A 72,089-nucleotide genomic window follows, 5' to 3' on the forward strand; every position below is an offset into this window, starting at 1 on the left:
CCAGAGCTTCTCCCAGTGAGGAAGCTTTGTGGATTGTGGAGCTACCTTTATAAACTATATGATTATGTCTTAACAGGATTCATTTCTTAAGAGGCCATCCTTATTGCATACCTGTATGTTCTAAGGGACTTTTATGTGCATGAACAAGGTGGTGCCTGAGTTTTTCCAAAAGTTGGCTTATTAATTTTTCCATTTGATAACATTTCAGCAGTACCAGTACAGTTTTCAAAATGCACATCTTCATTTAAAAAGTGATTCTGCTCTCTTAGCCTTCATTTCTCTCATTTTACATTGTTGCATTACAAAAAAGATGATGAGAATTAATCCCGAGTTTAAGATTAATAGTCCCTTCCGCTTATGGAATCATAGCTTTTCCATTTCACTAGTGGATTAGGCTTAGGAGGATGGATTTCAGCTTGGTATGCCTGGGCATTGCCGTGTGTGATAACGTTACCTTAGTGTAACCAAGTCAATTAGTGGTTGTTTGGATTTTATTTTGTAATTAACCCGAGCTTGTTCATGGACCTTTGGGAAAGTAGTCATTTTCACATATTGCCTGTACTGGGGTTTAGCAGCCCCCAAAAAGCCCCTTGATTCTTTCACACATCCTGCTTTCCCCCAGATGTAGTCATGTCACTAAACTTTCAGTCCTCTAGAGCTCTACTCGTTTTTTCACACCTCCTAACCCTCTTGCATTAGCCCAAATGTTAACTCCATCAACACGTTTCTGTTTCATGACGGGGTGTGTGCTGCCAGGAAGGCCCTTTGCAATTGAGCTGGTGAATCCTCATAGAGTACATTTCACTTCACAAGAAATTAAGGAACTTCAGCAGGTAAACCACTTCATGACATGGAAATTGTCATGTTTCCGCAACTCTGTAACTGAACTAGAATTGCTAATTGTTTTTCTTTTTCTGCTACTACAGAAAATTAATAATTCGTCTAACAAAATCCAAGTCCGTGACTTGCAGCTTGTCACAAGGTAAGGGTAGACTCGCTGGAGATGATCTCAAAAGGAAAGTTTTGGTAGATCATTTATCTGTTAAGGGAATTGTCTCCAGAATATATAAAGAAGCCTAACACCTCAATAAGAAAGCAACCCAATTAAAAATGAGGGAGATGATTAAGTGGACATTTCTCCAAAGAGGATATACAGTTAATGAATGAATACATGAAAAAAAATGCTCAATATTTTTTGCCATTGGGGAAGGGCAAATCCAAAACCTCAGTGATAGCTCACTTTGCCCTCACTAGGATGGCTATCATCAAAAAGACAGAAGAAACAAATGTTGGCAAAGATGTGGAGAAATTGAAACCCTCGTATATTGCTGTGGGATTGTAAATGCGGCCACTTTGAAAGACAGTTTGGCAGTTTCTCAAAAGGTTAAACATGGGGTTACTATTATGACCCAGCAATTCCACTTCTAGATATATACCCAAGAGAAATGAAAATGTACATCCACACAAAGACTTCTACATGGATGTTCAAAGTAGCATTATTCATAATAACAAAAAAGTAGAAACAACCCAAATGTCCATGGATAATATATGGTATCTCCATACAATGGAATATTATTCGGTAATAAAAAGGCAAAGGCACTGATAATGCTCCAACATGGATGAACCTTGAAACATTATGAAGTGAAAGAAGCCAGACACCACACACCACATATTGTATGATTCTATTTTGTATGAAATATTCAGAGCAGGGAAACCTATAGAGACATAAAGTTAATTAGTGGTTGCCAAAGGCTGGGGGAAACAGGGAATGGGAAGTGACTGAAATAGGTATGGAGTTCTTTTTTGGGGTGATGAAGTAGTCTAAAATTAGATTGTGGTGATAGCTACACAACTCTGTAAACATGCTTGAAATTACTGAATCGTGCAGTTAAAATGGGAATTGTATATAAATTTTATTTCAAATTATTTTTAAAGAAAGGGAAGTTTGGGGCAAGGCTTGTGTATATTCTGTGTATTTAGACAAACTTCCGTTTATTGTTTTTGTTTAGAGAGGCAATAGGACATATGAAAGAAGGTGAAGAAGAAAAGACCAAGTCCTATAGTGCCTTAATATGGACAAATAAAGTCATACAGAAGAAAGATATTGAATTCCTAAATGACATAAAGGTAGTTAAGTGCTCTCTTTTTATTTTTCAATTGCCTATAAAAGAGTCCTTTCACTTTTGGTTTAATACTAGCAAGTCATAGAGCATGGGCTTTGGGGTATGTGAGACCTGCTTTCAAATCCTGGCTTTGCCATCTACTGGCTGAACGACTGGGCAATTCATCGAGCCTGTTTGAGAGACAGCATTGCTAGTGATGAAGGACCTGCCTCTGGGCACAGATCGCTTGGATGCAAATCCTGATCTGCCTTTCATTGTTGTGTGACCTTGGACAAGTTGCTTCTTCTCTTTATACTTCAGTTTTTTCATCTATAAAATTAGTTAGAAGAATGAAATGAGGTTAGTCTTATGAAGCACTTAGAATACTATCTGGTACATAGAAAACCTCATCAATGCTATCATTTTTTTTTAAGATTTTATTTATTTATTTGACAGAGAGAGACAGCCAGCGACAGAGGGAACGCAAGCAGGGGGAGTGGGAGAGGAAGACGCAGGCTCCCAGCAGAAGAGCCTGATGTGGGGCTTGATCCCAGAGCACCGGGATCACGCCCTGAGCAGAAGGCAGACGCTTAACGACTGCGCCACCCAGGCGCCCCCCCCATCAATGCTATTATATTTGGCCATCTGTAAAAAGGAAATACAAAATAGAATTGTCTAATAGAATTGATGCTAAGATTAAGTGCATAAATAAGACATGTTGTAAATTTTAAGAAGGATAGTATATGTACAGCACAAATATTTTGGCACATGCTAGGTTTTCCTTCACATGAACGTATCAGTGTAGAGGGTCTGCCTATTCATTTGCATATTTCTTCCCACCTGTCCCCACCTCTTCCTGTAAAGATAATTTACTCTCAAATGCAAGGAATGAGCATAAATGGGCACAGAGATTTGTATACAGTTATCACAACATTGTTTAAATGGGGAATATTTTGTAATAATCTAGATGAGCTACTAGAAGAGAATGGCTTAATCTTACAGTTTATCTGTCTGATGAGCTAGTGCTAGCCAGTGTTAGAAATTATGTAGGAGGTGACTATTTATTGACAAAGGAAAATGTTCCTGATAGACGCTAAGGGGGAAGAAAACAAGCTATAAAGAGTATACAGAGGGTGATACATTGTGACGTAAATACACACACAAGTGTGTGTTTGTGTATGCACATGTATATGACTATGGAGACAACAAATTGTATGGCAAAAGATACCATAAATAGGATTTATACTTATGAAAAATACAAATCCCCAATACAGAAAAATAGATAGACAATAAGTGGCATGGAGGAGAAAGCTAGTTGCATACTTTGTCAGTAGAAATGTAAATGTTTAACCTTTTTGAAAACAATGTAACAATGACTGTGAAAGTTAAAAATATATTGATCTTCTACCCAGCACTTTTACTACTGGCAGTCTATCCTGAAGAAATAAAACTCCAGTGCATAAGGATATGTGCACAAAGATGTTTACTTTATTCAAAGTGGCAAATCAGCAACACAACTAGAAACAAAGTGAATTTCCTTCAAAAAGGAAAGGAAAGAACAAGCTAGAATATTATAAAGCTATTAAAAAAAAAACTAAAACAGCATGTAATCCCATTTAATTTATGTTATTGTGTGTATATATACCTAAAATTGTTGGAAAAAAGTTTAAAGGTAGGTTTTCATCTATGACTTATAGAAACACCCATGACATTATGAGAAAGAAAGTGAAGTGCAGAATAATGTTTATAGTATGTGTTTTGGTGAAAGCATACGAGTCATTCACTTAGAACTTGTCTAAGTTAATCTCTAACCCGTAGGGTGGACTAGATCACCCCCAGAGGGCCTCCAGGTCTCAGGTTCTGTGATTCTGTATCAAAAGCTGTTGGCTTTTGGCGCATTATCTGGGGCCTTTAGGATTACAGTTTAACTCTAGACAGATATCTTTAAGACTGCAAAACAAATTTCTAAACCTCTGTTCCATCACGTGTACAAGTCATTTAGAATGCTGGGGGGGGGGGATTAACTCATTTTAAAAATAGATTCGGGGCACCTGGATGGCTCAGTCGGTAGAGCATGTGACTCTTGATCCTGGGGTCATGAGTTCAAGCCCCACATTGGGTGTGGAACCTACTTTTAAAAAAAAAAAATTAGATTCATCATTTGGAGGTAGCCCAATTCAGAGCTAATTCAGAAATAATGCTGAATAAAGCTGCAAGATGATTTTTGGAGGTACAGAGTAAGAGCAGTGAAAGGGTGTTTTTTAGTAGTTCACAGCCCAAATAGACTGATGGGACAAGCTGACGTCTAATGATTTTTTGTGTTGGGGTTAAGACTATTTTCAAATATTCCTGTTGTCATCAAAAATACAAAAATTGAGTTACTGTCCCATTTTGAGAAAGAGCCACTTCAGATTCACTACTTATCTCTTCTTAAGGGCAACTTCTAAGAAAAAAAACTACTTTTTTATATATGTATATGGGTTTCTGAAAATTCAGCAGAATGGGGCCAGCAGGGTGCGGTGTTAGAGTAAATGGTTTCCTTTGTCTACTGAAAACAAGCAGACACAAAACACACACAGGAGTGTGTGGTGATCAAGCGTTATTTTGGAAGCCCAGTGGTGGGTCTACCAGCTCAGTTAGTACTTCTATTGACTAGTTCATGGTTCACAGTCCTAGGATTGAGTAGCAAGGAAGGAAACAGGGAGAAGAGCACTCCTTAGTTACCCATTTAAAGCCAGCTGTTTCTGTATTTTATAGTGGAGGCCATATCTGTACAGATCCCTTAACAGTTCAGCCTTGTCCTTTGTCTTTTTGGCTGGAGAAATGTCAAATCTTATGGAGACAGTGTATCTCAGCAGAACAAAGTGCTTCTAAAATCAAAGCATTAGAGAATCATAAAACTCATGAGTTAGGAGGGGCCATTGACTCACTGCTATGATCAAAACAGTCACACCATTTCAAGTATAGTCTTTGTCAGAACTTGCTCTTTCTTTCTTGGTGGAGAACTTGATAGAGGGGAGACCAGACAGAAATCCTGCTCTTCTTTCCATGGCTTCAGGCACTCCCAAATCATGTAAATTAGAAAGGAGTTGTTCCAACAAGAAATGGCAGAAGATTCAAAGTTCTTATGAACCTGCATTTCTCATTATGCCCAATATCTATTTTTAAAACTTGGAATTAGTTGACCTTTTCTAATATTAATCTCTATTTCTTATTTCATATCTTGTGATAAAAGGAAATCTCTAATTATAAGAAAAACAAGCCCATGCCCCTAAAAAATCTGAATTGTAAGAAAGGCATGCAGTATTATTATTCTTAAGTAATTTGAACTGGGCTTACAAATACTGAGAGGTCCTTGTTTATTGTATACACTTCTTTGTAATTATTATATTGAAATACTACCCTAAACAGTGATGCAACAGTTAATTTTCCAGATATATCTTTTCATGGAGAAAAAAAAAACAAACAAAAAACAAAACCTTGTAAGTAGGTGTATGGTTGTCCATAAAACATGCACACTGCCCATACACACCAGTGATGCTGAGGTCTCACCTTTGACAGACAGCCTTTCTCACCTCAGCCATTCACCCCACTATTAAGTCATCTGTTGGGTTGTGTGGGGGGGAGGTAAGAATAGGTCTTCTAGAAGAGCTCTGTTAAAGTAAAGGACAACTAATGAATCATCGAGCCTTACTTCGGAAACCGGGGATGTACTGTATGGTGACTAACATAATATAATAAAAAATCATTAAAAAAAAAATAAAGTAAAGGACAGACTAGAACTCCAGGGTCCTAATCAATTTAATTAACTGATTAAATACTAGAACAAAAGAGACCTTGGGGATCACTTACTTCAAAGCTTTTTTAAAAATGACATATTGGGGCCCAGTAAATGAGTAACTATGGACGAGGTTATGAGACATTCCACAGAGCCTGAACCTTAGGGAGTACAATTTATTATCGTATTGGTTCTACCCTGACAGTGATAGATGTGGTCCTCCAAAGAAAACATCTGTGGTGGGCTATGAATGACAGAGGAGGTGCTGAGACAGGCTTCCCTGGGCAGCAAAGCTGACTGTATGGTTGTGTAATACATCCTCTTCTAGGACTTAAAGATTGACCAGAAAACACCTCTGCGGGTCCTTCACCGGAGGCCCCTGGCTGTAAGAACTCGCATCGTTCACTCCATGGAGACACGCTATGTGGATGAACATCATTTCCACCTCTATCTGAAGACTCAAGCTGGGACGTATCCTTTCGCCTTCCGCATAGCAGTACTCTAACCAGAACCCTGTTGGAAGAGTTCATGCTGCCCTAGAAAATAGGTGCAATTTGATCTAGGCACGATTAGGGTAAGGATTAGGTTGGGGAAGAGCCCTTTTTTTTGGGGGGGGGAGGGTTCCCATCTAATTTGTATCTTTCAAAATGACATTTTAAACCATGGGGCAGCAGCCAATAGAGCGTGAACTTTAAAATAGTCAGTGTCTCACACAATGCTGACTGCATCGTAAGTACTCAGAAAACAGTTTTGATTGATTCATTTATTGATTTGTGTTTTTATACACTTTGCAAGTCACATTTTCATAACCACATTTGGGTTCTTTCAGCATTTTGAGCATTTGCCCCAAATCAGTAAACACTGATAGTAGAGGGGAGTGGCCCAACTTTATATGCTGATCTTCACTTAATTTGGCCACTGGCCCAAAACAAGAAAATAGTCTGATCACGTGTTCATATGGTACCCTGTTTTGTGTGGTTTTTGTTTTTAAAGATTTTTTTAATTTATTTATTTAATCAGAAGGAGAGAGAGAACATAAGCAGGGAAGTGGCAGGCAGACGGAGAAGCAGGCTCCCTGCTGAGAAAGGAGCCCCATGCAGGATTCGATCCAAGGATGCTGGGATCATGACTTGTGCCAAAGGCTGACGCTCAACCGACTGAGCCACCCAGGCATCCCTTTTGTGTGGTTTTGTATCCGATCTGAGTTGTTAGTTAAAATACATCAGGGAGTTGCCAGAGTCCTAGCTCTAGTTTATTTTTCAAAAGTGCTCCTAATATTTGTTTGTTTGTTGGTTTTATATTATTTAGTGATCCAATAGCATGAAGTGATAAAATACCTAATATAAAACTAATGATACACTTATGGGTATAAGGCAAAAACTGTCGTTTTAATAACCAAGTAGCATTCTCACCATGTTGCTGTAGTCTGTTTCTGCTTCTCCATCGGCCTCCTCTCCCTTCTTCCTCCTCAACCTCGACCTCCTCCCTTCTTCCTCCTTGATCTGTTTAGACCACAGTGGGCAGACCTTTATAGCTTTGTTGTCTGGAGCACATTTGCCTACTGTAGATGGAATGTGGATGAAATTTCAAAGAAATCACAGATTTTTTTTTTCTCTTTTTACCTAATTCCAGCTTTTACTTTAGAGTGTTAAGGTGAAATGCAGTGGTCTTTTGAAGAAACTAATGTCTTTTCAATCTTATTAAAACATTTTTAGGACAGGCGTGTGTATATAACTTACAGGCTTAGCCAAGAAAAACTGTCTGGTAAAGCTTTAGATACCATGTGATTAGACACAGAAGTATGCGAATTTTTCACATATATTGCTCAGTAGGCTGAACTAGTTCATTTGACTTACACCTCATCCTTCTGGCTATGAATAAGAACCATTCTGGCCCTTTTAACTGGTTGTTCTGGGGCTTTTTGGTCAACTCTCATCATTGCTACTCAGAAGTAGCATTCTCAAAAGAAAAAAGAATGATGATTGTTGAGTAAGTATGAGTTCAGCAAAGAAGGCAGTTACTAGATAATTACATGTCTTAAGCTTGAGTCAAAACATTTGGTGAAAGTAGAGTGAATACACTTTCAGAAAGTAAGCAGGACATAATATCAGCATATTCATGGTGTAAGTTTTTTATTTATCATCTGAGAATAAACTTATTTTTCCTATTCAAATTATATTAAATTTTATACTAAGTGCCAGTTTATAGAACACAACATAATGCTGAATGAGTTTTTACTGAATGCTAGCAAAATTACATCTCCCAGATGACTATTTTCAAGGCTGTAGTAGAGTCCTGTGTAAGGAATGTTAATGTGATCTTAATAAGTAATTCTAGGATTAACCAACGACTTCAACATTTGAAGACCTATGAGGGAAACACGAAATCGCCCCTTTCAAAAGACTTAATTCTCTTGCTAACCATGCAAGAGCTGCAAACAGCAAAAACTTAGGTCCTTTGATAATCCTTCTGCAGGGCCTTTATCAGTGACTAAATTAATATTCTCATTGTCCCTCCCATCCTACTGTTATTGTGTCACTAGGTCAAATTAGCAGGAAAGCCATCAAAATCACTCTATGTGTGACCCTGTGGAAACCTATCTTCTGGCAGATGCCAGCTGCTATTATGGAAAAATGGGACCAAAACAATGACAAAATGGAATTTGTGGCAAAGAACAAATAGCTAAAGTTTTTTTGTTTTGTTTTGTTCAGCACTGAAGTACAGTTCATTTTAAAAATCCATATCCAGGGTTGCCTGGTTGGCTCAGACAGTGGAGCGTGGGACTCTTGATCTCAGGGTTGTGGGTTTGAGCTGCATATTGGGTGTAGAGATTACTTGAAAGTAAGTAAGTAAGTAAATAAATAAATAAATAAGCTTTTATTTCAATTTTTAATTTGTTTTATTATTTTATTATTTTTTAATTTAAATTCTAGTTATTTAAAAAAATAAACTTAAAACAAAAATCCATATCCAAACCTTGGCACTTGGAGATGAGCTAAAGAAAAAAGAAAGTCATGACTTTTGGTAAGTTTGGTATAAACACAGGTGCCAAGTCCTGCTATTAGCTGCCAGGCTGGTAGGAACTAGTTTGCCAAGGTTTATTTTCTATGACACACATCACGGGTCACAGCTCACAAATAACCTTTCCCTTGTAACATTTCTGCTTTTGTCTGTCATTTCCTTTTCACCTAGCAAATCTCACCAGTTAGTGCTGCATAGCTATCTCCATTGTTTCCTTAAACAAACCCCAGGTACATTAAAGAGTTTGTACATGGAGACTTTGGGAGAACCAAGCCGAACATTGGCTCTCTAATGAATGTGACTGCAGACATTCTTGAGCTGGATGTTGAGGTAAACCATTTTATTGTGGAAGTGCCCATTTGTACATTGAATTCAGCCAAGGTTGTGCTTTGGTGGGGGGGACATTAAGCCAAATAGGTATCTATCTCTACTCAATAGGTATTTGAAAACGGCCAAAATCTCACAGTAGCATTGTATTGCAGGGAGGGACTATCTTTGGAATTTTTATCTTCTTAAAAAATACAAGATCTCATTTATGATTCTTGCAGATATATAGCTAATTTACATGGGGCATGAGATCTTAAACTCTTACATGGAGCAAGGAAATGAAACTTAAGAGCCCTTTATATGTCCTTCGGACTCTACAGAGTTCATTCCCATACCTATTTTGTTTTATAAAAAATTTAAGGCAGACTACTCAGAAACATACATTCAGGACAGGGATAGAGAATGGGATGAACTAATGGTTATTAATAAAAACAGTTCTATAAAGGACCCCTATGATGTGGTACAAATTCTTAAGTATTTAAAAGAGTGGATTGAATAGGTCCTTCTGGCCATTCTCATTTGAGTATCAATAGGTACTGAGTCACAACTTGTGCTCCTTGACGAATACCTGATGAAGAATGGGGTTCCTCTCCCACGCCCCCCCCCCAGCAAAAAAAAGTATTAGGAGGCTAGCATTTTGCGCTTAGGATTAATACCAGTTATCAAAAGAAGTGGGTATAGTTGCCTTGTGTGCAAACAGCTATGGTAATCACATGATAACTGGAGCATTCACCTTACTGGCATTGTCTTGAATGCTTTCAGTTTAGATTTTATACAGTTCCTGCAGTACAGCCATTGATAGCACCTTCAAGGTTGCAGGGAGCCTTCTAAGAGGGACTGTTATTTTGAGGAAGACAACCTTCTGTTAAAGATGAACTGCATTCATCTTCTTTCATCTTAATTCTTAGAACAGTTTAGGAATGACAGAGTCACGGGCCAGTGTTCCTCATCCCTGTTTGTCCACTGGAATCATCTGTAGAGCTTTTTAACATCCCCCCACCCCCCACTTTCAACACATGCAAGACTGTGACCTGAAATGTTTTGTTTTCAGGCATGAGAAACAACCCATTAGCTTATATATGGGTGTTCAGTATGTGGCTGTGTTCTGAAACAAAACCAAAATATCTTCTTGGGATTTCTGAAAGACATACATACACACAATAGTTATTTGGGCTTTTCTAATAAAATTTTCCTGATTCTGGCAGTGACTCATAGATTAATTTAAAAAATCACTTCTGGTAAAGCATTTTGGGTTTTAAAATTTAAGTCTCAAAAAAACCCATAACAAGACATGGTGGGTACAGTGGACTTTTTAAAACTTCTCAAATTAGGCCCTCTAGGGTAGTTAAACTACTTCTAAAGCCTAGGATGTGACTGTTTTATGGGGAGAAAAAAATAATCTGCCACTGTAATTTCATTATGACTTAAATCAAGGTTTTGTTCTAGAAGAGCCAAAGTGAGTAGAGATAGATAAATTTGATTTTAAAAGAAACAAAAATTCTGAAATGATACACAATGATCACTTATCCTTTTCTAGTTCCAGGCGATCTTTCATATTTATTTCTCATTTGGTTGCTAAGTTACAAATAACACGTAAGTGTATAGACTACTTGAGTGCTTGTTAAATGCAAGATGGGAAAATGAAAATGATCTGAAGAATAAAAGTTGCTGAGACTTCTGAGGGACCGTTGGTGTTGCTCCCTGAATTTGTTTGTTAATTTACCCATAAATAACATTTACAAAATTTAGATGTACTCAAGTTTTTTATTGGCCAAAAGGTACAATTAATATAACCAGCTGAGTAACCAAGTACTCTGTGAATTCAGAAACAGACATTGGGCCCAAGAATCTCAAGGCCTAGTATGGATTTTAGAGTGCTGAATTGTGGTATTCAATGACGTTTCTCAAATGTAGCTTCTGCTGCTGCCTTATATTAAAACTATTAAGTTTATGCAGCATTACCAGCAAATGCTTACTGGAACAGTAATATGTTTTCATGTCTTGTTTTCTTCCTTCTAGTCTGTAGATGTTGACTGGCCCCCTGCTGTGGATGACTAGCTTTCACATTTGGAAAGAGTAGGGTTTTTGCGGCATGATGCGGACCTCCATTCAGCTACACTGTATAATGGCTGTTTACTCACCATTACAGTGTCTTGGAAACCATCTGGATCATGTTGATCTATGTATTTTAAAATTTGTTGTAACATCTCAGGATCTATGTATGTGTATATTTTGTGTTAAATGTTCTAAGGATGTCTTATGATTTTTCTTGTTCCCTCTCCAACACGTACACGCCAGACTATGAATAATGAAAACATTCTCTTAATTCTGTCATTTAGAGAAGTACCCAAACAGGATACATTCTCTGATAATCTGAGAAGCTATCATTTCTTTTAGCAAAATTTCCCTCCACAAGACATACTACCTTCAAAATCATGTTCTAAATTTTTTAAACAATCTTGATAAAAGTTTATCTATATTTATACAGCACAGTATCCTATAATATTCTAAGATAGCAAATGCAAATCTAACATCATTAATATTTTTTGCAGTAAGCTTTAAGCAAGCTGCTACCAACAGAAGTACTTTTTGATATAATCTGTCACAAATCGTAATGACTTCAAGTGACTATTTTGACAACTTAAAAATATCAATACATTTCCTGGGGAGGAAAAGAGAAACCTTAGGAATTGAGGCATACCCTGTTAAGAGACTTCCATAAATCTTTTAAATAAGGAGACACAAGTGCCTTCAGTAACTTCAAACCCAGGGATAAGATTTTGAAAAATTAAGATTGCTAAACAATCTGCTATTATTCCAGAGTGCTTCAATATATTATCTAATTTCAAACATCATAATCAAGTGGATAGGATATTATCATTTCCATTTTATAAATATGAAAACCAAAGAATGAAAGTTAAATGATTTATCTAAAATTGTTAGTTACTTCCATATCAGGGGCTAAAACTGAAGTTTCCTGGTCTCTAGGGTCCTTTCTTAATAAATCTTGTTACTGAGCACCCACTGTGTGAAGGAGGCACCTGAGAATGTCATTTAAATGCACTAACCAAAAAAATAGTAATAATAATAAAATAAAATAATTAAACAAATAAATGCACTAACCATCAGAAATGACTTTTAGAATTTAGATACCACATCAAGGAGCTTGCCAAAAAGCAACCCAAGTATATTTCATATGATTCTATACGATTACCATTTTTTAATAAGTTAATCATCAGTTGGTACTATGAAGAGGAAAAAATGAAATAAGCTAAACCTAAAGAAAATGGATGGGTCATTAAGAGAAACGTTTTGGCAATCTCATTAAAATTTCAGATTTAAATGTAATTTCTATCACCCTGATTCAACTATCTGAGCTTATTTTAGAACACGTGACTTGGATAGTATTGGATGATTGTTTCCCATCCCTTCATTAAACATACTTCATAGATACCAAGATGTATTATTCATTTTAGAAATCAGGAAAATTATTTAATTGACATGAAGAAGTTTCATATGTGCATACTAGCAAATAATTGTTTCACTATTTTCAATGCCAGAAAATGAGAAAGGGATAATAGAAATAAACTTCTGATAAACACAGGTAAGAACTTTTGTGTGAATGTTTCTCCGTTTTTGGGGAAGTTTTGCTACAGAAAAGATTTATGTAATTTGGAAGATAGTCTTTCGCATGTGTCTTTTTGGCTCAGCTTTGAATTTAATCTGCAAAATGGAAAAATTAAGAACCTCCTTAAAAGAAGATTTCTATTTCTTAAATTTCTATTCCTGACATTATGCAAAATTTCAAGCAAAAAAGTAAACATTAGCTGTATATACTTATTCCATATGTTCATATATTATGAGACATAGGTTGTTAAAAATCAATGTAGGTCTTTGTTTTATGCAAGAACTGGGAACATTAAGTAATGAAAGTACTATAGTTTCACTTTGCCTATGTAAAATTATTTTAAAATTAGTTCTGTGATCTCTTCTCAGCTTTTTTTCTTTTCAAATTTTTATTTAAATTCTAGTAACATAGTGTAATATTGGTTTCAGTAGAATTTAGTGATTCATCACTTAAAAAAACACCCAGTGCTCATCATAACAAGTGCCCCCCTTAATACCCATTCATAGCTTTATTTTTTTTTCAATTTTTATTTAAATTCTAGTTAAATCTTTAATAACACTTAGAGAAAGATCCCTTTTTACTTAGTATTTCTTTGTCCCAAATATAGTTTGATTTAGTTTCGGACAAACATCAACTCAACTCTGAATACCTGGAAAAGGAAAGAAAGAAAAGAAAGATAAGAAAGAAAAAGAAAGAAAGAAAGGGAGGGAGGAAGGGAGGAAGGAGGGAAGGAAGAAAAAGAAAGAAAGAAAAGAAGAATTTCCCAAGTAAGCAAGTAAGATAACTGGTTATATTACCAAGTTATATGAAATAAGCTTAGAAGTTAAATTTCCATTTCTAAAGAGAAAAACATCTTACTTAGGCTGAGCTTTTCTTTTGAAGCTTTATTCTTGATTTTTAAGCCCGTATAAAGAGAATGAACTTTGATGCAAGGTTTTCTGATTTTTAAAACTGGTACCCTCTTGGTGCCTGGGTGGCTCAGTCAGGTAAGTGTCTGACTTTTGATCTCAGGGTAGTGAGTTCAAGCCCCATTTTTTTCTTAAAAAAAAAAAAGGTACTTATTTTTATTAGGGAAAAAAATACTGCTTTTATGATATTCATTTAATTGTTTTTCATCTTGAAATAATTTCAAACTTACAGGAAAGTTGCAAGAATAAAGAACTTTTTTCCCCTTGAACCATTGAGCTAGTGATGCTCCATCACCCTGAATACTTTAGCGTATAATTTCTATAAACAAGAACATTCTTCTACTTCGCCACAACAGAACTATCAATTCAGAAGTTAACACAGATATTACAACTCTGTGTAATGTTATGTCTCTTTAGTCCCCACCAATCTGAAACAGTTCGTCTTTCCTTGGCTTTCATTATTTTAACATTTTTGAAGATTTCAGGTCAGTTATTTTTTAGATGGCTCTTCAATTTGGGTTTGTCTGATGTTTCCTTATTATTAGATTCAGGTTGTATCTTTCTAGTAAGAGTACCACATTAAGAGAGATTCTCTTCTTGCATCTCATCAGGTTTCTACAATTTTGATTTGTGCAGTTACTGATGACTGAATTTTAATCAGTTAATGAAGTTTGTGTCTGCCAAGCTCCTCTACTTTTATAGTTACTCTTTTTTCCCTTTAGTTAATAAGTATCTTGTAAGGAGACCATCCAACGTTCAACCACTAGTTTTAGCATTTACTGAAGATTTGTCAAAAACTGATCTAATTCCACCATTCCATTTACATTTATTGGTTAGCATTGCACTGAAAGGTAGAACTTTCCCTTCTTGTGGATTCATGGCTTCCTATTTTGTTCAATAGGTTATAATTTGTTCCTAACAAATGCAAATGCATATGCATGTGTGCGCGTGCGCGCGCGCGCACACACACACACACACACACACACACACAGTTTCTTTATCTACGTATATTGAAAATTGGGAGTTGTATACCAGTTCTTCCAATTCCAACCTCATTCTAGTTTTCTCCCTTTTTTTAATTTGTAATACCTTTCTCTGACAGGAATCTGGCTCCCATTAGCCTTAATATATTTACTTGATAGATCAGTCCCCCTCATAAATAACCAGTCTCCTATTGCTGCATCCTTATTCCAGATCCCTGAGAGTCCCCTCCCTACCACCCTCCAATGTTCTCCTCAGGCTTCACCCTGTAGTCCCACACTGGGCCACCACCTTTGCCCCGCTGTGGCAGTACCTACCTGTACCTTGCTCAGAATAAGCCAATGACATTTGTCCTGAATTATACAGGAAGGGAGAGAGGCAGGAAATAAATCAGGAAGGCAGAAAATGAAAATCTTTTAAAAATGCATTTTAGTACTCTACAAAAATTATCATTTTAAAGGACAGTTACATAGGCAGGTATATTCAGCTATAGCTTTCCATAAAAATGCCTAATGTTTCTAAGCAACCAAGCTACCTTTCCCAAGGAGGATGCTATAAATAACAAAATCTCACTGATATTTTTAAAGTCAAATCACAACAAAATTTTAAGAATTTTAGAGTTTTTCCATTTATTATATTACCACAAAAAAAATCACTGTATACAAAGATATTACAAAGGTAATAAAATATTCTGTTCAACAAAAAGGATTTTGTCACTTTACAAATGATTGCATCTTTTCAACACATTTAACATTAAATAATTTGAGAACTTTAAAAAACTTTTCAGTACTTGTAAATTTGTTCCAGTTACCCAGAAGCATATAAGAATACTTAGCACAATAAAAAAACAGGATAGTGCCATTCTGTAGGGTTCTGAATTCATCAGTTAGCAGTATTTTTCAGTACATTCTTTTAAAATATAAGTCATCTCTAAAGGGTTCATCTGGTCTGAACCGTGACCTCAATGAAGTCTCCTGAGAGACTTCTATACAGAGATCTCCAAATACTCCATCTTACCTATTTCTTACTACATTTTAGGCAAAGCTATGCTATTTTGATTGGAAAATAAAGGAGAAAAATAGGTAAGATGTTTACTTTTATCGAAAACTTTTCGGCTCAGGTCATGATCTCAGGGTCCTGAGATCAAGCCCTACATGGGGCTCCCCACTGGGCGAGGAGCCTGCTTAAGATCCTTTCTCTTAAGTGCACACATGCACGCTCAAGTGCACACATGCACGCTCTCTCGCTCTCTCTCAAAAAAAAAAAAAAAAAAAAAACGGGGGCGTGCCTGGGTGGCTCAGCCATTAAGCGTCTGCCTTCCACTCAGGTAATGATCCTGAGGTCCTGGGATCAAGCCCCACATCAGGCTCCCTGCTCGGCAGGAAGCCCGTTTCTCCCTCTCTCACTCTCCATGCTTGTGTTCCCTCTCTCTCTGTCTCCCCTGTCAAATAAATAAATAAAATCTTTAAAAAAAAAAAAACTTTATTTACTCTGCTGATAGCGATTTATTGAAGCACCAACATTATTTACTAATTTTTGTATATTACTACTCACACATAGGTGTTTAGAAAATTTTAAAATTCTTTAAATTTTTGAAAGCCCAATAGTAAACTGAAGTTGTGGAAACAAGTGATAAGTGATAAATGATAAATTCTACACTCGTTAAATAGGTCATTACTAGCAGGTGGTATTTTTTCCTAAAGCCATAGACGTTTAGAATAGAAAAATATTTAGAAAATCTTTAGAAGAAATAATTGCTTGAACGTTTTGTGTTTTGTTTATTAGTGATGGTAGTAGGGACACAATGGGGGTTTTTTGATCTCTACTTTTGTATGCATGAAAAAAATTATAATTAATTTGAGATTCAGTCTTATCCACCGATTTTAAGTTTGTGCTTTAAACTCTACTACTATGTATTAGTTAAAATATTAATTTGACTGAGTCTTAGACAAAGGCATAAAACTCGATATAGACAAACCATACATTTATCTCTGATTAGTTGTCCACTCCTGAGCTTATACTGTTAAATAGAATGATATTTTTTATTCTATGGGATATAAAAAAATCCTAATTTTGCCCTTTCACACTCAACCCCTGAAAACTAAACAGATCAGAAATCTTTCAGTGGCAACTTCATTAGCTATGATGAGGTTCCCCTTTAGGAAGACAGTCATGTAACTCCTAATTCATATTCAACTTTGGCAAAGAAATTAAGGGTCCTAGAACTTCAGAACTGAAGTCATTAAATGACCTTATCTTTGCTATATAATAGAAACTGGTTCTGAAAAGAGTAAGGCCAAAAGAAGGGCCTCCAGGTCTGGGCAAAACAGACAGCCACTGTAAAGAGAAACCAATCTCAGGGTGCTTACTAAAGAATCCAATCCATAGTGATTTTTCTCACTCTACCATGTATTAGAAGGAGTTTCTGGGCTTAGAGATTAATCAGGGCCACAGGATACACACAGATATTTACTAATATTTGATTAGCACTATACTATTTACAGTTTCTTATGCATTATTTTATTTAATACAACACATCTTGTGAGGTAGGTAAGCAGGGTATTATCTGCATTTTATATCTGAAGAGAGGCCCACAAAAGGCGTGATTTGTTACATATTACATAATGAGTATGTGGTAGAGCTGAAGATTCAAACGCAAATGCTCTGACAAAAAAAAAAAAAAAAAAAAAAATCCTATTCTTGGGCACCTGAGTCGCTCAGTTGGTTGAGCATCTGCCTTTGGCTCAGGTCATGATCTCAGGGTTCTGAGATCGAGCCCCATACAGGGCTCCCTGCTCACCAGGAAGCCTTCTTATCCCTCTCCCTGCCTGCCACTTCCCCAGTTTGTGCTCTCTCTCTCTGCCAAATAAATAAATAAAATCTTTTTAAAAATCCCTATTCTTTCCATTTCTCCATGCTATTTAACATCACGTGGCAATTTCTTTAATCCCCTAATATATCAATGTATGATATAACAAATTATTTGGTACTACTGGGCAGCCTGGATCACCAATTCCAAGTCTCTCTTAACATGGACAGTCTCGTTTTTCTTCTGAAACATTAGTTAAAAACGGACAACCCAGCTGTTAGAGAAACCCAGTTACCAATTTAAAAGACCATTATGATGATAGGTTCTGATGACAGAAATCAGAATAGTGGTTTTGAGGAGTAGGTAGATTGGCAAGGGCATGAAGAACAGAGGCAGAATGGATAACATGGTAAAGGCATGGAGGTCTGGCAGCCTGAGAGATTTTTCAAGGAATGCCAGCTATGTAATAGGGTTTAAGGATAACATGATATTATTTTTAACCACAGCATATAGAAGATTCTTGTTGGGGAAAGGAATGAAGACCTATACTAAGAAAACACTAGGAATGAAGGAGGGATAAATGAAAACATTTTTATGAGGCAGAATTTAAAAGACGTGATAACTAAGTAGGAAGTGAGGAAGAAAAGGAATAAAACATGATTCCAAGGTTCCAATTAAATATCTTGGGTGGCAGAGTAAATGGTAATGCCACTAATGAAAGTACAGAATGCAAAAGGTGGGGGGCAATTTATAAAGGCATTTGGGTAGCGTGAGAGAAAGCTGAAACTGTGGGCACTGATGAAGTCACCCAGGGAAAAAAATAGCACCTAAAGAGGGCTGGGGTTGAGATTCTGGAAAAAAAGTCAACCTCAGAGAGGAATCTTATCTACCACAGAAACCTCGGAGGAGTACCCAAGAAGGGAGTAGCCAATAGGAAAGAAGGTTATAGATAGGTCAGGCAGAGTAAGGACTGATCAAAAGACAGCGGATTTGACAAGAAGAGTGTCTCTGGTCACTTTTCCCAGAATATAATAAGAAAACAGTAAGAGAGGGCACCTGGGTGGCTCAGTCGGTTAAATGTCTGACTTTTGATTTTGGCTCAGGTCATGATCTCGGGGTTGTGACATGAACCCCTGGTTGGGCTCTGCACTGGGTGCGCAGTCTGCTTAACATTCTCTCTCTCCTCTCTCTGCCCTTCCCCCCACCCTTGAGAGTATACCTGCCTAACTGCCCCCCCACCTCTCTTTCTCTCAAAAAGAAGAAGGAAGGAAGGAAGGAAGGAAGAAAAAAAAAAGAAAAGAAAGAAGAAAAACAGTAGGAGGTGAAAGATTAATAAGCCAAAGAATGACTGGGAGCTAAGGAAATCGAAGCTGAAAGCATTTCCTGCGTCCAGATATGAAGGAAAGAGCGTGAAGGTAGTAGGAAAGATTTTTGTTTCCTTTCTTTTAAGGCTAGAGAAGATGTTTACCACAGTTACACAAAGAAAACCACCACTAAATAGTGATGTGAGGATACAGAAACAAGACGGGAGAGACAGCAGGGTCCAGGGTACAAGCAGAAGTGCAGAAAGGCAGAGGGGCACTTTTTTTCTCGGAAACTAAGTGTGAAAACATAAATACATTTAGAGATAGATGAGAAGCAGTTTGCCAAATTCTTTGTATATTATAAAATAAATTCTATGATCAGTAAGTAGCACCTGAAAAATGAAAAAAATCCCTTAGAAATACTCTAAATACCTAAATTCAGCTTACATGGCGGGGAGGAGTGGACAAAACAACAACCCTGCAAGATAAGTCAATTGCTTATTTAATGAACAAAAATCCAGTTAGCTACTCTTAACAGTCTGTGGTTAAGCTGGCCAGTGCTAATAAATACAAAATTATAGGATTCTGTATTTTTTTTAAAAAAGCTCACCACTATCTAGAGATATCCAGGGTTCATTCATACTTAGAAAAGAAATGACGCCTTCCAAGTTTTTCTTTCTCTCTGGTAAGTTCTTCTAAAGTATGTTATATGCTTATGGTTTTTAAAATTATGTAACTAATGTTTCATTTTTAAATCATAATTTCTGAGAAATATTAATGGTACTTTGTGTCTTTAATCTTTTTCTTCTGCTTCCTAGACTATCTTAACCCCAAGTCTTATCTTGATCTCCTTCCCATTTCCCAGTATCATTCAACTCAGAATTTTTATTTACATGACATTCATACATTTCCATTTTGATTGTTCCAGTAAACTTACTGGTTTGGTTGGACACTGTGTAAATGAAATGACACACTGTTTCTAGCTTACAACATGCTCAACATTTATGGTAGGTTCTAGGTGTAAAATAAAGTCTTCAATAAGTCAGTTACTTAGCATCATGACAATTCCATCACAACTAAAATTACTGCCTAAATTATACCATCATTTTGCCTCTGGGATTACTTTGCTTTCAAACAGTTTGGATTACTACCATTATTAATCCTTAACCTGAAGGTGCATGATTCTGACATAAATCCAACGTCACATTAAACAGAATTATAAAAATTATAAACATCTAATAATTAAAGCTGTTCTTTCTTTCAAAAAACTCTATTAGTAGTACTTTAAACATTCAATAAATATTTACTGAGTGCTTAATATGAGGCAGACCCTGTTCTACAAACTGGAGATTCAACAAACAAAACACAAAAATTTTTATCCTTGTGGAGCTTACATTTCAGTATAGGGAAAAAAATTAAAAAAAAAAATGCTTATTAGCAAAGGTCAGATCCTGGTAAGCACTATGGACCAATATAAAGGAGAGGGGACATGGAGCGCTGATGTGTATAGACTCGAGGAAGGCCTTGATCGGTATCAGCTGAATGAATCTGAAGGATGTTAAGAAGTGAGCTATGCATGTATCTGAGAGAACAGTCAAGGCAGAGAGGGCACCAAGTACAAAGAGTTTCTGAGGCACACGTATACTTGGTGTTTTTGAAGAGAGGCTATGAGGGCAGAGTGCCTGGAGCTGAATGAGAAGAAAACAGTAAGACATGAGATAGACGGAGTATAAGCTTGCCACTTTTAAGAACTTTGGTCTTTACTGAGTGGGAATGGGGAGCTACAGGACGGTTTTGAGCAGGTCAATGATACAATTTGACTTGTTTTAAAAATAATCATTCTGGCTACTTTGGGGAGAAGAGACTACAGGGGCACAAGGATGTAAGAGCATCTTTCGAGGCTACAGCTTCAATCTAGGCAAGAGATGATATAACAGTGGCTCAGAAGAGGAAGCTAATAGTAGAGGTCAAAAGAGGTGGTGAGCTTTGGATATATTTTGAAGGCAAGGCCTACCAGATTTGCTGATGGATTGACTTGGGAGAGAAAGAAAAGAATCAAGGATGACTCCATGGTTTTGGACCTGAGCAATAACTGAAGCATAGCACTGCTATTTACTAAGTTGGGGAAGATTGAAGGAGAAGCAAATTGGGAGGGAAGATCAAGAACTCAGTTTTGGATATGTTGAGTCTGAGCTGGATTTTTGTTCGTTAATGAGGTTTCTTAGTAGAGATGTCAAACAAGTAGTTTTACATACACGACTAAGGTCCAAGTATGGAGGTCAGAGGATAGGTCTAAGCTAGGGATAAAATTTACGAAGAGAGGGGCGCCTGGGTGGCACAGCGGTTAAGCGTCTGCCTTCGGCTCAGGGCGTGATCCCGGCGTTCCGGGATCGAGCCCCACATCAGGCTCTTCTGCTATGAGCCTGCTTCTTCCTCTCCCACTCCCCCTGCCTGTGTTCCCTCTCTCACTGGCTGTCTCTCTCTGTCGAATAAATAAATAAAATATCTTTAAAAAAAAAAAAATTTACGAAGAGAGCATGAAATTGGATGAGATCACAGTGACTGAGGAAACACAAGAAAGATAAGAGATCTAAGGAAACTTCTTCACCTTAAAGACATGAGTGTAAACCTAAAATCACAAGCAATTTTAAAGGTAGGGATTTAAATGGTCCAAAATGTAGAGAACTTCCCCTACCTTGAAAGCTCACTTCCACTCTCTTCTGTCCAAGTTAAATTTTTTTTTAAGGACTTTATTTATTTATTTGAGAGAGAGAGAGAGCACTCCTGTACATGAGCGGGGGTGGGGAAGGGAGAGGGAGAGGAGTCTAATGGGGGCTGGATCCTCGGGTCCTTGGGATCATAACCTGAGCCAGAGGCAGACATTTCACCGACTGAGCGACCCAGGCACCCCCTGCCAAGTTAGATTCTTAAAGATTTTAAAGATTTTTGACTTACATATAAATCTAAGAAACTCCAAGCAGCCTCAGAAAACCCCTTAGGGGTCACCTTGGCCTATGGGTCTCAAAAATAATAAGAAATCATTTTTCTAATGACACAGTCATTACAGGTTTTACCTTAAATTTGCTTAAAAGCAAATATCAGTTAATTCATTTAACTAAGAATACATTAATACAATATAAAAGAAGTATAAAAAAGTATATTTGGAAGAATTGGAGCCTTGCTCTCATTTCCTCCTCATTCTTTACTGGGAAAATGGGGTAGGACTCTAAAGACAGAATTCCCACCATACACAGTATCAGGTCACATGTTTCAGAAAGAAGAAACAGTAACATCCTTTTAAATTTCTATTTCAGAATTTTCCTTTTATGATACTTTCCAACTTTGTATTCAATATACCCAAACAAGCATTTAAGTTTTACAAGTTACTCTGAAAAAATTCAAATGCAAATGAGTCGCTTAATTGCTCATTCTGCATAGTGCCAATACTAGAATACTGACTATGAACAAAGCCATGACTGTTTGGATTAGTACCGTTTGATGGTCCTGACTCATTTATCATACTGTTATCTGTACAGTTGAAGTCAGATCTGTCAAATGCCTCTGGCTGGGGAACAAAAGCAGCCGTACTGGAACTGGTGCCTGCTGGCATGCTGGGAGAGGACATCTGATGGAGCTGTCTCAAGTCTCTTGGGTCTAACACTGAATTACAGGAGGGGTTTTCGAGATTCATGCTCACAAGTCTCGGATTATCAGTCTCCCTCATGCTGTCATTACTAGGTGTTATCATATTCATAGGGCAATTCGGCAGCATGTTGCCATCAGAAATACCATATAAATCAGCTGGTGACATGGATGGTGCTTCCATTCTGCCTATGTCATTAGCATTGTTATAAATACAAGCATTAGAGGCATTCAAATCACTCTCAAGAGGCATTTCCAGATATGGCGAGATACCTTGTGGATTAGAGGAAAGTGTCCCTGTTGAAAAACCACTCAGTGGATTTGTACTGACTGCACGCGAGGTGGGGTGGGGCCCTGAAGACCAGCTTGAAGAAGGCTGAGACACCATTGAAGGTATGGGTGAAGTATGATGTGACAGTGCATTTGAGATGGACACAGGCGAGGAATAGTAGGAATCTGCTTGACTTGAAACACCTGAAGTCCTGGGCATTTCTGTCAAAACTGCACCATGAGAAAAGTTTGATTCTGTGGGGAGGAAAATGTACTTTTACAAACCGAAATAAAAGTATAAAAAGCATTATCTCTAAATTAAACTTGCACAAACACACCAATAGAGAAAATTTTCAAGCAAACTGATACAACATTTTAGATAAAAATATAAAACAGCACTAAAATTATTATAAGAGTCCAAAGCTAAATTCTTTAACACTTACTGTTTTACGAATACCTATAAAATAATTTTGGTAAATTATTTTGGCATAGATAGCTTCATTCCAGTTAAATATGAAAATTTAGCTTCTGAGGCCCTATAAAGTGAAAAATAAATCAGAATTTCAGAGAGGCCTGGCTGATTCAGTTGGTAGAGCGTACAAATCTTGATTTCAGTGTCGTGAGTTTGAGCCCCAAGTTGGGCATAGAGATTACTTAAAAAAAATATCAGAATTTCAGTTAGTGGAAATCTAAGTACCCAAATCATTTCATATTCACTACTTTTAGGAGAAAATGGAGGGGTGGAGGAAATGCTCATTAGGGATGACTGAAAAATACACATAACTTGCTAAGATATATTAAGATATAACTCTTGGGGTGCCTGGATGGCTCCAGCTGGTTAAGTGTCTGATTCTTGGTTGCAGTTCAGGTCATGACTTTGGGGTTGTGAGATCAAGCCCCAAGTCGGGTTCCCTGCTGGGCATGGAGCCTGCTTAAAGATTCTCTCTCTCCCTCTGCCCCTCCCCTCTCCCTAGATTTCTCTCCCCACCTCTCGAAAAAAAAAAAGAAAAAAGATATAATTCTAAGGTACTACAGAATTCCCAGTCAGAAAAAAATTAAGGATTCTGTACTTATTTATATAGTATATGACTGCTGTACATACTAAACCAAGAAAAAGCATAGATTTAAAGGCAATAAAGACTTCTGGTTAAATAACCCTGGTTCAATGATTTGAACCAGAGGTTCAAAACTTTTTTTTCTGTAAAGGGCCAAATATTTTACGCTCTGTGGGCCATACAGCCTCTGATGAAACTACACAATTCTGCCACTATAGTGCAAGAAAAGCAGCCATAGACAATATGGAATCAAATGAGCATGGCTGTGTTCCAAGAAAGCTTTATTTTTAAACAGGCGACTGGCCAGATCTAAACCATTTCTTCCATGACACACTGTAATTAAATAAAATCACCACCATATGAACAAATGTAATTTCTCAAACAATAAATCCCAAAAACATAATCATAGTTTCCAACAGGACCTTAAGAAGCAGAGATTAATTCATTTAATATTCAAAGCAAGAAAAAATCTGTGGGAATGGAAAATAGCAAAGAAGCAGTTTTCATTCTTAAGAATGAAATTCCAATATATTGGGCAAAGCACTGGTCTTTTGACCATAAGGAATACTCTATAGGGGATAAAATACCTTTTTTGATGAATCTTCCTTCTCCAGTTGATACTAGGGTACCAGGTCTAGGTCTTTCAGGAAAATTAACTGCTGTGATAAAGTTTTTCCATTATTAAATGCAATTTAAAAAAGAACATCAGTTAAAATTTGAAAAACTGAATACAGCAAAAAAACCAAAATCTATTTAAATACAAATCAATCCAAAATACTCTTACCACAATCTTGCCACAGTTTCTGGAAAAGTAGAGTTGTTTTTTGTTTCTTTGCTTTATTGCCGTAAGTATCTGTTTAAAAAGAAACCAGGAAAGCATGTGAATCATCATAGATTTATGCTGCTTCTCCTTTAACAAATAAATAGGTGTTTTATTCCCATAAGGTGCTTTAAACAAATGTATATAATATGGATTTAGTAAGTGTTGCAGAATGTGTCCCAAGTCAGCAGCAAAGGGTATAATACTCATCTTGTTTTTTTTATAACACCTATAAGTCAACAATGTCAACTAATGCAATAAGGGCAGATAAAGACCAAACCAAAATGGAGACCACTCTGAGTGGCAAGCTTTCCATCTATAAAAAGGGCACAATAAAGACAAAAACAGAACCTCAAATATATAATAAATTTTGATAAACAGTTCAGATACTCCTAAATCATTCTAGATTCCTTTCCAAAGAAAGAGATGCAAAGAGCAGAGAGGTCAATTGATAAAAAAATCAACTGAAAACTTTTAGGAAATAAAATGTAAATTATGAAAACCTAACTGTATCCAAATGTATCTTACAAGGAAATGTTATTAGGAGAACTAACATTAATAAATATATGAAACACAACCACCAAGAAGTCATACCTTTTTCATCTGGCAGATATCTAAAATCCATAGATTCACTAACTTCCTGGTCAGAAGGTCTCCGCAACTGCATTTTTACTGTCACTGGTTCTGTTATCGCTCTGCAATATGGTGGAGTCTTAAAAACAATGGCTACTTGGCGGTGTACATCGGCTTGTGAAAAGATACCTTTTGCTTCCCAATCGTTCAACACAAACCGAACTTCTATGTCATCTAGTGAACACAAAAGGAAAGGAATAGCAATGGAAAACACAATCCATCTATTAATCTAAACTATAGATGGTCCCCAACTGATGATGGTTCAACTTAACAATTTTTTGACTTTATGATGGTGTGAAAGTGATATGCACTCAGTAAAAAATTCAGATTTTGATCTTTTCCCAGCCTAGTGATAGGAAGTATGACACTCCGGAGATGCTGGGCAGTGGCAACAAGCCCCGTCAGCTACATGATCAAGAGGGTAAACAACTGATACACTCACAACTGTTCGGATTTTCACTTTCAGTACAGTTTTCAATAAAGAACATGAGATATTCAATATTTTATTAAATAAATTGTGTTAGATCGTTTTGCCCAACTGCAGGCTAACTTAAGTGTTCCAGGCATGTTTAAGGCATACTAAGCTCAACTATGATGTTTGGTAGGTTAGGTGTATTAACTGCCTTTTCAATTTAAGATTATTTTCAAATTACAGTGCATTTATCATGGTATAACCCCACTGTAAGCCAAGGAAGATCTGTATATTCTAAATTCAATGAAACAAATAAATACCTTTCTGAACTTTATCACACAGTAGAAATATTTCATCGCCGCCTCTGACACTTCCACAGTTCTTGTTTACACGACAAATCCTTAATTCTGCAGTATTAGGAGCACCTAAATATAAAGGATTGTTTTAATGGGTTTCTGCCTCAGTAATATTCCTATTCCTTTTTGATGGTGAGAATTCTAGGAAAACAATTTACAGGACAGATAAAAGCTTTAGTGTATACATAAATTAAGGACACTAAGTACATTAATCATCCACACCGGTCCTTTTCCTTTCTAACTACACTGCCCAACCTGGTTTACAGCCTTGTGACTTCATCTCTCAGCAATAACAGATACTCTAGTTAAATCTCTCTGTTCCTAAATTCTGATTCTTTCAATTCATCCATACACTGTCACCAGATTAATCTCTTAAATCATGACTATGAGCCTACAGCAATGCAATTTCGTGCTTCCTATTATTAGGATTATAATTTTAGTAATTCTCCCTGGCAATTCAAAGTTCTCCATGATGAAGATACTCTGATCCACCTTTATAGGCCTATGTCCTATATGTCCTAAGCTTCTATATGCAAAACAGGCAGTCATATACCATGAATGGATGCATATATTAGAGCAAATACACACACGTGCAAGCAAAAACTTCAAGGGCAATTCATAATCTTTTAAAGCTACAAATATCCATATCCTTTGATCTAGCATTTGCCAACATATCTACTTCGGTAAAATTATGTTAAAAACACATTTGCACAAAATACACACATATAGGAAATTTACTGAAGTACAAATTGTTAGAGAAAAAAATCGAGAGGGAAACAAACCAAATGTCTTGTAATAGGGTAATGATTTAATAAAATTGTGATATAGCCATATAAGGAAATATGCAGCTACTGAAGAGAGAATAAGATACCGGAAAGGGAAAAAGGCTTAAGATATATTGCTAAGAGAAAAAAAAATTTTTTTTAATGATCTGTGATGACTTTTTTGTAAGTTGCCAAAGTATATTGTATGAATGATAGTGATGATGTGTTTTTATGTATGAAGAAACTGGTGAAATATGTACCTGGGGATAGTGATTATCTTTGGAGGAGGAGATCAGAGAAAATTATTGTTCTTGTTATTTCAGTAATGCTTGTTTTTCTTATAATGAACATACTCTCTCTAACTACCAAAACACTTTAAAAAATTAAACTAAAAAAACCCACAAGCTAATGCTACAAATATAAGAAAATAAAGTACTTACGGTTGTCATAAATTGGGTTAGAGACAACAGGAGGTAGAGCCGTTGTCAAATTACCATGTTCATCAGGGAGGAAAACTTGAAAGCATAATCTCACCACATTGAGGTCGCAATCTTCAATATCAAGCAGTTGCTGTTCAGGGACTAAATAGTACATTTTTTTTTTTAAGAATGTAAAATAGTCACATAGAACTAAAATCCTGCTAGGTCCTCCTCCCTGCCCGACATATCCAATAACCCTAAGTAGAACCAGTCTATGCTAACAAAATAGAATAGTATACAATCTCAAAAATGCCTTTTACCATTATCATATGTAGTCACTAACAGTATTCGTGAAGTTATGTGCGTGGTTAGGAAGTAACTATCCTAAATCATCCGAAATTTAGAGCAGAACCCCAAATTGATATTAATAACCAACCAAATTTTTACAAAAATGGTTGCAGGTTATACAAAACAGAGAAGAGGGAAAATATAAATCTGTATAAGAGAGAATATAGATCTGTATAAGAATTACTATCATCCCTATTTTATAGATGAGGAACGAATTTTAAAGAGATGAAATTACTTCTCCAAAGTTCCACAGATAGGAAGTGGCAGAGAAGGAGTTCATACTAAGAAGTCATTGAATCCTGAACCTATGTTCTTGAAAACTGAAGTCTATGAGAAAATTTTACATATGTTTTGCATAAAAGTGACATACACAGAAATACCTATTAAAATTCAGAACAATATCTTAGGGATTAAATACCAAGAAGACAATAGATGATATAAGGTAGCTAGCTAGTTTCCATAAAAAGTTTTATGTGCAAATTAGGTTTGCTTTAAAAGACAAAAAAATACTATAGCAGGAAAAATTTGCAGTTCTGAAAAAATGTAAAAACCTTTATGACAGAATATAATGTAATGACAGTTTTTAAATTAATACCTGAAAAGAAATCAGGTTCCAAAAGAAAATATTAACTGCCTTTTCAAATAATATAAGCTGTAGGAATAAATCATAACATGGTCATATTTTTTTAAAAGCACAATTACGTGAAAATTTTTATTTTTCAGAAAGTATTAAAATTTGAAATACTAAATTTGAAAGTTAAAACTCAAATTCTTAAGTCTTACAGGCGTAACTAATAAAATGACAATACATTTTGATTTTGACTTTTTATTTAAACTATGCTCACAGTCTCAGTAGCTATCACAACATTTAAAATATTCCCGTTAGGGGCGTCTGGGTGGTTCAGTTGGTTAAGCATCTGCCTTCAGCTCAGGTCAGATCCTGGAGTCCTGGGATCTGGTCCCACATTGGGCTCCCTGCTCGGCGGGGAGCCTGCTTCTCCCTCTACCTGCCACTCCCCCTGTTTGTGCTCTCTTTCTCTCTCTCTCTGTCAAATAAGTAAATAAAATCTTCAACAACAACAAAAAAATATTCCCATTAGTATTCTTAAGCCAAGCATTTGAAGGCGTCTACAAGAACTTATCTGTACAACTAGAAGGTCAAAATATACACTTGTGATGCGAGTGTTCATATCATAACATAATATGACATAACAGGTGTGGCTGAAAGGGGCTTATTACAAATAACAGAAGACACTCCTTTCAATTTTTTTGCTGTTATCACTTAGCAAGGGTTTTAGGAGCTCTTTGCCAGGAATGGGGGTGAAGACCAAATATATATTTATTATAAATCACAATATCACAAAAGCCCAGAGAGGTTAAGTTCGGCATAAGAGGCCTCTTTTTTTCCAGATAGAGCCTGCCCATTTTCTAAGAGGTGGCTAAGAAAATGAGAAGTTGAGATAAATTCTCAATAGCCTATAGAGGAAACATAAAGGAGTTCAGGTTCTACCAAGGATGGAAGACCTGATAAATGCCAAATACTCTGGTTGGGGCCCTGAAGGAGCTATACCTTAGGATTTAAGAATGAATTGGAAAGACAGCAGATCTCACAGAGATAAAGTCTGGCTTCAAACAATCTAAATCATTTGCTGATTTGAGGTTGGTACTGACTAGCCACCAATACAAGAAAATCTCCTGAAGACAGATAACAATATCCTAGGCCTAAAATCTTTATAATTTTGCATAAACAATGACTGGTATTCTATTTTAAATAACTGGGCAAATGAGACAAAATAGAGGGGTTTTTTGTTTGTTTGTTTGTTTGTTTGTTTTTTTAAGAAAAGAAAAACAACAGTCTATAGAAAGAGACCAGGGATGCCTGGGTAGATCAGTTGTTAAGTGACTGACTCTTGATTTCAGGTCAGGTCATGATCTCAGGGTTGTGAGACTGAGCCTCGCATCATGCTCTGGTACTGGGCATGAAGCCTGCTTAAGATTCTCTCTCTTCCTCTCCTTTTGCCCACCCCCGAAAAAAGAAAAAGACCACAAAGGATTCAAATAATGAAGTCTGCAGACACTTGACTTACAATATATATTCAAGCAGTTAAAAGACAATATTGAGTTTAGTAGAGAACTTGAAACTATTAGGAAAGGAACCAAACAAATTCTGCAACTGAAAAATACAATAAACTGAAATTAAGAATATCATCAAATTTAGCAACTGTTTTTATAAAACTTTATTTTGTATCTTGTCTATCTATATGCCAAGGACTAAAATCTGTTTACCAATATTTTCTACCAAGAGTCTCTGAAATGTTGATTTACATTTAAATCTTTATTTCATTTTCAGCTGATTTTTGTATATAACAAGAGGTAGAAAAATCCAACTTAAGTCTTGTATTTTCTTAAGTGTCTTTCTGGGCTCACAATTATACTTCACTGGCCAATCTGTCTATTGTTACTCCAATACGACAGCCTTAATTAATACTTCTTCATAATAAACCCTAATATCTGATAAAGTTAGTTTCTCAGCTGTTTCTTTTCTATAAAGTATGCTCCTTCTCCTGTTCAGAATAATTTTATCATATTTAATGAAAAATCTCAAGAGTTTGGACTTGCACTGAGTCTGTATATCAATTTGGGGAAAAATGCCATCTTTATATTACTGATATTAGTGAACATGACATGTATCTCCTTCACTTTAGGTGTTCTCTATCATCTCATAATGAAATTTTATAATTTTCCCTAAAGAAATCTTGATCACCATTTCTTAGATTTGTCGCCCTGTACTTTATATTTTCTGGCAATATTTTCTTTGATTATTTGTTGCTGATATATAGAAATGCAACTGACGTTTGCCTATTAATTTTACATCCATTCACCCTTTTAAAGTTATTATTTTAATTATCTATTTGTATGTCCTTTTGACTTTTCACCATAAATAATAGCTTCCAATAATTACAGTTTTATTTCTGCATTTTCAATTAGGTCTCACTGCACTGGCTACAATCTCCACGACAACGATGAAGAGAAGTAGAAAGAGTACACATCCTTTCCTCATTCCTATTTCAAAGTGAATGCTTCTGATGTTTCCTTCATTTAGGATAATGCTTGCTGTAGGCTTTTTAATATATACATATCATTCTATAACACAAAATGCAGTATTTTATTCTGCAATGTGACAAATTCTACTCAGTTTTAAAAATCTGCAAAATCTGAAGTATGCGAACAATCAACTTCTCTTAAATTCCTCTTAAATTAGTTTAAAATTTCCCTTTATATTTGATCAAATGTAAACAAGGTAACAATTGTTAATCTATCTTTAGAAATAAATATTACTCCTTAGTCCTATGAGCAGTATGTACGAAAATTTCATTTTTATCAAAAATATATCACCATGATCTGTTTCTCTTGCAAGTAGGAATTCAAATTTTTAAAGTCAATTACAACATCTATTAGGTCTAGAGATGTGACATTTCCAAAATTTTAATACAGTTAAATATTACTGAAACACAAGTAAACAACAGGATAAAAATACATTTTATATAGACTAATAATTTTATTTTTTAAAGATTTTATTTATTTGACAGAGCAAGAAAGAGAGAAAGAGAGAGTGCACGCGTGCATGAGGAGTGGGGAGGGGCAAAGGGAGAGGGAGAAGCAGGCTCCCCGTTGAGCAGAGAGCTGGATGGATGCAGGGCTCCATCCCGGGACCCTGGGATCATGACCTGAGCTGAAGGCAGACACTTAACCGACTCAGCCACCCAGGCACCCTGATCACTTGTCTTTTTAATCTGTGTTCTTAAAAAACTTAAAAAAAAAAACAAAATAAAATCAACTGTGTTCTTTTTCAGGCTACCAATATAAAATAATTCCCCCAAACTCAACTGTAAAACAGTTTTTGTAACAACTCAATGTCCTTGTATATGGAAAAATAGTAAAATACCTAATAAAACTGAATTGCAAATTCTTTATTGTCAAAACTATATAGATTTTAATTACTGAATATTAGAATTCCTTTTATGTCATTAAATACGTAGATAGAAAATGATAAATGAAATTTTTTTCAGCTTTTGTGGTATGAGTCCTCTACGAAGTCTAACTGCTATTCTTTAATTGCAGCTAAGTGGACACTATTAAAACTTGATATTGAAGCCCTTCATTAAATTCCTCGCCCAATTTAGATTTTAGCACATCTTAAACAATTTGAACAATATTTTTGCATGAAGCCTCAAATTTAAAACTACTTGATTGCTATCTATCCCTATTTGCAAGAGATAGTTCCTGTTTTAAAGAACTAATAGCAAGAAAGATAAGGAATGGCCTGACAACATACTAGTTGATGGAGTATACAAACTAATTCTACGCAAAGTAAGAATAGTTTTTAATCGTTTTTGTATTTTCACATGATATTTGATCTCTAGCACCAGTCTATGGACCAGAATTTGTAGATCCTATTCTGCTATACATTTCCAATTCCATTGTTTGTTTTGTTTTTTTTAGACCCAGGAGAACTGAGAAGCTCCTTTGTTTCTATACATCATGAATATGTTTCACAAAAACAAAGTCAGCCGGTCTCTGGCAGTACAGCAGAATTTTCCCATGTGAAGTGATGCAACTATGAGAAAGGATCACTTCAGCTCTGACAAATTTCTAGGTAAGTGGTAGAATTTGAACTTCCGATCCCAAAAATAAAATAAACAACTAAAGAAAGGCTAATTCTACCTCTGAGTTCAGGTTGCTTAAATTAGTTTTTAGTGTTTTGTGTTTTTTTCAGAGGGATTAGATTTTGTTTTACTTAGTATTAGAAATGTACATTTTAGGTTTTGTTTCAATATTCTAGGAAAACAGTAACATATAATAATCATTATTTCTATTATGAAAACTACATCAGAATAGAGAATGAGGTCTACTCTAACCATTTATTTATATTTATAACCTGTTCTCCCTAACTTTTCATTGTCTAATAAATTACATAATACACTTATCTAGTAAATTTGTTAATTTCTGAGGTCTTTCTCTACAGAAACATAAGCTCCTTGAAGGCAGGAATTTCCGTCTGTTTTATTCACTACCTTATCTGAAGCACCTAGAACAAGCTAGAACTATAAAGACTGAATGAGGTAAAAAAGTGATGAAGGAATGAATGCACGTAAGTAGTTAAGATGTGTAACCTACTGCATAGAAGTAGGAGACTTTTACCTCAAGGGACTTAGTCATGAAGATATTTAATATAAATATACTGTTTAGGCATGGAAGTGAAATATAACCCATTCCATCATAGATCCAGTCCACGACGAGCATGAAATTCATCTCAGAAGACAACTACTGAAGCATTAAATGATGCAACAGATGCCACAAAGCTTTTCATGACCAATTGTTGAGTGAATGGTATATATTAGGAAGATATCACCTTGGGCTCGAGAGCTGAAAAGGCTTTCAGGGCATTTCAGGTAAGGAAAACAACTTGAATATTTTTGGTAGACAAGTACAAACAAGACATGTTCACTCATTCATTTGTTCATTTACCCTTTCAACAAATTTTAATTAAGCCTCTACCATGTAGCAGATACTAGGCTATGTGTTAGAGATACATAGAAGACAGTCCTTCAGAGCCTCAGGACTCAGTGAAGGAGAAACATGCAAACAAAATTACAGCAAATCATATTAGAAATATGTACAATATTTTGGGAAAACAGGATACTTCTGTCTGGAAAGGTCACAGAAAGCTTCAAAGAGGTGACCTTAAACTTGAAGGCTTCATCAGGTAGATCAGAATATTTCATGTAAGAGAGTTGTAAATATAAAGACTGAGTAGTAAGAAAGAATGTGGCTCTTCTAACATGGCAAAATGGTTCAGATTGCAAAAACAAAGCACATATAGTGTACACTCAGTATTAGGGGAAGGAGGGACGGGAAGTCAAGGCAGAGGATGCAAGCTAGAGGTGAAGATGGAATGGAAAGCAAAGATTGGATTATGAAGGGCTTTGAGTGCCACGACTGAGAAGTTGAATCTAGCAAGTAGATCAGAGTTGCTCGAAGTGTGGCCCATGGATCACTTGCATCAGAATCATCTAGGGCAGAGATTTTCAAATTGTAGTTTGGGACCCACACTGGTCATAAAATTAATTTGGTGGATGGATAAGCATTTTCTTTTCTTTTCTTTTTAAATTTTAATTCCAGTCAGTGAACATACAGTGCTATTATTAGTTTCAAGTGTACCATATAGTGATTCAACAATTCCATACATCACCCAGTGCTCATCACAAGTGCACTCCTTAATCCCCATCACCTATTTCACCCTCCTCCACCCACCTCCCCTCTGGTCACCAACAGTTTGTTCTCTAGAGTTAAGAATTTGTTTCTTAGTTTGTCTCTCTCCTTTTTTCCCCTATGCTCATTTGTTTTGTTTCCTAAATTCCACATTTGAGTAAAATCATATGGTATTATTGGTCTTTCTCTGACTTATTTCACTTAATAATACTCTCTAGCTCTATCCATGTCATTGCAAATGGCAAGATTTCATTCTTTTTTATGGCTGAGTAATATTTCATTGAATATACATACATCTTCCTTATCCATTCATCAGTTGATGGACACTTGGGCTTCCTCCATATCTTGGCTATTACAAATAATGCTGCTATAAACATAGAGGTGCATGTGGATAAGCATTTTCTTAAAAAAAAAGAGAGAGAGAGAGAAAGATATGGAATGGAAAGGAATGGAAGAATGGAATAGCATAGAGGACATATTCCATGTAGTAAGAATCTGGGATCCACTGGGCAGTCATAAAACTAATTTGGTGGGCTGGATAAGCATTTTCTTAAAAAAAAAAAAAAAAGGAAAAGAAATGGAATGCAAAGGGATGGAATAGAGAATACTGCATGTAGTAAGAATACTGTTTTTATCTATGTATGTATGTATGCCTATATATGTATTGCGTGGAGAAATAAGATCGGTTTCTTCTGTGAGTCACATTCAAATAAGAAACATGGAGTTACAGGTTTCTTAAAACACAGTCCCAGGGGTGCCTGGGTGACTCAGTCAGTTAAGCATTTGCCTTTGGCTCAGGTCATGGTCTGGGGATCGAGTCCAGAGTTGGGTTCCCTGCTCAGCGGGGAGTCTGCTTCTCCCTCTCCCTCTGCCCCCCTCACCCCTGCTTGTGTGTGTACTCTTTCTCTCTCTCTCTCAAATAAATAAATCTTAAAACAAAACAAAACAAAAAAACAAAAAACCAACACAGTCCCAGATCCCTTGCCAAACCTAATGAATTAGTCAGAATGTGACCTGGAACCTTTTTAGCAAGTAAGAAGGGATTCTTAATGCACATTCAAATTGAGAACCACTGCTGAAAAGTATTCAGAGCCACTGAAGGATAAGCAGAGTTCTGAAGTGATTCCTACTGGTTTTAGAATGATATTTTGTATGCAGTGTATGAAGTGCTCAGAAGATGATGAAGAACAGAGGCAGGACCACAAGTTTAGGGGCTAACAACAACGGTCCTGCTACAGGCTATAAATGATGTAAGCTTACATTCCGACGGGAAATGGAGAAGATGGACTGAGACAGGGTCAGGGTAGGGTGAACAAGAGAGTTTTGCTGGAATAGTGAGGGGTTATGAAGAGGACCAGTGGAAGAGAAGGCAGGAAAGATATGCTGGAGTTATATGTGGAAGACTTTCAATTTAGGGCCATTTAGTTTTTAAACTTTCAAAGGAGCCATTCCAATTTCTTAAACAGAATAATATGCTAAAAGCACTGTTCTAAGAAGATTACTCTAACAGGGTGGGGGTGGGGTGGATTCCACAACTTGTATTGTGAGATAGAGCCTTCAGCTAGAGAGAGCAAAAGGGCTACGGGGAAGAAATGGATATTACAAAAAACTAAACAACAACCAAAAAACAAATACTGTGAAGGCTCAACTGACAGGATTGCTCCCTTCCCCAAATCTAAATCCACCTAGGCAGCTGAGTAGACAGAAGATCATGAGCCTGGTAGCTAGGCTACCTGTGTTCAAATCCCAGCACCACCACTTACCAGTTCTATGACCTTGAGAAAATTACTTAACTTTTCTACGCCTTCATTTCCTTATTTTCAAAATGGAGATAACAATAGTCCCTAACTCATAGGTTGCTATAAGAATTAAATGAAGTTTAAGAGGCACCTGGCTGGCTCAGTCGGAAGAGCATGCAACTCTTGATCTCGGGATTGTGAGTCTGAGCCCCATATATTGGGAGTAGAGATTAAATTAATAAACTTAAAAAAATTTTAAAAAGATTAAATAAAATAAAATATGTACAGCACTTATTTTTTACTAAGAACTATTCAAAGTGCTATATGAATATTATTAACATCATGCCTGGTTCTGGATTGGTAAAAAACCAAAAACCTAAAACACTTCTAGAGGGCCCATCTGCCTCTTGACTCCTGCATCTTCCTTTCTTAATGCCTTTTCCACTGGAATCAGGAGACCTACACCTGAACTCTTGTTCTGCCACTTGTACTTGCTACAAAACTTGGGAAAATTATACAACCAAACTTTGCGATTCTCTTCTATAAAGCAGTGTTGTTGTAATGACTAAATACATAGCATACATAAAGCACTTAACATTTGCTCCTTGACATATGAAAAATACTTAATAAATGGTAGCTGTTATTTATGATCTTCTTGTTTTATACTACATGATCCCTGTTTATACTGCATCTAGACCTCGACAGACTCTTAGTAAGTTTGGGCTTTCACTTTAGCATTGAAAATGAGCAGACTCTTGACCCAGAAATTTTCCACTTTTGAAAATTTATCCTAGGGGTGCCTGGCTGGCTCAGTCAGAAGAGCAAGTAACTCCTGATCTCGGGGTCATGAGTTCAAGCCCCATGTTGGGCGTAGAGAGGACGTAAATTAAAAACAAAACAAAACTTAAAAAAAGAAAAAGAGAAAATTTATCCTAAGGAAATAATCACACAAGAACTCCATGTATATGTGTTCAATGGAGTGTTTTAAATAAAACTGAAAATAACCTAAGTGTTCACTAACAGATGCCTAGGTAAATAAATTGTGGTCTATCCAAACAATAGAGTACTCTGTTAAAAGTAAAATAGAATTGTAAGTACTAACATGGCAAGATTTAAGATCTATTCCTAAGTGAAAAAAAAAAAAAGCAGTAGCAGTATGGCATGGTTCTATTTATATAAAAATACATGCACACAGTTGTGTATACAGCTGGATATTTACTGTTTAGTGGATTTTGCGGGGGATGGCAACTGTAAGCACTCTGTACTGTTTGAACAGATGAATGACTACACCAGGCTAAATGCTGGCATCCCGCACTACAGCAGTCTCCACTGTAGAAGCTATGAGAGGATAAGTTCCTCAACTAGGGAGCTGTGTATGTATAAAAGAAGTTCTAGAAAAATACACACCAAACTTAACAGTCATCTGCTCTGATGGGGAAGACTGAATGGGAAGAAGGGGACTTTTGTTTAGAGCATTATACTAAATAGTATGAAAAACAAAACCCTAGGGAGAAGAGATGCAGACCTTACGGTTCATAAAAACACAGCACTTGGTTATGAACATATTCCTTAAATTATCTTCATATCCCTTAAATTATCTTTATACACCCAGGAAAAACACAAACCAACGGTATGAGGGTGTCTTAAATACGATGGAGAAATCTGCTCTTGGAGAATATTTAGAGTCATTCAGTTCCTGAATTATGCCTATTGAAGGAGCTGCAGAAGACTTTACAGTGGAGACTACCCTAGCACGCGACACCAGCACTTAGCTTGGCGTAGCCACTCATCTACTGGAACAACACAGAGTGCTTACAACTGCCAGGCGCGACACCTGATCACACTATCCCCGACAAAACCCGCTAACCAGTAAACACCTAGCCTCATACACAAACACACTATGAAAATATTTTGTATAGCTTCTACTATTTCTATACGTCTTCTTCCACACTGGGATTAATCTAAATTCCACTGCTGAGTATGCCCTTGATTTAAATAACCACAGTGCCAGTTCAACATTCAGAAAAGGTAATGTATACTGTCTGCTGGAGTGGCAATTGGAAGGCCACATTCAAAAAGAAATCAGAACATTTGTGAGAAGGTTTTCTTATAGAAAACAATGGCACTCTCCTTGGATACCAGGAAGCCTTGTCTGTCAGAGAATTTTTTCCCCAACGCTATGAAAGATTTTAAATCTTCTTCATTCCTCAGATACAGGTATCCGTCAGCAAGCAGGAAAGTGAACACAAAACTTAAGACAGCTTTTAAAGCACAGGTTCAAGATAGAAGCAGAATTCACTTGCACAAATAGGGCAATATCCAAATAATAGAAATAATTCTATCAAACATACTTACCATTGAAAGGGTTGATTCCTGCCCTTATTCTTGAAATAATAGCTTCTTTTACTTCTTTTTTCTTTACACAACGAATGCCCAAATTTTGAAAGCTAGAAGGAAAACAGAACTTTCAAACTGTATTACAGTTAAACACAAGGACATGTAAATGAGGTTTTACCAAAAAATACTGCAAAAATCAAGGGTACATCCTGTGCCTATGTCAAATACACCAAAACAGATGAAGATTAACAGGAAAGTAATATGAAAAAGCTAAAACTGACCTCCCAAACAAAAAAGTTGTAAAAGGATGCCCACAGGTATTTTTTGCTGAGCCCATAAAATTGTCGCCTGTATTTAAAAAAAAAAATGTGCACACACTACTAACGTTTAACAATCCAGTAATTGCATATAAACATCTGGATTTCTCTCCTCTTGAACATTCTAAAGGTCTGGCCACAGTAGCCTAGCACAGGAATACCTTGTTGGAGTGGAACACCTGCAGCCCCATTTACGCAAGGCTCTCCAATTTACTACAGTGCCTGCTAGTCCTCTTATACCTGATCCATTCCACTGACATTTGATTTTTGAGACCTGATTCACTACTAGTAGCAAAGAATATGTTTTATGCATATTACATGAAGTATAATAATCATTCATAAGAAAGCACTGAAATGTTTTCTTTTAAGTTAGAAAGATGTTTAATATGAGCGATAATATTTAACAAAAGTTTCAAAATGTCATTTATGGAAAACTTCTCAATAGCTACGAATATTACTAATTTGCATATCTGTAGCACAGATGATGGTGGGGGGAACTCCCCTACCACCACCAGTCATACTTGTTCCCACATGGAAAAACCATGACATCATTAAAGTTGGGTGGGTGTGAATAAGGAAGCAAAACTTGGTTATAACAACATTACTATTTGTTCAGACTTCACATGGCACTCGGCAACAGGAGGCCGCCTGCCTCGTCTGCTCCTCCCCATGCTCATGGCGCCTTATGTTTATGCCCCGCACCTTCACCGCACCTGTGATCTTGTCAGCACCTAAAGTATCTCTGGCATTTCTTTCCTCTGCCTCCAATAATTAAAAAATAAATCTTGAATTCATAATCCTTTCTCAAAACCCTGAAACCCATAATCCTCTTCCTCAAAAGTATTCCACTTCTTTGAAAGATTCATAGCTTGGTTCTCACTTTTTCTTTGACAAAAGATTTTAAAGAATTATTTATTTTAATATATTTGTACACTATTTAATTTTGCTTCATCTGAAAAATCGTACTTGACTGCTATTCACAGAATATGAGAAGTAGTAGGGATTTTTGAAATTCTGACATGAAGAAACCAAGGATCATGAAGATTATTTGAATCAATTATTCATTCATTCACTGATTCAGTCATTCAACAAATTTTGGGATTCCTACTCTGTACCGAAAACTCTAAAGTAATGGGCATTACAATCCCTCCCCTCGTGGAGCTTAGTCTAGTGCAGGGGTGTGCAAACTATGGCCCATGGACCATATGGGGCCCACCACCTGTTTTTCTAAATAAAGATTTTTTGGAACACAGACAAGCTGATTTGTTTACATACTGGCTAGGCGCACTTTCACGCTACAACAGAATTGAGCAGATGCAACAGAGACCATACAGCCTGCAAAGCCGAAAATATTTAACTATCTGGCTCTTTACAGAGATACTGGTCAGCTCTTTGCTGACCTCTAGTCTAGTGAAGAAGATAGATCAATATTAAATAATCACATGCAAAAAATGCTAAACTGAAACCATGACAAGTTTTATTAAGGAGATATACACTAAGTCATGGGAGCCTATGATGGGAGAGAGTTGATCAATTCAGGAAGGACAGAGAGGCTTACTGTACAAAGTGGTACTTAACACAAACAGAAATGAACTAGGGGAAGAGGAGAGTAAAGAGACTTCGGGCAGAAGGAACAGAACAAGCAAAGGCCCCTACAGAAGAGTCTTGTGAGCACAGGAAACTAAAGGAAGGCCTCTGGGACAGGAGTATAGAGTTCAAGGGGAGCACAGGGTAGAAGGCTACAAATACAAGCAGACCGTACAGACCTTGTAGGCTAATAAGGAATACTGTCCTTATTCCAACAGCCACATAAAGCCATTAAAATGTTTTAAATGGGAATGTGACAATCAGATTTGTATTTGAAAAGATCACTCCGAATAAATTAATTTTTAAAAAAGAACACGTTGGCTAAAGTAGAGGAAAGGACAGATTTGGGGGGAAGAAGTACAAAAATAGTCAAAGCAAGAAGACCAGTCAGGAGGCTATTCTGGCAGCCTACATTTTGACGACAGGTAGTGTGGTGATGATGGAGATCACTGGGAGAAGTGCATGATTCAAGAACTATTTAGGAGGTACCTGTTAATGAATTCAATGTGTGTGGCTGTGTGAGGGGTGTCAAGGATGATACCCGTATCTGGGGGCTTTTATAGCCACCACTGAGATAAGGCACATTGGAAGACCCATTGGGAAGAAAGAAGTATGACCATGGTAAAGTCAGGGTTTGGGGCATATTCTATTTGAGGTGCTTTTGATATATTTAAGAGAATATGTCAAAAAGACAATGAAACTAAATACAATTCTCCACTGAAAGGAACCAGGGCTCCTTAGAAAAAACTGATTTCAGAGCTGGGGCAAGAAAAGTACAAGTAAGTCCCGAACACTTTGCTGTATCAGAAAGTAAAGAAGTGCTCGAAGAACGATGGAAACATATCAAAAGGACACAGGAAGCAGGCTGAAGGGGCTGCTTGCATTGGTCAAATCTGGGTCAATCTGAACATCAAAATAACAATGCCAGTAATGGACTACAGTACACTGAATATTAGAGAACCCATGGGTCTACAGTGGTTTTTTTTTAATGGGGAAGGGGAAAAAGGTAAAGTTTTTCTTTACAATAGAATGCCAATTAATATCATCAATGGAAAACACTAACATCCCACGTATCCTGAAGGCATATTTTGAGAACAACATAGCACCATCTCTGTAGATTTCTCATCCAAAATGTTTCATGTTAACATGAAAATATTATTCACGTTACTCATAGTAACATGAATATAAATAAGCATCCATTCAGACTAATCCACATTGAACAACAATCTTCAAAACAAGTAGCCTAGACTCATCAAAAATGTTAATGTCATGAAAGACCAAAAAAGGCTGAGAAACTATTCTAAATTAGAGACTTTAATAATCATGACAACCAAATAAACATGACAAGTAAATACAGTGTGTGATCCTTAACAGGATCCTGGACTGAGCGGAGAAGCAGGAGAGCCATAGAGGGCATTATTGGACATAACTAAGAATTTAACCGTCTGTAACTAAGACTGAGAAGGAAGAGCCAGGAAAGTAGGAAATAAAACACAAGAGTCTGTTCTCACAGAAATCAAGAAATAAGAAGGTTCCAAGAAAGGAGTGGTCCACTGTGTAAAATGGTGTTGGGAGGTCAAATAATATAAATAGGAAATATTTCTTGCCATATGTGTATTACTAGGTATTTTTTGTTTTGTGTTGTTATTGTAAGAGGAATATTTTGATAGTATATTTTCTAGATAGTTACTATTAATATATAAGGAGGCTACTAACATTTTCCTTGTTGTAATTAGGTTCAGTTTTTTCCAAAGGCAATACATGTTCATTATAAAAAATGAATCACAGAATAAACACAAGCTAAAAGAAAAACATAAAACCCCAGTCTTACCCACCAAGAGACAACTACTATTAATACCTTAGTGTATATACTACCAAGTACATGTACACATATTTTTTTTAAAGATTTTTTTTATCACACATTCTGTTTTAAAACCTATTTATCTAACATAGTGTGAGTATCTTTTTATACAAAGAGATATGCAATGTTATTTTTAAGGCTACATAGGAGTACACTCATGGATGTACCAGTTTATCTAACTGATCGCTCCTTGTTTATTATTTTGATTGCTTCTAACTTTTTGCCATTACAAACTGGGCTGTAATGAACATCACTATAGCTAAATGTCTGAACAGGCTTAATTGTTTCCTGAGGATAAATTTCTAGAAGTAGAATTGCTGGTTCAAGAGATAGTCATATTTTTCAGGCTTTTCCTATGTAGTTGTTAAAGTGCCTACCAGAAGGATTTTATTAATTTATACTATCACCAACATGATGAATGGACCCATCTTCTGGCAGCCTCACCAACACCAAAGTGTTACATCATTTTTCTTATATCTTAGAACTACCATTGTATGTTACTTTTATAACCTGTCCTTTTCTTTTTTTTTTTAAAGATTTTATTTATTCGACAGAGATAGAGACAGCCAGTGAGAGAGGGAACACAAGCAGGGGGAGTGGGAGAGGAAGAAGCAGGCTCATAGTGGAGGAGCCTGATGTGGGGCTCGATCCCGGAACACCGGGATCACGCCCTGAGCCAAAGGCAGACGCTTAACCGCTGTGCCACCCAGGCGCCCCTAACCTGTCCTTTTCTAAATAATAATTCTAGTTTTCCAGTTGATTTTCTCGTATCTGGTAATTTTTAACTAGTAATGAAAAGACAAAGTAAAAATATATGAAAGAAAACCTTTCAGAGATTGTTCACACTAAGAAAATCACAGCGTAAAATAAGTTTATGTTTACCTTAAGTAGCAATAAATAAGTATTCCTGCTACCATCACGGGCTGTGTCTACTCATAAAGAATAGAAGGGTAGTTCCAATACAAGTGGTATTTACTACAGTAAATAGAGGTAGAATGAGAAATTACTTTATCCTGCTAAGAAATAACAGATGTACGTGTACAGGAAACAGAGCATCCTCTGCTTATCCTATTCCTAAAGATCTCTGTGACTGTGTACTTACAACAAGGGTCTGCGTTCTTGTCCAAATTCTGCTTCATAGTAGCCGTCTCTGCAGTCTTTTCCTACTAAATCATGAGGATGAGGTTTATATGGGTCGTTCTTTGTTACTAATGTAATTCTCACTTTTCCCTTTCCATAATAGTTCATAATCTGAAAAAGGGGGAAATTAAATATATGATCCATAAATTGATCTCATTCAGAACTGACCTACTAAATGAGAGTTCAGTTTATATAACATAGTTAGCACTAGATAAATAAAGTCCAACTGACTGGCAAATACAGTTTGGATGGAACTTTCCAGGAAATACCGGAAGGGAAGAATTTATCTCTCAGTTCCTTGGCATATTATTTTCTGCACTAATTTCAACTGGTCATATCATCTGATTCTGCTTATTTTCCTTTTAAAACAAGCTATACGAAAATATTATCATGGAGCAAGAGAAAATACTTGGATGTTGGGCCACTGAATGCCATGCTCTTATTTTTACTGCCATCCCATAAATATCCCTTGAAAGTATATATTTAAGCCCCATGGAAATGATAGCACACTGTGAAGAAACTGGGCCTTTCATGTAATTGCTATAGGTAAAATAAGGAGCAATTAAGAGATACACACAGGAGAATGGTCTATTACCTGGATAGATGGGTATGTTCGGTTGTTGTCTGTGCTGTGCTCCCCTGGAATGCTGCCTGCTGATCGCCCTTCACATTTGTATCTAAAACGCATGCCCCTCTGCCTGGGCTGTTCAATGATCTCTATACATGGGTTATACCCACCTGAAAATTTAGAGAAGGAGGAGGATGAGATTAGGATAACAGTAATAACAGATCTGATCATTTTGTTTTTTCAAAATAGCAGACTAAAAAAATTTGCCTCCCAATATTAAATAATGAGATTGAAATGTAATTACCCAAGATTGGATGGTAAAGGTGCCTCTTCTCCCATTCATATTGAGCTCCTATACAGTGTTAACACAAGTCACTCAAATCATATTTATTGGTTAGCACTTTATCATTTCATATCAAGAGCTAATGCCACTGTGAAGTTCTGAGATCCCCACTTCAGAGATATTCACTTCTCACATAAGACCAAGTACAAGGATATCCCTCAAGATTCCCCCAGAAGGGTCAAGAAGGTAGTCTTCAAAAGTACAATATCATACTCCAAGAAAAGTGAGTTGAACTGCTTGATTTTACATTAGACCCTTAACAGTGGACTAAAAGACTGCTAATTGAAAATGAAAATGTGTTTAAACCCTTGCAGAAGGATATGTTAAGATTTTTTAATATCTCCATTGGAATCTTAAAGGATTGGTACATAGAACATCTAAACAAGTTCCAGAAGTGTTCATTTTAAGTTCAACAGGATTTTCAATTAGTTCCATCTAAATCTTTACTGAAGACGCAACAGAGGAAAAGAAATTACTTACTTTCTATAACAAATGTAATTCAAAATATGCAACTTTAGAACAAACTGATTTAAACAACATGGATGAATCCTATGTTACACATCTGAAACTAATGTAATATTATGTGTCAGCTATACTCCAATTTAAAAAAAGTTATGCTGACTGAAAGAAGCCAGATCAAAGGAACAAATCCTGTAGGATTCCATTTATATAAAACTCTAGAATATGTAAACTAATATATAATCAAAAAAAAGCAGATCACTGATTGCCTAAGAATAGGGGTGTGGAATGGATGGAGAAACTGGGGGATGATGAATATGTTAATTATCTTGATTGTGATGATGATTTTAAGGTTGTATTCATATGTCAAATCTATCAAATTGCAAACTTTAAGCATGTGCAATATATATATGTCAATAAAGTTGTCTAAAACATATGCATCTTTATCCCTTCTTATTATCTATACTGTAGAAATGAAAAGTTCAATGAAGACACTCAAGTGTGCCTACATGTAGGGTACTTGGCATTGTGTTTTTATTTCAGGGGTATGAAGATGTCTTCCATTCAAAAAAACCCCATTTTCCTTCCATCAGTTTAGTGATTTCTAAATTCCCACAATTAGATAATCCATTTCTCTAACGACTTATCCTCTGTTAGAATGCTAGCAAATCTTTAGAAAGGGTAACACAATGGGTCTTATCGGTACAGTGGGAGAAAGAGGACTTTTGAGTCCTACTTAGCCATATCTTAATAGCAAGGACCCTGGAAATGTTTCTTTTTAAGTCTCCTAATCTATAAAATGGGAATAATAATAATAGCACCTACCTCATGGGGGTATTGTGAGGATTCAAGGTAGCGTGTGTTCAGTTCTTACCAAGCATCACGCTTATGACAAATACTCAATAAATGTTGTCTACTATTGTTGCAGATGCTTTCTTGACAACAAAGATCTATAGTGACACCATGATGGTATAACAACTGGTACCTTCAAGAATTTTATAGAAAAGTGAGGCAAATAACACAAATTATTAGACTACAGAAGAGTCCAACAAAACATAATTTTGTTTATGCTAACAAAATTGTGCATAAAATGATAGTAAGAGCAAGAGTCAGGCATGCCTGTGTCAAAGGAAAAAGAGTTAAATGAAGCAAAAAGGTAGGGAGAGGAGTGGGGAAGGCCTTCTGGTGAAAGGGAACAGTATGTCCAAAGGCGTGGCAGCACAGAAGAGGAAGAGTTTAAAAAGGTCCAATGAAGCCATAGTGGAAGTGGGGTACACTTCTACCCTTAGAACCAAAAGCTGGAGTACATTTGTAATATGTACAAATTTGTACAAAGTACAGAGTACATTAGGGATTTGGATTTTATTCCAAGAGTGACAAAGAATCAATGAATGGCTTTATGCAGGGGAATCTTAGGATTGGACTGATATTTTAGAGTAAGAATTCTGGTGGCAGTGGACAAGACTGAAAAGAAAGGAGAAAGTATGATGATCGGTTTAGAGGCTGTGACATTACTGTGGGCACGTCTGACAACTAGTAGTGATAACAGGAGTGAAGGATTACTTCAATAAAATTGACAGTTCCTGGTGACTGAACATTAGGGTTAGGAGCAAATGAAGAATCATTGAAGCTCCAGTTTCTACTCTGGGTTACGGAGTAAAGTTACTGTTAGAGCCAGGGAAAACTGACTTTAACTTAATCATGTTCAAAATACTTATTTTAATTTTACTGAAAAATGTAAGGCATGCAGATGAGTATTTCAATGTCACATACCTATATATCCTTGTATATTTTGAATAACTCATTCACATTTCAGCTTCAAATATTTCACATCCTTATATATCGTTGCAGGAGTATTTAAAAGAAAGTGCATTTTCCTTTCAATAGTTTGACATACTCAACAGTATTTTTTAAGAGATATTATTTAAGAGATATTTTTTAAGAGATAATCATTTATGTGGTTTAACTAAAGGTCAAATAAATCCCTGCCCACTACTTGTTTAAAGGTGTCTTGGTGGGAAGTTGACAGAGAATTACATCATTAATGTTAAGTGGCTAACTTTGGGGGGAAGAATGTGAATAACAGTGCTAGGCTCATAGTGATTTTTCAAATATTTCATTGGTTACACAATGCTTCCTTAAACTAGAAAGTGTTTGTGAAAAAAGTCTATAGACAAGAGAACAGAAAAGCAGTCGTTGAAAGATTAAAGAATTTTTAAAGATAGGAAGTTATAAAAATGACAAATATTAGTGATCATATAACATCAACTACTTAAAAAACCTTTGAAATCTATTCTTCCTATTGTACAAGCTCTTTATTGGTAAAAAGTCTCGTTATCAACCAAGGGATATTTTACTGTAATATTTCACATTCTCCCAGCTGTAAATAATCTCTCCCTCCTCCAAATTATCATAGTATTTTGTTTATGACAATTATTCCAAATAACTATAATTTAAGGAAGACTCACTGTTTTATTTCTTCTACTTTTCTACTCTTCATACCTATTCATAGTCTAATTTATCTGTATTTACGATTTAAAAATACTTTCCAGCTATAGATCATTTATATCGTACAATCAGTACAATGTACCAGTGACTTCCTCCCTCGGCACTGTGTTTTAAAGTGCCATTCTTCCTGAAGATAGAGTGCTGAACTGTAGTCTTGTATGGAGTGGAAGAAGGTAAAATGTAAATCAGAAAATTGTAGGGAAAATAAGTAAGTACTCTTAACTGAGATTATCTCAAATCACTACAGTTTTGAAAAGTACTGAAATTTCTTCGAAGTGGTTCTAAGCAAGTTGATTAATGTAATTTTCTTTAACCAATACTATGCAAAGCTGGGGTTTATCCCTACATTTTAAACAATATTGTAAAATGCTAATACAGACCAGAATAACATTTCAAATACAGCTAAAATTTTTACAAGATATATTTATGTTTTTATTTGCACTTAAGCAAAAAAAGAGTGTTATTTGAGTTTTTAAGATTAAAAAATTACATTGAAATAAAAGTTAAAAATGGACCCTCAATTGTCAGAAATAAACACATTCATTAAAACCTTATGGCTAGCACCAGGAACCAGCATTAATTGTTCAGGAAAAAATTAATTACAGTAATTATAACACTGTTTTAAAGTACTTTTATATATATTCTCATTTGATCTTCTCAACTTTAATCTTCATAAAAACAGAACAGGAATTATTATCCCATTTTATAGATGATAAAATTCAAAATTATGAAGCTATAAGAAAAAGAAATTATGAATGACATTAGCAAATATGATAGCTGGGATCCCAATGGATCAAATTTAAAAAAAAAAAAGCATAAAAAGCTGGGGGTAAGTCACAGTAATTGATTAGAGCAAATACAATTTAGTTTAAGAAGATAATGCATCTTGGTATAGAAATGTGAGTACTTAGATCCAATGAAATTCCTGGAACATAGTTCATGGTGGGGGTGTATATTAGAATCACTTTGGAAGCTTTTTCAAGAAACCATACACGCCCTGATCCCACCTGTGATCTGCTGAATAGAAATAGAAATCTTTAAAGCCCCGACATATCTCTGAAAAAGCCTTCCAAGCAATTCTAACACACTCCTGACTAAGAACCATTGCCCTAAAACATAAAGAAGCAGAAACAATGCACATATTCAGAGAAGCAATCCAAAAATTCAGGTACAAGTATGCACCGGGTGACAGACAAACTAGGCAGAGGAAATCTGACGACTTTTTTTTTTTTTTTAAATCCTAACGACTTTAACTCTTCTTTTCTCCCACCCTAAAAAGCTTAGCCAAATATAAGCAAGGGAAAAAAGCATTATGATAGGGATAGCCTTCAATCACACCGATCTACTTAAAAGGTAAATTGTTTGCAAAATTAATATTGTAATTATCATCAGCAACATTTCTTACAATATGCAAGCAAATAACACCACAGCTGAGAATAACTGACTGCAGACTGCATCTCCCTTGCAAAGTTCTGGATAATAGACTGCCTGAGAGCCAAAGGAGCAGATGGAGCTAACAATATATACTTTTCTATGTATCACTTTCACTCTTTCACTCACTTTGGAGAAAATAAGATCTATTCATCATTCCTCAAACCTAGGAACCCAACTGAATCATGGTGATAAGATTCTTTACCTTAAGACACACTTTTTCCATTTCTTCCTAATTATGATCAAAATTTAGAGTTACCATTTCTCACATCGATAGAATGGCATTCAATTAACAAAGGGGCAATGAAAACTTAAGCCTATTCCCACATGATAGAAAAAGACTAACACAGAAGTTGCAAAAGAAATCAAATGAAGGATAACTTATAGCAATCAAATTAGCAAAAGGACACCTGGTCTATCTACTAAGAAATTTTTGATTTACTTCCTTTTCAGAATGTTTACTATCATTTAAGTGGACAAAGGAGAAAAGATACATTGCCTCCAAACATCACTGTCAAATTCGTCTCCACTAGTTTAAAAATACAGAAAACCATTTCAAATTGTTTAAAAGTAAATGGACATTCTCATATATTCTTGAAAGACTACTTATTATCTAGCATCTGTTCTAGTCTATTATTACAGGTTTTTAAGGTTTCACAGAATTCTAGAATGTCAGGATACTCAAACAATAGTGAGTGCCAACTACCTCTAGTAGCTCCTGTTTCCTAGAGGTTTGAGTCTCCAAACAGCTCCACTACATAAGAAAGCTAACATTTATGGCATGAATTGTCTCTGTTGTTCCGAAAAACAAGATGTCGTAGTAGTTACTCCCATTTTTGTATCACAGAGTGGTAGAACTGGAATAAAACCAGGTTCATTATGGGCTGAAGTCCAGATTTATTCCAATATCTGAGGCTGACTCTCAAATAAGTCTTAAGCATCCAAGTAAGGGAGTTTTCAGATGAGTATTTGGCTGATGTACGCACCATAAGGTAAATAAAAGATGCAAGAGTTTGACAACTGCTAGAGATTCCATTGCGGTGGGAGGAGAGGGAATCTTGAAAAAAATTTTAACTTCCAGGATGAAAAAGTAGAGAAATATTTAAAATCTGTCCCAGATTACTCAGGTATTTAATCAACTTAAAAATAAATGGCAGTACCAACTCATCTGTCTTGATTAAGACTGCCAGATTTTAAAATAAAAATTACAGGATGCCTATTTAAAAATGAATTAAAGAAAAATTTTTTTAGTGTAAGTATGTCCCATGCAAGTATTTGGGTCACGTGCGTACAAACCCAATCATATGCAGAGAACACAGATGAGAGAAGGATGGAACAAAAGGAAATTCTGAGCCTCTTATATTGTATTTGGGAAAGATACTACGCACACCCCAGATGTTCCCAGTATTGTTTCATCACGATTCCTCCCTAGCCATTTCACTCACTCATTCCCTTCCCCCTATCATATATCACCTTAATTGTTTTATATAGCTGTTGTCTCTACATTTTCACGTACGGGATTTCGGAAACAGCCTTCATGTTTATAGTATGTAGTCTTTTACTTAAGAAAAAGTCATTTGCTTTAGTTGTCAATTCCAGCTTCCAGCTCTATCGTTAATGACTAAGTTGCATCATACCTACACTGATTTTTTTCCCCTTACTCAAGAGAAATACTTAAACAGTTCTCTTGAAATTCACACCACAGAGTTGGAAGTAGTGTGGTTTACAAAAACAATTTCTTCATGTACTTCCTATATGACACAACAGATCTATACTAAAGAAAACTGTGAATAAAAATCAATTATCAAATTTTAAAACATATTTTACCATACTTACTAGTAAACAGAGCTATGTGTGCATTAAGAATATTTTGCGCTTTCTACAGGAATAATGAGAAGCTTTAAATTCAGACATAAAATAGCTAATTTTATGTACATTAAACAAAACAGAATCATAAATATACAAGAGTAATGACCACCTATGCATACCCTACATGGGACAGGGAACATTTTTCTTAACAATACCTGCGCTAATTGTGTCAAAAGACAGAAATCAAGGTGTCAAAAAAAAAAAAAAAAACAATAAAGACAGCTTAATAGAACTGGATCTGTGAAATCCTAAATAATTAATTTGGTTATCTACCTGAACAAAATTTAGAATTATATATGTATGTATATATATATATATGTATATATATGTGTATATACGTATATATATATAAAATTCCCAGTTACTCATGGTACTTAAATAATTTTGCTAATGAGATTATGATCTGTTACTTTTACAATCTACAGATAACAAATCCAGCTACACATACTAATTTACATATGACATCCGGTGAGAAAAGAAGAAATGGTCTTAAGTGCCTGGTAATCAATAAAAATACTTTTTGAGGTTTTAATCCTACCTTACTACAAATAATCTAAACTAGACAGTGATAACTAATTAAGCAAAAATTTTTTTTCCTATTACTCTTTCGGTTCAATCCTGTTTTGAAACAGGGTAAGAATTTATAATTCACTGAATCTTTTTCTCTAAGGCCTTTATAAGTGATTAAGAAAAATACACCCAGACTCCTTTTTAAAAATTTCCTTGGCAGTTTTCAAACAACTAAACTACAATTTAAATAACTTGTCATATTTTAATTAGTCCCATTTTAATGCAACTCCAGAAAAGGCTAAAAAAAAAAAAGATAATTACCCTATAACTTTCCATTCCTTTAAAAATTTTTCCCCTTCGATTTAAGGAATCAGTCCTCACAACAGCACAAAATATAGTGCCATTAAACAAATTTAAATTGTATCACATTTTTGAGTGATGTGGGTCTTACGTTACCCTCTACGGAAATGGCTCTTTTCTCTCTTTTAAAAGAATTAGAAGTATTACACTCATGCCACATATTAATGAAGTTTTGTTAAACTGCCAGCAGTCTGACATTTTTTTACTTTTAATGTTTACCATTCTTTACTACTTTCATACAAAATCTTTCTGTCAACCAATAAATTAGCCAAATATTTCAGATCATCTTTGCACTTTTAATCTAGATGTGCTTTTAAATTATAAATACAGAAAATTATCTGAAAGTTTGGGGTCACTGAAGTGGGTAAAGAGAAAGTTGAAATATTTTAAACTACACTTGTATTCTCACATAAAAACCACAGACAAACTGAAATCAAATGTCATGTGAACCACCCCAATTTCCTTTTCGGCCTACAGCAGTAGCTATGGCATTGTTCTGCTCAACCCCTTAAAAAAAATTCTTTAATGCTTTCTACTTCCTCTTCTCAGCTAGACATCAGCCTCTGAGGATCACTGAACCAGGGTCTTGTGAGGACGCGGGTCAAGCATAAACAAGTCCCCCCCAACCTTCAACCTCCTAGCATAGCGCTAACTAATCCGATAAGGCCTCCCTGCCTCTGCTCACGCTGCTCCGCCTGCCGGGAAAGGGCCCCATGAACCTTGCCAGAATCCTGTAAAGGTCCAACTCGAACACAGTCTAATTGATTTACTTCCCTTTAGATTACAGGCAGATCTAAACCACGGCTATATATATGAGACTCCCTCCCCTGCCCTCTAACTTGTTTCTTGGTAAACTCGTTTCCCCCCCCAAAGCAAGAGGTCTACGCACCTATTAACTGAAAATAGATTGTTAAGTTAGTGATGTAAAGTTTTCGTTTCTACCCCTATTTTAAAGCACGGATATTCTAATACTCCTTTCCCCCTTCCTTCCAACAAAGCAAAAAAAAAAAAAAAAAAAGATTTCTCCGTAAACTAGAAACTACCCGCTTTATAGTAGAAATAATCCACTTTGCTGAAGCAACATTTCCACTTAAGACCTGTTAAGGTACCACTGGTGACTTTTAAAAAGCCGCACCACATTTTGTACAACTGTCAACACATCAGCGATCACGTCCTGGGACTTGATGAAATTAAGCTAAAAAAAAGGAGGGCACACCTGACTTCTCCGTAAACTAGAAACTACCCGCTTTATAGTAGAAATAATCCACTTTGCTGAAGCAACATTTCCACTTAAGACCTGTTAAGGTACCACTGGTGACTTTTAAAAAGCCGCACCACATTTTGTACAACTGTCAACACATCAGCGATCACGTCCTGGGACTTGATGAAATTAAGCTAAAAAAAAGGAGGGCACACCTGAGGTCTGATGATTCTTCATTCCTGTTCTAAAACATAAAACCACCACTTGAATATAAATCAATCTTTAAATACGAGAACTCTCCGTCCTCATTTAGATTCATGTTACTTCCCTAATCCTAAAAATCAAGTCGTTGGGAATTTCTAAGGTTCCGGCTATTATAATGGCATCAAATTACAGAGCGTGACTTTGATTTCGCACGCAAACCCTGAACCAGGTAACTTTTTAAAGTCTGACAATTTGCCAGATGAGACGACTTTAAAGACAGACCGCGCACAACCGAAACCGAGACCCCGACACACTGAGCTGCAAGATCCCGGGACGAGCTCCTTTCCGCAGTCCGGACCCGCGCCGGTGACACTCACCCGAGGCCATGGCTCCGCTCACCGCGCCGCCCGCTCCAAGTGTCCTGACCCGAGGCCGCCACAATCAGCCCGCGTCGGTCCGGCGGCGAAGGGACTCTGCCGGCGGGACCCCCAGTGCCCCTGACCACCCCCGGGGCCTCCTCCTCCTTCCCGCCCTCCTCTGGGTTTGCGGCTCACACCTTCCCACCCCCTAATTCTCGCGTTCCGGATCACCCGGCTTCGGCCGTCCACGGTGCGGGAGCCAGGGGCAGGGGGCGGAGCGCCGCGAAAACCGAGCGCGCCTGCCCGGCTAAAGGCAAGCAGCTGAACGGGAAGGGGATTTCCCGCTGCTGACGTAGGCCCCGCACCACCGCCTTCCCTGGGGCCCGCGCCCCGCCCAGTCCGTGCCCCGCGCCCCGCGCCCCGCGCCCCGCCCCGTCCGTGCCCCGCGCCCCGCCCCCCGCCCCGTCCGTGCCCCGCGCCCCGCCCCTGCCGCCCAGGGGCTTTGAGACTGGGTCGCGGCAGCGGGAGGCGGGATCTTCGGGAGCGCAGGGAACGCTGGGAGCCGGGCGGTGACTGTCCCGAGCGTGCGAAAGCCGCCGACTCCGGAGAAATCCCCCTCCTCCAGGTTGTTCTTAGGCGCGTGTTTTAAAGTTCAGGAGCGAGTGGGAGGGTGCGGTGACGTCCAGGGGGCCGGCCGCCTGGGACCACTTGGGGGCGGGCCGGGCGGCGAAGTGGGGCTGGCTCTCCCGGGCCCCGAAGGGACGGCGGCCCGGGGTTTTCGATGGGTGGTTCCCCCTCTTCCCAATTTCGTACATGCAAATCTTCGCCCCCGCGCCGCCGGGCGGCGCAGCGCCGAGGTCCCGGTGCGCCCTGCAGGGGAAGTGCGGAAGCCGCTGGCGCCTGTGTTCATTTGTAATTCACGTATTTGCATTTGGGGACCCCCGCAGTCTGATATTCCCCCATTCTGTCTGAACTGCGAGGGCTCTGTCAACCTTACGTACTTTACCTACTAAAACTTTTTAAACTCTTTAAGATCCGCACGGCGAGTTCGTTGCGTCATAACGCAGTGTGCTGAGGATTAGTGAGGGAAACGCTGTCGGGATTTGACAGATACCCACGAGGAAAGGGGGAGTGGAACGAAAGTTTAGTGTGTTGAGGGAATCTAGTATAACTTTGCTTCTTTCATGGGCTAAGAATCTCCTGTGTGTCAGTTTATTTACCTCATTTATAACATAGTATTCTAATTTTATAGATGATGTAATAGGGGTTCAGAGAAGTTAAGTAATAGTTCAGAGGGGGGAAAAAAGGTAATACTTCAGAGAAGTTGAGTTCTGGTAAAAAGAAAAGCACATTAAATCCAGGATTGTCTACCTCCATGCTCTTTTCACTATACTTCCTCAAGTGTGGAGAGGGAATACAAGTGCCGAAACTGAAGGACCCAGTTGGGGAAATAATTAAAAATAAAATCTCCTAATATAAAAACCCTCCACAAAAAGTAGAAAACAATGAAACAGTTTTATTATTGAATAAGCATTAAAACATACTGTGATGCACTGAAGAGATTTTAAAGACAAAAAAAAATCTCATTTGTTAATGTAGCCAGGCGGATACAATCTATGACACATCTGTTGTCTTTATCCAAAGGAAAAAATAATAAGTTACATCTGGAAGCCAAAAGCTGGGGTTTAAACTCCCACAAAGACAGGGAGGTGGGATGCTGTCTTCCTTGATACTTGCATTTCAAAGAGGTAACGAAAAGGCCCCCAAGAAAGACCTTAGGGGGATTCAATATTGGCAAGCAGCTTACTTAGCTTTTTTTAAGGTGTACATATATCTCAAAGAGAGAAATCGTTTACGATTTTGATTTTTCTAAAGAAATCGCTGAGTGAAAAGAAAGGAGGTGAAGTTTCTTGTCCTTTTTGGTACCAGGGAAATATTTTAATTTAATTTTTGGACTTGTATTTACCCTTACAACCCCCAATGTCAGAGCTGTCAGGGAGAACTGAGCAGAAATGTTTAAGAATCCATTAGGAAGGCGAATGACAAATAGGAATGGGGAATATTTTGCATGTATTTGTTTATATTCCACCTCCAGAAACCGATTGGTTTTAGGTACCTCTTGAACTTAATAGGGGATAATAATGTTTGTTTACTGAAGAGTTCTGGACCAAACAAGAGTCTTTCCCAGTTTCAGACTTCAGACCAGTTCTAAAACCACTCCAATCTATAAAATCACAAGTTGCAGTTAATGAGATTTAGTAAAACTACAGAATTTTGAATTATTAGGTTTTATCTTTTATTTTTCAAAGACTCAGACTTATTTAAATCTCACTGATAGGACAGCATGTTTATATTTACTTCCAGGGCTATTTTTATTTGTCACATGACTAAGCTGTGGGTTTTATTATCTTCCCTTTTTATTTTTATTAAGATTGTATTTATTTATTTGAAAGAGAGAAGGAGAGAGCGAGCTAGAGAGCACAAGCAGGGGGAGCAGCAGAGGGAGAGGGAGAAGCAGGCTCCCCATTGAGCAGGGATCATGACCTGAGCCAAAAGCAGACATTTTAACTGCATACCCAACTAGGCACCCAGCTGCCCCTAGCTCACCTTTATAAAGGTTGGGGTTTTTTTTAACCCTTTCACTATTTCTTATTTTTTTAAATTTTTTAAAATTTATTTTTAAGATTTTATTGAGAGACAGAGAGTGTATGTGCCTGCGTGCAAGCTGGGGGGGGGGGGCGCACAGAGGGAGAAGGAGAGAGAGATGGCCAGGCAGACTCCATGCTGAGCCTGGAACCTGACACAGGGCTCGATCCCCCGACCTGGAGATCACGACCCCAGCCAAAACCAAGAGTCAGAAGCCCAACCAACTGACCCACCCAGGCGTGCCCCTTTATTTTATGTTTTTTAAAGATTTATTTATTTTAGGGAGAAAGCACAAGCTGGGGTGGGGCAGATGGAGAGAAGGAGACTCCCTGCTGAGTACTGAACCTCACTCATGGCTGGATCTCACCACCCTGTGATCATGACCTGAGCCAAAACCAAGAGTCAGATGCTTAACCAACTGAGCCATCCAGGTACCCCCCTTCACTATTTTTTAAAGTAGCTGAACCCCCTTTTGAAAGATTCAGATATCTGAAAAGTTAAAATATTTTAGTTGTATAAGATACGCTTACTCTTTTTAAAAAGAAAGATTACATGACAAGGTGATGGATGGACTAAAAACAACAAAGGTAAGTAGTGATTTTGATTTTGGGGGGACTTATGTTGGGGAAAAAGTTTTTTACTGTAGAGGTGATAAGCAACTAGTTGTTGGGGCTTATAAAAAAGAGTAGCACACGTTGTTTTTCCTCAAGGGCCCCCAGTTGTTGTTAGTATTGAGTTCAACAAGTATCTACTCTGTGCCAGGTACCTCTCTCCTGGGAGCCCTATAGGCATCCCAAACTCAACCTACTCAACATCTTTTCTCCCAAGTTTGCTCTAACCCCATATTTCTTGTACCACCATCTACCCAGACACAGGTCAGGAAGTTGGGAGCCATCTTTGACTTTCAGCATCTCCCATCTACCCCACAACATCCAGTCACAAAGTCCTGCAGATTTCACCAATAAAATGTGAATTCATTTCTTCTCCACTTTATTGCCATTGTTCGAATCTTCATCATATCTCACCTAAACTCCTGGAATGGTCTCCTAACTATTATGCCCACCTACACTTTTGTCCCCTTTGAAAGCCATTCAAACCTATTCAGATTCATCGCAGCTTGAATCTTCTGGATGAATGCACATCAGACCTCTTTCTTCAGCCTCATCTTCTGCATTCCATGCCTTGCGCATTTCCACCTCATTGAACAGCTTCGTAGCTTTTCATATTCCATAAGCCATGCTGTTTCTTATCTATCTGCCTTTGTTCTTGCTCTCCCCCCTGCCTACAAGTTCCTCCCCAGAGACATGCCATGTTCATGGATTGAAAAGCTTCATATTGTTTAAAGGTCAGTTCTTCTCAAATGAATCCATAGGTTTAATGACGTCAGCATATTGTTGGAATTGACAAGGTGATTCTCAAAGAATTGCCGAAGTCCTGGAATAGCCAAGCCAATAGTGAAGAATAAAGCTGAAGAATGTACATTACCAGATATCCAAATTTATTATAAAACTACAGCAATTAAGACAGTGTGATTAGACAAATAGAATTAGAAAAATTAGACAGTAGAGACAAAATAGACAAATAGAATAATGGGCTGGATTCGAAAATCCAGAAACATACCCATACATATACAGTCTCTTGTTAATAACCGTCTCCACTGCAGGTGGTGGAGGGGAGGAACGGCTTTTCATTAACTAATGCTGGGACAAATCTGTCATCTGGAAAATTATAAAAGCTGACCCCAACTTACACCCATACCCAAAATATTATTTAAAATGGATCATAGACCTAAATGTGAACAGCAAAGTAATAAAACTTCGAGGAGAAAACATAGACTACCTTAATGACCTTGAGAAAGGCAAAGACTTCTTTGAACATTATACAAAAAGCAATAACTACCAAAGAAAAGATAGTTAAATTGGACTTAATTAAAATTAACTAACAGGTGCCACTAAGAGAATAAAAAGGCAAACCACATACTGGGAGAAGATACTTGCAATACATAAATCTGATAAAGAATTCTGTGGCATCCATGAGGTTACTTTGCTCAGATCTCCGTTCTAGAGAGGATCTACGTCAGCTTGCAAGCCAAGGCCACTTGTTTCCTTGGAAGCACCTAGCTGATTATGAACACAGTCGTGAGACAAGTGCTTGCTATCTCTAGCCAGTACAGGACTTCTCTGTGGGGAGTCGTTATGTCAGAGCTCCTTCCTGGGCTGGCTGAGACTTTCTTAGAGATGTACACCAATCTGATTCCATTCCCTTTTTTTTTTTAGATTTTATTTATTTATTTATTTGACAGAAAGAGAGAGCGAGCCAGCGAGAGAGGGAACACAAGCAGGGGGAATGGGAGAGGAAGAAGCAGGCTCCCAGCGGAGCAGGGAGCCCCATGTGGGGCTTGATCCCAGGACCCTGGGATCATGCCCTGAGCCCAAGGCAGATGCTTAACGACTGAGCCACCCAGGCGCCCCAATCTTATTCTATTCCTATCCAATTCTTCCATTTCCCTTTTCACATGTGTCAGACCTGTATCTGAAGACTCTTCCTGCCTGTTCCTTCTTTCTCTCCCCTTTTTCTTTCATGCCCCCAATATTATCTCTTGCACTGATCCTTTCATATTGGTATCTGCCTCCCACAGGACCCAACTGGTATACTGATTCACTCTACAAATCATAAGAAAAAGATAACTCAATTTTTTAAGTGGGCAAAAGATCCCAATAGGCACTTTACAAAACAGGATAGCCAAATGACTACCAGCATGTAAAATAAGCATATAAAAAGGTGCTCAGTCAAAAGGGAAATGTGTATATAAATGATAATAAAAGATTGCTACACCTTCATCAGAGTGGCTCAAATAAAAGAACAATATCAAGTGTTTGTGAGACTGTGAAACAAACGGAGTTCCCTTAAGTTTCTTGTGGAAATATAAATCAGTACAATGACCTTGGAAAATTGGCAGTATCTACTAACCCTAAAATAATAATATCATATGATCCAGCAGTACTGCTCTTAGGTATATACCAAACAGCAATAAGTACTTATATTTATCAAAACATGGGCAAGAATATTGAAGGCATCTTTATTTGTACTATTTAACAATATGAAAACAACTCAAATGTTCATCAACAGCAGAATACATAAACTGCGATATATTCATACTATGGATTTCTCTCCAATTATGAAAAAGAATGTATTAATGCCACACAACAACATGGACGAATCTTATAAATGAAAAGCCATACACAAAAGTGTATATACCATGACTTCATTTATAGGTATACCTTGGAGATAATAATGAATTTGGTTCCAGACAACCACAATAAAGCAAATACTGCACTTTAGTGAGTCAAATGAATTTTTCAGTTTCCCGGTGCACATAAAAGTTATTTTTATACTATACTGTATACTGTCTATAAATATGTAATATTGTTATATCTAAAAAATCCAATGTATGTAGCTTAACTTAAAAATACTTTATTGCTAAAAATACAACTATCCTCAGAGCTTTCAGCAAGTTGAAATCTTTTTGCTGGTGGAGGGTCTTGCTTTGATGTTAATGGCTGCTGATCAGAGTGGTGGTTGTGGAAGGTTGGAGTGGCTGTGGTAATTTCTTAAAATAAGACACTAATGAAGTTTGCCACATTGATGGACTCTTCCTTTCATGAATGATTTCTCTGGAAGTACAGTGCTGTTTGATAGCATTTTACCCACAGTAAAACTTCTTTCAAAACTGGAGTCTATCTTCTCAAACGCTGATGCTGATTTATCAACTAAGTTTATTTAACATTCTTAATCCTTTGTTGCTTTCCAGCAGTCTTCCTGGCATCTTCATCAAGAGTAGAATCCATCTCAAGAAATCACTTTCTTTGCTCCTCCATAAAAAGCAACTCCTCATTTATTAGAGTTTTACCATGAGCTTACAGCAATTCAGTCCCATCTTCAGGCTCCACTTCTAGTTCTCTTGCTGTTTTCACCACATCTGCTGTTCCTTCCTCCACTGATGTCTTGAACCCCTCAAAGTCTTCCATGAGGGTTGGAATCAACTTCTTCCAAACTCATGTTAATGTTGATATTTTGAGTTCTTCCTTTGTATCATGAATATTCTTAGTGGCATCTAGAATGCTGAATCCTTTCTAAAAGCTTTTCATTTTACCTTGCCCAGATCCGTCAAAGGAATCACTATCTGTGGCCTCTGTAGCCTTGTGAAATATGTTTTTTTTATCTTTTTATTTAAAAATTTTTTTTAAATTGCAGTATAATTGACACACAATATTATATTAGTTTCAGTTGTACAACATCATGATTCAACAATTATATACTTTGCAAAAAGTTCACCAGGGTAAGTGTAATTACCATCTGTCACCATACCAGGTTATCACAATATTTCTAACTATATTTCCTATGCTGCAATTTTCATCCCCATGGCTTATTTATTTTATAACTGGAAGTTTATATCTCTTAAACCCCTTTACCTATTTTGCCCATCCTCCAATCCCCTCCCCTCCGGCAACCACCAGTTCAGTCTCTGTATTTACAATCTGTTTCTGCTTTTGTTTGTTCATTTGTCTTGCTTTTTAGATTCCATGTATAAGTGAAATCATATGGTGTTTGTCTATTTCTGGCTTATTTCACTTAGCATAATACCCTCTACATCCATCCGTGTTGCAAATGATAAGATTTCATTCTTTTTTTTTAATGGTTGAGTAATACACGTCTATACCACATCTTCTTTGTCCATTCCTCTATTGTTGGACACTTAAGTTGCTTCCATATCTTGGCTATTGTAAATAATGCTGCAAGAAACATAAGAGTGCATGTATCTTTTCAAATTAATGTTTTTGTTATCTTCAGATAAATACCCAGAAGAGGAATTACTCGATCATATGATATTTCTATTCTTAATTTTTTGAGAAACTTCCATACAGTTTTCCTTAGTGGATGTACAAATTTACACTCCCACCAATAGTTCCTGAGGGTTCCTTTTCCTCTGCATCCTTGCCAGCACTTCTTATTCCTTGTCTTTTTGATATTAGCCATTCTGACAGGTGTGAGGTAATATCTCATTGTGGTTTTGATTTGCATTTCCCTGATGATTAGCGATGTTGAGCATCTTTTCATGTGTCTGTTAGGTATCTATATGTCTGCTTTGGGAAGATATCTATTCAGATCTTCTGCCCATTATCTAATCAGATTTTTTTTTTGAGTTGCGTGTGTTCCTTTTATATTTTGGGTATTAACACCTTATCAAATATATCATTTGCAGATATCTTCTCCCATTCTGCAGCTTGCCTTTTCATTTTGTTGATGGTTTCCTTTGCTCTGTAAAAGCTTTTTAGTTTGATGTGGTCCCAATTGTTTATTTTTGCCTCTTTCTTTTGGCTGAGGAGACATCCAGAAAAATATTGCTGAGGCCAATGACCAAGAGATGTTTTCATTTAGATACATGGTTTCAGGTCTTACATTTGGGTCTTTAATCCATTTTCACTTTATTCGTGTGTATGGTGTAGGAATGTTGTTCAGTTTCTTTTTTTTTTTTTTTTTTGCAAGTAGCTTCCAGTTTTACCAACACCATTTATTGAAGAGACTGTCTTTTCTCCATTGTATATTCTTGCCTCTTTTGTCCTAGGTTAATTGACCCCATAAATGTAGAAGTTTCATTCTGGGATCTCTGTTTTGTTCCATTTGTGCCAGTACCATCTATTTTGTTTACTATGTCTTTGTAATATAGTTTGAAATCTGGGACTGTGATGTTTCCAGCTTTATTCTTCTTTCTCAATATTGCTTTGGCTATTTGGGGTCTTCTGCAGTTCCATACAAATTTTAGAATTATTTGTTCTAGTTCTATGAAAAATACTACTGGGTATTTTGATAAGGATTACATTGAATCTGTAGATTGCTTTGAGTAGTATGGACGTTTTAACAATATTCTAATCCATGAACATGGTGTGTATTTCTATTTATTTATGTCATCTTTAATTTCTTTTAATAACATCGTTTTCAGAGTACAGATCTTTCACCTCCTTGGTTAAATTTATTCCTAGGCATTTTATTCTTTTTGATGCAATTGTAAATGGGATTATTAATTTATTTTTCTGCTAGTTATTAGTACATACAAACACAAGGGATTTCTGTATATTAATTTTGTAACTTGCAACTTTAATGAATCCAAATATATTTATTTTTTTACATTTATAAGATATTATTTGTGATTTTTCTGACCAAGGTGGAATGATTTTTAAATCTCTTTAAACAAATAACTGAAAAAAGTATTCAAGAAAATAAAACAAATGGGAAATTTAACCATTAGATTTTTTTGGCTTCATACCAACCCTATATCTAGTCAAGGAAACAAACAAACTTTGAATGAAATGTTACTAAAATGCTAGCCAAATCACAAAATTTATTTCTTAAATAATAAGACTTGAAAGTCAAAATGACTTCCTGATCTGTTGGCTGCAGAATGGATGTTGTGTTAGCGGACGTGAAAACAACATGAATCTCATTGTACGTCTCCATCAGCACACTTGGGTGACCAGGTACATTGTCTATGAGCAGTAATGTTTTGAAAGGAACCTTTTTTCTGAGCAATAGGTGTTAATAGTGGGCTTAAAATATTCAGTAAACTGTATTTGAAACAGATGTGCTGTCATCTAGGCCTTGTTCCCTTTATAGAGCACAGACAGTAGATTTAGCATAATTCTTAAGAGCCCTAGAATTTTTGGAATGGTAAATGAGTGTTGGCTTCAGCTTAAAGTCACCAGCTGCATTAGTCCTTAACAAGAGAGTCAGCCTGTCCTTTGATGCTTTGAAGCCAGACATTGACTTCTTTCTAGCTATTCAAGTCCTGTCTTCTTCCAGAAGAAGGTTGTTTTGTCTACATTGACAGTCCGTTGTTTAGCGTAGCCATGGTCATGAATGATCTTAGCTAGGTCTTCCGGGTAACTTGCTGCGGCTTCTACATCAGCACCTGCTGCTTCACTTCACACTTTTATGTTGTAGGAATTGCTTCTTTCCTTAAACCTCATGAACCAACCTTTGCTGGCTTCAGATTTTTCTTCTGCAGCTTCCTCACCCCTCTGAGCCTTCATAAAATTGAAGAGAGTTAGGGCCTTGCTCTGGATTAGGTTTTGGCTTAGGGAATGTTGTGGCTGATTCAGTCTTCTATCCAGACCACTAAAACTTGCTCTGTATCAGCAATAAGGCTGTTTCTCTTTCTTACCATTTGTGTGATCACTGGCGTCACACTTTTCATTTCCTTCGAGAACTTTTCCTTTTCATTTACAACTTGGCTAACTCTTCGGTGCAAGAGGCCTAGTTTTTGCCTTATCCTGGCTTTTGACACGCCTTCTTCATAAGCTTAATGATTTCTAGCTTTTGATTTGAAGTGAGAGACATGTGAGCAGCGCCTGGCTGGTTCAGTTGATAGAGCATGAGACTCTTGATCTCAGAGTCATGAATTCAAGCCCCACAGTAGTCATACAGCTGACTTAAAAAAAAAAAGTGAGAAACATGTGATTCTTCTTTCACTTGAACACTTAGAAGCCATGTTAGGGTTATTAATTGGCCTAATTTCAATATTGCTGTCTCTCAGGGAATAGGGAGGCCTGAGGAGGGGGAGAGAGCTGGGGAGCCACTGGTTGGTGCAGCAGTCAGAACACACACAACATTGATTAACTTTGCCATCTTTATATGATTACAGTCTGCAGGGCCCCAAACGATTATAATCGTAATATCAACGATTGCAGATCACCATAACAAATGGAATAATAATGAAAAAGTTTGAAATATTGTGAGAACTACCAAGATGTGACTCACAGACATGAAGTGAGCAAATGCTGTTGGAAAAATAGTTCCAGTAGACTTGCTTGATGCAGGGTTACCACAAACCTTTGATTTGTAAAAAAAAAAAAAAAAAAAAAAAAGCAACATCTGCAAAGTACAATAAAGTGAACAGCAGTAAAACAAGATATGTCTCGATATCAAGTTCAAAAAACAGATAAAACTAATTTTTGTGATGGAGGGCAGAATGTTGGGTAGCTGGGGTGAATATTGATGAGAAGGCCCAAGGGAGCCTTCTGAGTTGCTAGAATTTTTTTACAGGATGCCTGTCTCCTAGTCTCTGTGGGAGGGTAGGAGCCTAACTTCAATAAATGCTGGTTAACAAACATAGATGGCCCTTTCCCATTTTTTATAAATTTCCACATCCCTGACTGCTCATTTCCCCTCCCTGTTCCCCCCTTCTCCATTGAAAATGCCCAGCCACCTCTGCACAAATCAAAGTTGAGTTCAGTTTACACTGGACTCTCTTCCCTATTTCAATACCACTTTAGAGTTTGGATAGTTTTGTTTTTTTTTTTTTTAATTTAATATTTATTTATTTGTTTATTTATTTTTAGAGAGACTGCATGCACCCTTACATGTGTGCTGGTGCAGGGGGAGGGAGAGGGACAAGCGGACTCCACGCTGAGTGTGGAGCCCCACTGGGGGCTCAACCCCACGACTCTGAGATCATGACCTGAGCTGAAACCAGGAGTGATACTCAGCCGACTGAGCCACCCGGGCACCCCTGGCTTTGTATATCCTTAATGTGGATTACATATATTTAAAAACGGAGCTATACTGGTTTGTAAAGACTTGCACCCCTTATGTATGTTATACCTCAGTTTTTAAAAGTATCTGAATAGACTTGTGAATAACTTTCCCCACAAGGGCCACACAACCTGCATAGCCTTTCCTTGAGACCCTGCTTACCATCTATCTCCCTTCTGTCCACCTCCTAACACACGCTTTTTCACACTTCAGTATACAGGAGGGCTTTACAGAATCCCTTAGCCAGATAGGCTGTTCCTTCTTTGTGCCTCGTTAGCAACTTCAGTAGTTTGAGTGAAATTCAAAACTGGACCCTGTACACTGAGGACAAGGAGAGACTGAAGACAGGCACCCCACTCCACATTGGTAAATTGCAGGTTCAATAAGCAAGGGAACTTACAAACAAGGTTTGTCTTGGGCAGCTGCACAACAAGTAGATCTCCACGACCACTTGCAGATTCTTAAAAGTTTATATTGAGATCTTAATGGGGTTCAGTCACTTACAAAGTCCAGACACAACACATTACTCTTTTATGGCCACATCCTTGAAATAGCTCCTTGTGTGGGAATGGTGACTAGAATCTGTATTCCAAGGACAGGGAAAAGGGTAAAGAGCCTGTGATTGCCGAGCTTGAGGGTCAACTGGTGGTCACATCTTCTCAACCTCTTCTAACATCTGTGCAACATAAGAAACAGCATATTACCTATCGTCCTGCTTATCACACCAAACTATAGTTTTTCTGGTCATGTGCCTGGTTCTCTGACTAAAATATAAAATCCTTGAAAGCAGGGACTCTCTTATTCCTGGTGGCTGGTATATAGAGCAGATGTTCAACGTTTGCTGAATGAGTTATCCCGATTAGAGATCAATACCTTTGTTCTTTGAGCCTGCTTGGGTTATTAAACGTCCCACCATGTGTGATCTTTAGTGTGTGGTGTAGCGTACACCTTGCATTTGGATAGCTCTTCTGAGCCTATGGGGGGGGCCACAATGGTTGATTTTATTGTGAGACTTTGCTATAAACATATCTATTCAGTTTGATAACAGGCATCCTTTTTCTTAAAAAGCAATTTCATTTTTTATCTCTCACTCTCTTTCATATTCTTCTGGGCTCATAGAACCACAAAACATCCATTTACGAATCAGATTTGTTTGTTCCTTGAGAGAGATAACTTCTTGATTGCTGCATCATTAAAAAAAAGATTTTCTGTGCTTAAGGCCTGTTCTTTAGTATCAAGGACAGTGATTCTTCACCTTATCGGATCAGTGTCCACTGTTTTATAACTTATATTTGTAACATCCCCTTTACTATCCTGAAGTGATATTTATAGATAAAATCTACCTCACATGTATCTTTTCAAACAAATAAAACATTGCTCTAACAGCAATATCAAGAAGAACTAAAAAGCCATTTATAAAAAAAATAATACTTCAGTGTGTAAATGTTTGGTGTGAATAATGGGAAATATGTATATTTAGGTTTCTGCCCCCAGTTCCTGGCACAGAGCTCCTTAAATCCCTTGGAATTTCCTGAGTGATAGCAATGTCTATCAATTGTCTAGCAATTGTTCTAATGACGCAGCTCTGTGTGAGCTCCTGGTTGGCTCCTGGATGGTCACCAAAAAGACCAAGCTGCAATTAGAAGCTTGGAATATTCAGCCCCACCTATTCTCCAAAGAGGGAAGAGGGGCTGGAAACGGAGTTGATAATTGATCATGCTGTGTGATGTAGCCTCCATAAGAATCCCAATATGATGGAGTTCAGAGAGCTTCCAGGTTGGTGAACACGTGGCGGCTCCAGCAGAGTAGCTTGCCTGGAGAGGGCTTGGAAGCTCTCCTCCCTTCCCACGTACCTTGCTCTGTGTATCTGTGCATCTGGCTGTTCATCTGTGTCCTTTATCACATCCTTTATTATATAATAAACTGGTAAACGTAAGTAAATGTTTCCTCGAGTTCTGTGAGCTGTTCTAGCAGACAATTGAATCCAAGGGGGAGGAGATATGGGAACTTCTGGTATGTAGCCAAGTCAGACAGAGGTTATAGGTAACTGGGGGACCTACTACTTGTAGTTGGCGTCTGAAATGGGGCCAGTCTTGTGGGACTGAGCCCTTAAATCTGTGGGATCTGATGCTTTCTCCGGGTAGATAGTGTCAGAATTGAGTTAAATTGTAAGACATCTAGCTGGTGTAACACAGAATTGTTTGGTGTGTAAAAAAATCCCACACATCTGGTATCAGAAGTTGTGGGTTTGATGGTGGTATGAGAGTAAAGGAAGAAAACTGAGTTTTTCTTTTTCTTTTTTTAAGATCTTATTTATTTGAGAGAGTAAGCAGGAGGACGAGCAGAGGGAAAGGGACAAGCAGACTCCGTGCTGAGCATGGAGCCCTATGTGGGGCTTGATCCAACAACGCTGAGATCATGACCTGAGCTGAAATCAAGAGCCTGTTGCTTAACCGACTGAGCCACTTAGGTGCCCCCAGAATTGAGTTTTTCTTTACACACTTGGGTTTGACTACATTAAGACTTAATGAGAGGGGCGCCTAGGTGGCTTAGTTGCTTAACCGTCTGCCTTCGGCTCAGGTCATGATCCCAGGGTCCTGGTATCAAGTCCCCCATCGGCCTCCTTGCTCAGCAGGGAGCCTCCCTCTCCCTCTGCCTGCTGCTCCCCCTGCTTGTGTTCTCTCTCTCTCTCTCTCTGACAAATAAATAAATAAAATATTTTTAAAAAAATAAAAAAAATAAAAGATGTAATGAGGCTTTCAAATGTGCGTGCCTATGTATCAGCATCACAGCGAATGTGAGGCTGCACATGCAGCCTGATGCTGATGTTTTGTATTGGTGAGCTATCAGAGTTGCGATTTTACAACTTTCAGAAAGTTTTCTAATTAAACAATCTTTTGATTTACACAGTAGTTGCATTCCTGGGGGAATTCAGTGTATATGAAAACCACGTGAAAAATATTTTGTGCTTATATGTAAAATGGAATTGTGTTCCAAGCTTATAATAGATTTTTCACCTACATGCATGTGAGTATCAGGTGAGACACTGGGAAAGCATAAGGATAAGAGCCAACTTTTGGCTATGCCAGACTCTCCTTTGAAGGCATGTAGCATCTCTAATGCCACCCACAGTAAATGCCCACCGTGCTCCCAAATCATTTTGACAACAACTTGGTCACAGTTTTCCAAAGTATCCCAAGTGGTTTGAAATAGTGGTTCTTAAATTTTCGGAGTCATAAGAATCACTTGGGGGTGGGAAGCCTGGGTGGCTCAGTCAGTTAAGTGTCTGCCTTTGGCTCAGGTCATGATCCCAGGATCCTGGGATCAAGTCCCACAGTGGGCTTCTTGCTCAGTGGGGAGCCTGCTTCTTCCTCTGCCTGCTGCTCCCCCTGCTTGTATACACACACTCTCTCTCTTTGACAAAGAAATAAAATCTTTAAATAATGACACTAATAATAACCACAATGATCCTGTTCATCAGATTCAATGTCTCTCCCTCAAATAATTCTGGATGAACATTGCCAAATTGCTTCTCTTTGAAACCCCTTCAATCTGTGTTACCTTCCCTCTGTGGCACAGTTTATGTAGATATATTTTGCATCAATGTAGGCAGCAGTTATTTTACAAGAAATTAAGCCTTATCAAGACTACACTCGGGGTGCATGGCTGGCTCAGTCGGTGGAGCATATGACTCTTGATCTCAGGGTTGGGAGTTTGAGCCCCACATTGGGTGTAGAGATGACTTAAAAATAAAATATATTTTTTTAAAAAAGGACTACACTCTAGTCCCAATTAGAGTACTTTCAAGTCAGGACAGAGAGTTGCAGTAGTTGGACTCAGCCATTAGGAGTGGATTTTACCCGTGCTGTTGGCAAACCAGCTGCCCTCTTCCTGTCCCCACTCCTCCCCTGTTGACTTATTACTCAGTGAGCATTATTTATGATCTCTGAAATCCACTTCCATGAACTTAAGAAGTTGTAAAAGACAAAAGTCGGGGGAAAACACCTCATAAAGGGCAAGGATTAGGATGTACAAATCAGTTTTGAAGAGCCCTAGAACCATTTCCACTTTTTTCAGTTTACTGAAGCATTCTTTTATATGGCTGCAGTACTCTTGGCAGGAGATAATACTTATACAGGGGAGATATTATTTGGGTAAGTGGAGAGAAGAGAAGGAGAGAAAGAGAAAAAAACTGAGTGTTGGAGAGACCAGGACAATAGAAGCAGAGGGCGCGTGGCACACAACGCTAGCTGACTTCTCTTCTTTTTCTGTATTAGCTGTAGCTTGGCATATGATTGCTCAGCTGTGCTGTATCGCCCAACTTCCCTTGAGTACAGGTGATATGTGCTTGCCCGTCCCTAGGCAGAGACTTTCAGATAGTGAGCCTGGTTTTTTGTTTTTTTTTGTTTTGTTTTTTTTTTGCTTTTTCAAAGGCTAAAAAGATGTCCTGTGATCCATATTCAGCTCTATTATTGAGGACAATGTCCGGGAGGTTATGATTGAGAAACAAAATGGAGGGAATCCGTGTGACTGCATGGAGCAGCCTGGAACTCAGACAATAAATTAAGAAATGAATTTCTGTCTTTTCTGAGCCACTTGGGTCTCTTTGTTATAGCAGCTAGCATAACATTAACTAATATGAATATATTTTGAGAAAACAGGGAAATAAGTGTAAAATTTGGTAGTGGAAGGATTAGAAATGCTGGGAGGAGTGGTTTAGTTTTATCTTGTAGACAGTGGAGAAAATTGCAAGGTTTTGTTTCTGGTTTTTTTGTTGTTTTTGTTTGTTTTTTAAGTAAACTCTACATCCAGCATGGGCCTTGAACTCACAACCCCAAGATCAAGAGTCGCATGCTCCATCAACTGAGCCAGCTAGGTGCCCTGAAAATTCTGAGTTCTTAAACCTTAATTTAAAGCTATGATGAAGGAAATGAGACTGGTAGCATAAAGCCTCTATGAAGAGGTTATTGCCGTGAAAAAGCGTGAGCCTGAAACAGACCAGGATATTGAATGTGGAAATGAAGGAAAAATGAAGAGGAAGGAAAACAATTAAGAGACATTACAAAGAGAAGTTATAGGCCTTGGTGACCAGCTAGTTATACGGAATCAAGGAGAACCAGGAGGCAAAGAAAAGTCCCAAATTTCTAATCTGGAAAAGTGCTGATACAACAGGAATTCCTGGCAGGAAAATGGAAATATGTAGATTAACTTTTAAAAATTATAAATAGCTTAGAATGTGGCAGAAGACCCAGATCCTGCCATCACCAATATCGCCTATGGTCCCTCCTGTACAACATGAGTCCATGTACCACCATTTCTAAAGCAAACTTTAGGGGCAAGGGACAGTCCCTAAAGGAGGGACTGTAGCTCTGAGAAACCTGCCCACTCACCTATTTTCATTTAAGGAACTGAAACATAAGGCTTGTGAACACCCAGAGAAATGAAATCTTAGTACATGAAAACTCTAAAAAGCAATCATAAAACACTCATTTTTCAAATGCCTCTCTCTGTAATCTCTGTGTTTATGTTGTCTGGGCGTGTAGTATTATATATGCTGGCTTTGCATGTATCACGCTGCCTAGAAGTATGACACAGCATACTAACTTGGTTTCTGTAACAGTAGTAATACCCGATGTTTCACAAACACGAGATTCAATAATTACTTGCACAGATTTAGAATTGGCATTTTTCAGAACTGCTAATAAAGCCGTCATTGAAGTCATATGGTATTTCTGATATGTCTCAACAGAGGATAGTTAAATATTAAGGTTGGAAGGAACCTTAAAGAAATTGAGGCACAGAAAACTTAAGTACTTTGTGCATGTTCATGCAGCTAGTTAGTTGCTGAGTTGAGATTTGAAACTAGACCTCCAAATTCTTGGTTTGAATCTTTTCCCCCCTGCCACATTGCATTTCCAAATGTGATTTAAGACATAAAGCAACATATAAGTATTTGTTAGCTAACTAGCAGCCATAATCTCACTAAGAAAAATGCTAACGTATAGAGTACTTAACATTCATAGGCTCTATATCTTTCAAGACTCTCATTTTTTCCCCAACGGTTCTTAATTGACCATCTCTGTGGGAAAAGTAAAAATAAGTCCTTTAACATGTTTTATTAAAGGCATTGACCGTGTCTTATTCACCATTTGTTCCCTCCAAGGTTTAGCACAGTGCTCTGAGTATTGTAGATGCTCAGTAAATATCATTTTTTATAAGATTTTATTTATCTATTTGAGAGAAAGAGTGTACGAGCTGGGTGAGGGTGAGGGGGCAGAGGCAGAGAATCTCAAGCAGACTCTGACACCAAGAGTGGAGTTCCACACAGGGCTCAGCCCCATGACCCTGAAATCAGGACCTGGCCAAAACCAAGAGTTGAATGCTTAACCAACTGAGCCACCCAGGTGCCCCATGCTCAGTAAGTATCTAATGAAATATACGTTCTTATGCATTGAATCACTGCAGTAGTGATATGAGTAACAATGTATCACCACTGGGCATTAGATACTCTCTCTCTATATATATATATAGGTTTATATATATAATATATATAGGTTTATATATATAAATATATATTTTATATATATAGGTTTATATATATAGTTATATATATAATATATATATTATATAATATATATATTGTACAAGATTCAACTCTCTGAACCCAAAAAGGTAAGTAATTATGCCTGCAGAGGGGCATATAGTGATTATAGTAAGACAAATACCAAAATCATGGACTTAATATGATAAAAGCAAGCCAACAAATTCTTTAATAATATTCAAAGTCCTTAATTTTTGCTAAAAATTTTTATTTTAAAATTACAACATCAAGGGGTGCCTGGGTGGCTCAGTCCATTAAGCATCCAACTCTGTTTCAGCTCAGGTCATGATCTCAGGGTCATGAGATTGAGCCCGGTGTGGGGCTCCTCAGTCAATGGGGAGTCTGCTTAAGATTCTCACTCTTCCTGTCTCCCTTTCTCCCTCCCCCCACCTTTCTCTCTCAAATACAGAAATAAATATTTTAAAAAGATTGCAGCATCAAAAATATACATCTAAAACATCCTAAAGAAAGATTGGAGAAAAAAATGACCCGTAATTCTACCTCACTAATACAAAGGACACCAATGTGCAAGTGTGAAAATGTGTGCATTGCTCCCTTCCAGAGCTTTTTTATATGCAAGATTTGATGTATTTCTTCTGCTATTGCTTGATCATAGTAAAAAATTAAAGCACAGAAAATGAGACTCAATTAAAATACTTTCACCCCCAGCCCCGTGCAAAAAATATCCAAGGGTAATGGTTGGCAGAATATCCTCACATAACTTTTAAAAAAATTTTATATAGCTGGGGCGCCTGGGTGGCTCAGTCATTAAGCATCTGCCTTCGGCTCAGGGTGTGATCCCAGCGTTCTGGGATCGAGCCCCGCATCAGGCTTCTCTGCTGGGAGCCTGCTTCTTCCTCTCCCACTCTCCCTGCTTGTGTTCCCTCTCTCGCTGGCTGTCTCTCTCTGTCAAATAAATAAAGTCTTTAAAAATTTTTTTTATATAGCTACAGTCATGAATACTATACATACATAAAATTTGGTAGACTTTTAAAAAAAATATTACACTATTCATATTTTCCTGTGTTGCTATCATTTTATGTGTGTGTGTGTTTGGGTTTTTTATTCATTTGTTTGTTTGTTTGCTACATAGTTTTTATACTAACCTGTTTAAGGAAGGAAGTTGGTGGGGCGCCTGGGTGGCTCAGTGGGTTAAGCATCTGCCTTTGTCTCGGGTCCTGGTCCCAGGGTCCTGGGATTGAATCCCACATGGAGCCCCACATCGGGCTCCCTGCTCCGTGGGGAGCCTGCTTCTCCCTCTCCTGCTCCCCCTTCTTGTGTGCTCACTCTCTCGCTCTCTCTCTGTCAAATAAATAAAATCTTTAAAAAAAAAAAAAAAGGAAGGAAGTTGTCTAGAGAATAGCTGTCCTAGGAAACTGGAAATTGTTCTAAAGTTTATAGGTCTTAATGAGGATAAAAGCCAGATTTTGTATGACCATGGAGTGGGAAAGTTGGAAAAATAGGAAATTATGATCTGAAAGTTGAGCTTTCTAAGTGCAGCATAAGAAAGGCTTATATTTGTTTTTGTTTTTTTAAAGATTTTATTTATTTATTTGAGAGAGAGAGTGCAAGCAAGAGAGCAGCAGAGGGAGAGTGAGAAGCAGACTCCC

At 37.2% G+C, this 72,089-nt stretch overlaps 2 protein-coding genes across 6 annotated transcripts in view; one reads left to right on the top strand and one right to left on the bottom strand.

Annotated features, from left to right (window-relative positions):
- The window catches only part of PUS10 (pseudouridine synthase 10), a 70,940-nt gene extending 57,344 nt beyond the window's left edge, over positions 1–13,596 (top strand). For all 4 annotated transcript variants that reach the window (XM_008699893.2, XM_008699894.2, XM_008699895.2 and 1 more), the window contains exons 13-18: positions 757–833; positions 927–982; positions 2,010–2,127; positions 6,209–6,351; positions 9,132–9,231; positions 11,248–13,596. In XM_008699893.2, coding sequence (XP_008698115.1) covers positions 757–833; positions 927–982; positions 2,010–2,127; positions 6,209–6,351; positions 9,132–9,231; positions 11,248–11,286 — 533 coding nt within the window. In that variant the 3' untranslated portion in view covers positions 11,287–13,596. The remainder of the gene's footprint in view (positions 1–756; positions 834–926; positions 983–2,009; positions 2,128–6,208; positions 6,352–9,131; positions 9,232–11,247) is intronic.
- Positions 13,597–19,666: 6,070 nt separating this feature from the next.
- Positions 19,667–53,032, bottom strand: REL (REL proto-oncogene, NF-kB subunit). 2 transcript variants are annotated; one of them, XM_040623445.1, is made up of 10 exons: positions 52,662–53,032; positions 43,427–43,569; positions 42,794–42,942; positions 37,945–38,036; positions 27,251–27,391; positions 26,011–26,115; positions 25,240–25,452; positions 24,610–24,678; positions 24,413–24,481; positions 19,667–23,025 (listed from the first exon to the last, which is right to left on the bottom strand). In XM_040623445.1, the coding sequence occupies exons 1-10, from the start codon at positions 52,669–52,671 to the stop codon at positions 22,235–22,237; spliced, it is 1,782 nt and encodes a 593-aa protein (XP_040479379.1). In that variant the 5' UTR covers positions 52,672–53,032; the 3' UTR covers positions 19,667–22,234. The 2 variants fall into 2 exon arrangements, with proteins under 2 accessions (XP_040479379.1, XP_008698124.1); XM_008699902.2 differs by having other exon boundaries at positions 24,413–24,484.
- Positions 53,033–72,089: the final 19,057 nt, after the last annotated feature.

Source organism: Ursus maritimus, unplaced genomic scaffold (assembly GCF_017311325.1).
Source record: "Ursus maritimus isolate PB19 unplaced genomic scaffold, ASM1731132v1 scaffold_6, whole genome shotgun sequence".
NCBI classification, from domain to species: Eukaryota; Metazoa; Chordata; class Mammalia; order Carnivora; family Ursidae; genus Ursus; species Ursus maritimus.

What these genes read in the sequence shown, in the direction of transcription:
- REL (XM_008699902.2), bottom strand. An exon ending in GAACATACCCATCTATCCAG is followed by an intron (nt 42,943 to 43,426) that starts GTAATAGACCAT and finishes CCCCTTTTTCAG; the next exon opens with ATTATGAACTATTATGGAAA. An exon ending in AGGAATCAACCCTTTCAATG is followed by an intron (nt 27,392 to 37,944) that starts GTAAGTATGTTT and finishes TGTACTATTTAG; the next exon opens with TCCCTGAACAGCAACTGCTT.